Source organism: Myotis myotis, unplaced genomic scaffold (genome assembly GCF_014108235.1).
Source record: "Myotis myotis isolate mMyoMyo1 unplaced genomic scaffold, mMyoMyo1.p scaffold_m19_p_10, whole genome shotgun sequence".
Lineage (NCBI taxonomy): Eukaryota > Metazoa > Chordata > Mammalia > Chiroptera > Vespertilionidae > Myotis > Myotis myotis.
This window is the reverse complement of record NW_023416314.1, coordinates 63228677-63300765: the sequence shown is the minus strand read 5'-3', so window position 1 is coordinate 63300765 and position 72089 is coordinate 63228677. Positions and strand designations below refer to the sequence as shown.

The 72089-nt window shown below is 37.5% G+C and overlaps 3 protein-coding genes across 4 annotated transcripts in view; all 3 read left to right on the top strand.

Moving 5' to 3' along the window:
- Positions 1 to 8226, top strand: part of MS4A1 (membrane spanning 4-domains A1) — a 14692-nt gene extending 6466 nt beyond the window's left edge. The window contains exons 2-7 of one of the 2 annotated variants that reach the window (XM_036325741.1): positions 417 to 591; positions 1023 to 1142; positions 2600 to 2656; positions 4196 to 4432; positions 5403 to 5504; positions 6400 to 8226. In XM_036325741.1, the coding sequence (XP_036181634.1) occupies positions 433 to 591; positions 1023 to 1142; positions 2600 to 2656; positions 4196 to 4432; positions 5403 to 5504; positions 6400 to 6621 (897 nt within the window). In that variant the 5' untranslated portion in view covers positions 417 to 432 and the 3' untranslated portion in view covers positions 6622 to 8226. The remainder of the gene's footprint in view (positions 1 to 416; positions 592 to 1022; positions 1143 to 2599; positions 2657 to 4195; positions 4433 to 5402; positions 5505 to 6399) is intronic. The other variant, XM_036325742.1, reaches the window with a different exon arrangement.
- A 9951-nt stretch (positions 8227 to 18177) lies between these two features.
- On the top strand, positions 18178 to 32723 carry MS4A13 (membrane spanning 4-domains A13). Its single transcript, XM_036326896.1, has 5 exons — positions 18178 to 18231; positions 20830 to 20970; positions 24257 to 24313; positions 25754 to 25873; positions 32565 to 32723. Exons 1-5 carry the CDS (start codon positions 18178 to 18180, stop codon positions 32721 to 32723), a joined length of 531 nt encoding a protein of 176 aa, XP_036182789.1.
- Positions 32724 to 49255: 16532 nt separating this feature from the next.
- LOC118664519 (membrane-spanning 4-domains subfamily A member 12-like) lies at positions 49256 to 66940 on the top strand. Its single transcript, XM_036324687.1, has 5 exons — positions 49256 to 49303; positions 54751 to 54894; positions 59668 to 59724; positions 63979 to 64098; positions 66833 to 66940. Exons 1-5 carry the CDS (start codon positions 49256 to 49258, stop codon positions 66938 to 66940), a joined length of 477 nt encoding a protein of 158 aa, XP_036180580.1.
- The last annotated feature ends 5149 nt before the right edge of the window (positions 66941 to 72089 follow it).

The following is a 72089-nucleotide window of genomic DNA, read 5'->3' as shown; positions in this document are numbered from 1 at the left end:
TGATGCCTCTGGTCCATCACAATGGACAAAAGCAAATAAACATAGGAATAAGGGCAAGTCCAAACAAAATGCATTTTCCAATATTAAAGCATAAGAAAAGCATCCAGGGTTGAGAGACAAACAGAACATGCAGATATATGAGCATGGTGTTTACAAGATAAATTATGCCCCAAATATAGTTGTCAAGAATACTGGCAGCAAACCCTGGGCCCATATGTCCTTGCCTGAGATGCCCCCTCCCAATCCAGTAAGACTTGCCTCAGATCCAAAGTCACAAGGAAGAGGTCATGTTTACAATCAAAGATATCCATGGGAAAAAATACTGAAAAAAAGTATTCAGATCAAATGACACAAGATAAAAGACTACTGAAATCCTGTTCTCTCTCTTCTCATTTTATTATTTGTTTTATTTTTAGGATTTTTGAGGGTGAAATGACGACACCCAGAAATTCAATGAGTGGAGCTTTCCCAGCAGATCCTAGGAAAGGCCCTATTGCCATGCAACCTGTTAAAAAAATAATTCCCAGGAAGGTATCTCCTGTGGTTGGCCCCACACAAAGCTTCTTCATGAGGGAATCCAAGGCTTTGGGGGTGAGTCAGTTACCCTCCATTCCATATTCGAGGGATTCTCTGGCTTATAGAAGTAGATGCTGTAGACCAGGTACAGGATTCAATCCAATTTGAAGGTATCTGATCCAACCTGAAGTGTTCTTTATGTCTGAAATGGTGGGTCAAATCAAAGATGTACAGAGAAGTTATCACAGTAATCTTTTGATTTTGAGACTTACGTATGATAACCCAGTTCATCACCAACATCCTAGGCATATCTACCTTGGAAATGACCCATTTTCTTCACCCAGGCGGTGAAGAAAATGAATCCAAACAAGACATAGGTCTTGGTATCTTCACCACTTCTTTTAGGCATTTTACACAGGCCCAAGACAGGGCTTCCAGCTTTACCTTTGCTTTCTGACTTGAAGATGATTTAAATTCACTCACCAGTGCCCCTATTTTCTCCACAGGCTGTCCAGATTATGAATGGGCTCTTCCACATTGCTCTTGGTGGTCTTCTGATAATCCACCTGGAGGTCTATGTACCTATCTGTGTAACTGTGTGGTACCCTCTCTGGGGAGGCATAATGGTGAGTAAAAATTCACAACCATTTGGGGAGTGATGCAGACAAAAATTTAAAAAAGACTCTACAGGAATATACCAGATTAGTTCTGTGCTGAGGAAAGTTGAGTAGGAGATAGCTTGTCTGATTAAAGTAATTTGTGGAAAGAAACTTGACTAAATTGAGTATGAATGCCATGGTTGAGAGTTAGTCATCATGCTTCATGTGAAGTCAGAGAAAGATATCCTACATGAATCTGCAAAGGGAAGGAAGGGTGTTCAAAGCATGACTTATCCAAAGTCAAGTTGGGCAGGCAAAGGAGGACTAGACATTTGGACTATATAACATGGTGTTTCGGAAAGCAAAAGGGGATAGGACCATCCCACTTCCAACTGGTCCTTCTTCCTTACAATTCTGTTTAGTTACTATTGCACATGGTGAAATTAGTCCCATCCCAAATGAACCTCCCGTAGCTTATCAGGAGAGCAGCATTCCTTATGGCTGTTTCATGTACATGTTTTTCAAGCTTGTAAGCCTGTCTGGGTGTGGTATGGGGCAGTGGTGTTTATATCACCATTACATTTTAGTAGTTGCTATGATAAAGAAGAGCCCAAGATTTTCTGAACAAGGGGAGATAGATTAAGTATTTTCTCTATTTTTACAGCTTGGACAGTAGAAAAGCAAAATGAGAAATAATTATCATCACTTCCTGTAGCAGCCAACATTTTAATGGGGTGCCTATGACATTCAGGCCAAATATTTCCTACATTGATTCACTCTTCATTAACATTAGTCATGTAAATTATTGGGAACTACTAAGAGCAATTATACAGAAAATTTTTAAAAGAAAAGCAAAACTTTTAAATTCACAGTCTGACTACTAATTGACATGGAAATGCAAATTCTGCCTCTTTGTGCTTTTTTAATTATTATTATTTTTTAACCCTCACCGGAGGAGTGAAGATATTTTTTTCCATTGATTTTTAGAGACAGTGGAAGGGAGGGGGTGGAGGCAAGAGAGAGAGAGAGAAACATCAATGTGACAGACACCATGATTGGTTGCACCCACACACACACCGGGACCAGGGGGCAGAGAATAGACCTGAAACCCAGATACATGCCCTTGACCTGGGATCAAACCTGAGACCCTCTGGTGAGCAGGTCTACACTCAAACCACTGAGCCATGTTGGCCAAGGCATCTTTGGTTTTATTATATTCCTAGTCACAGCTCCTCAGTTGGTTGAATAAGAGGCATGGAATGAATGTAGTTGAACTTGAATAAAGGGGAAATATGACCAACTGAAAAATAAATGAATCCAATAAAAATGGCTAAGTAAATTAGTGAAAGTGGTTGAAAGTGTGGATAGCTTTTTTACAACCCAGTTCTCACTGTTAAAAAGTAATCACTCTCTCTGCTTCTCTCCCCCTCTGCCAATTCTCCCATCTCTACACCCTTCCCCACCTACCACTTCTCTTTTGATAGTACATCATTTCTGGATCACTCCTGGCAGCAGCCAAGACAAACTCCAGGAAAAGTTTGGCAAGTAATCATATGTTCTTCTCTCCCACCCATCAGAGGATTATTTGATTTCTCAGTTGAAAACAAGGACCCTTAAAGACCTTTGGAATCACAATAGCATTGAGTTCTCTCAACCCTTAAAAGCAAAAGATCCTCTACAATACGATTGTGATTTTATTTAAGAAAAATTTGAAAATGAGATCTACCTGAAATGCATCCACGGAAACAATTTAAAGGCAGATGAAGAGCATGCTTATGATTTTATGACTGACAAATGCTGTGTGAGACTAACAAATCTCCTTAAAAGTTATGTCGTTTCTCTCAGGCTGCCATTTAGGGCAGCTATCTAATCAGTGCTATGATTGACTCAAGTCCTAGTTGATGCTGAGCTGCAATTTTGAGCTCAGCTTATCTCCATGTACCTCTGAGTTTTCACCTGTAAAATGAAGATAACAGTACTTGCTACCACATGGCATTGTCATTAGGATGAAATGGAGTAGTATAAAGGAAAGTGCTCCGGAGGCACTTTCACCCCAGAAGAGCTCCCATATTGTATGGGTCACGAGCTCACCACAAGGTTTTCTCCCCCAATTTTTTTTACACCTATTAAGCTATTGCTGACTTGAGTCACTTCCAAAGTCAGTGAGGGATCGAGTGAATTGAAATGCTCTACTCTAGAGGTGGTCTGACAAACTCAGTTTGTGTGTGTGTGTGTGTGAGGGGCGGGGGGTTGGGGGGTGGAGGGTGGGGAGAAACTGTTTATGAAAGTCACGTTGTTTTGTTCTCCAAATACAGCCAGTCCTACTGACTTGCCATCTGTAGATCATATAGTCATGGATGAAATATGTGTGTCGTAAAGTAATCATCAATAATTTCATATCTTTATGGTACTGGTCACATATATTTTCCTGTTTTGACCTTTTATCATCCTTGCAAGTTAGAACACTCCCACTGACATCCTCCTGCCTGTGCTACCGGAGACATCAGCCCTAAAGATGGCTGACTGCAATCGATGTCAGTAGGGAGAAAGTGGTGTTATTAATCTTGCTGTTCTTGCTTTTCACTTGATGGTCCAGACTCAGAGGGTTCTATCTGCTCTTTCCCTACATATACCCACTTTATTAGGTGGAAGAACATTCTTTTTTCTCTCCCTTCTACCTTCTTACACAGACAGATATACTCTGAATACTATTTATTTTCATTTACCCAATAAATATTTATTAAATACCTACTAGGATGGTAACAATGGTAGTGAAAGGAAGTGCAAGGGGAAAATTTATAAGAATGAAGGATTATTCCTACAATTATTTCTGGAAAAAACTGATGGGATGGTGATGGCATAAAATGAGATGGGAAATACAGAGAAAGGAACAAAATTGAGAGATGAAGGTTTTTATTTTACAGTAACAGAAAACTAAAAACAACTGAGGGAAGTGTGGTATAGGATGATTTAGTAGTACCTCTGTGAGTCAGAGGAATGAGATCTGGAATACCTTCCTAGCTTAAATTCTCCAAATGGAAATCAAACCCAATTAATGACTCTTTATGTCTTCATTTCAGGTCAAAGGGAAAATGATAATGAATTCATTGAGCCTCTTTGCTGCCATTTCTGGGATAATTCTTTTGATCATGGACATATTTAATATTACAATTTCCAATTTTTTTAAAGTGGAGAGTCTGAACTTTATTAAGGCTTCTGTGATATATATTAACATACACAACTGTGAGACAGCTAACCCCGCTGAGAAAAACCCTTTATATGTACCATATTGTTACAGAATTCGAACAGTGTTCTTGGTAAGTGTGAAATATGATTCCTTTTCAAAGAGGAAGTGTGGCATTTTTATTATGAGCATCAACTCTAGATCCAGATTGTCTGCATCTGGTGCTTATTGCCTCATGCCTTTGGGCAAGAATTTTAACCACATTCTGTCTCAGTTTCAATCATGAAATGGAGAAGATACAGTACTTACTTACACCCCTGTTTTGAAGGATGAGTCAATATATGCAAAACATTTAGAACAGTGTCTGGTACACAGAAAGTGCTATGTATGTGTTTGTTTTAACATTAATATTGCTAATGGTATTTACATTTATTATTATTATTAAGATGAAAATTGAAGAACTACCTAAGTTGTTATGAATAACTTTTGCCTTAAGCAGTTTTTTGTTTTGTTTTTAAATATATTTTTATTGATTTCAGAAAGAAAGATAGAAATATCAATGATGACAGAGAATCATTGATTGGCTGCCTCCTGCATGCCTCCTACTGGGGATCAAGCCCGCCACCCGGGCATGTGCCCTTGACCAGAATTGAACCCGGGACCCTTCAGTTCCCAGGCCAACACTAGCCACTGAGCCAAACCAGCTAGGGCTGCCTCAAGGAGTTTTTAGTGTAGAGTTTAAAGGGGGAAAGGTGCATATCCCAAATGTGAAGAGGTTTCCTTGGTGTGATACCACCTAAATAAAGCTGGATACAATTAATTTATGACTTAGTAATTATTCTTTCCTACGTAGAATTGATTCTTCAACTAATTATTACTCACTTTCTATCAGCAACATGGATTAACAATTTTTTCGGTGTCAGAAGTTGTGCTAAGGCTTAGGGTTATAAAGATACTAGTAGTTCTTACAGATAGTCGTTACTCACCTAAAGAATTTGTTTTTTAATCACCTAATTTTAGTCAACAGTTATTTACTGAGCCCTTACCCTATTCTTATGTTTTTTATTATTACATTTCATCCTCATCTTTTCATTGTTTTACAGAGCCTTTTTGCAGTGATGCTGATCTTTGCCTTCTTCCAAAAACTTGTGACAGCTGGCACTGTTGAGAGTGAGTGGAAAAAACTGTGCTCCAGACCCAAAGCTGTAAGTAGTAGCCATTCTGTCCTCAACCTCCCTCTAAGAAAATAATGTCTTACAAAAAAAAAGGAAAGAATGAAAGAAAAAAAAAAGGATCCTTTATATAGAGAATGTAATCCAATGAGACTTTGAGCCTGGGAGCTTCATAAAAAATGGCCTTGGCATATTACTGGGAAGCAGAAAATACCAATAATGATGGAATTGAAATTTGAAATAAATCTAAAGGTTAGAGAGATGAAACAGTTCTATAATATATGCACCCTCTTACTAACCTTGACTTCTGCTTGACTCAAGCATCCAATTTGATTCCATGTGTCATGTGTGCAGATGGTTGAAGGTTGAAGGTTGATTGAAGACAATAGTTCTTCCACTTGATTTCTCAGTATTCCCTTCTTCCACCCACCACATTTTCATCCATCTGATCCCTCTTCCAAAACAAGATGTTCAAAGCTCCACAACCAGAAAATATCTATTATTAACTGCTTCACAACCATAGAATGTCAGATTTAGTACAGAATTTAGGAATCAGCACTAATTATTTCATTTTGCAGATGATAAAATTAGGATTAGAGAACGAAAATTATATTTCCAAAATTATCTCCAATAAAGGCAAATCAAAATGAAAATATAAATTCCTCTATTATATTGCAATGTTCTTTCCCAAATATTGTGTGATCATTCCAGAAAAGAGGGCAAAACTGTTGGCATTGAGGATGAATCCTAATAAGTGATTGGGTAAGAATATGAGCATCTAGGAAATCAATCCTGGCACTTGGAGGAACATGGGAAATAAAATAAATAGCATAAAAACAAGGAGTTATCTGATAAATATTCAAAGAGATTATTGAGAAATATGGCAATGATAAAAGTCAAGAAAAGTTTGTTGAATTTTGTATTCTAGGATGTAGTTCTTCTCCTGTCAGCTGAAGAAAAAAAAGAAAAGGCAATTGAAATAAAAGAAGATGTGGTAGAGCTAACTGAAATATCTGCCCAACCAAAAATTGAAGAAGACATTGAAATTATTCCAGTCCTAGAAGAAGAAGAAGAAGAAAGAGAAGTAAACTTTCCAGAACCTCCCCAAGACCAGGAATCCTCACCAATAGAAGATGATAGTGTCCCTTAAACTATTTTTTTTGGGGGGGGGTTTCTGTTTCCTTTTTCTAAGCATTAGTGTTCATAGCTTCCAAGAGACATATTCCCCCCATTTCTTGAGACTTGAGACACTCCACATATCTCTCTGGTCTTTGCATGGAGTGACCACAGCATGTGCGCATTCTCATTCTCTCTCTCTCTCTCTCTCTCTCTCTCTCTCTCTCTCTCTCTCTCTCTCTCTCTCTCCTTTGCCTTGGATAAGTAGTAGCCATAGTAGTGTTTTAGTGGTTTTTTTTGTTGGTTTTTTTCCCCCCATTTCTTCCCTTCTCAACAGGAAGATTCTGCACCTGATGAAAAAGATAAATGACTGCTGCATGCCATCCATAAACTATCTCTAATTCCTACCACATCTACATTTTGAGTGCAGTACTTTTGCACCACTGTTTTAAGGAAAATAAAAATAATAATAATGAGGTGCAATAAGAAGCCTATTCCATCTATCTTTCTATGGGGCTGACACTGACGCACACTGAGCCTCCACAGCCCTTCAGGGAAACTCTGAGAGACCATCACCCAATCCCTTCTTTGTACAAACAACACAGCTTATAAATGGCCATGTCTCTATCTGTCTTAACTTTCTCTAACCCCTGCCCTAGGCTCTTGGCTTCACTGTCTACCTACTTGTAGTCTTTAGGCAAGAGAAGAAAGAATGAAAGAAAAATACCAGGAGTAGCCATATCTCAAATAATAACCAACACTTGTATTTGTAGAATATTTTCTAGTCAACAAAATATTTTATCAAATAATTGCATTTGATCATCCCTGATAAAAAAGAATCCCTATCCCTATTTTACAAATGTTTCAAAGAGGCTAAGTAATTTGTAAATAAGTAAAGGTAATTTACAGCTAATAATTTTGAGAGCCTCTTTCATTGCTAAATCTTCTTACTCAAATCCTGTAATGTCTGAAATAACCAAATTACCTATCCAATGCCCACATAAACTACTAGAGTTAAGTCAAAAGGTTTTATCAAGCACCTACTCTCTGACCAGCATGAAACAGGTGTTGAGAGAGAGACACAAAAGAGTCAGAAATCAAATTTTACCATGTGGGGATAAAAAGACTTAGACATTCACAACCTTTTAAAAACTACTTACATCATTGATGTATAATTGGTTGTTAGATTACATAAGGTAGATACTAAGTTATCAATGCTACAGACTAAGTGCTACAGACATTGTGAGAAAGAAGATCATGCATGAAAATTATATAAATAGTTACAATGCCTAATCTCAGGCAACAGCTATCCTACTTACTGATTCTTGTTCATATTCAGAGAAACTAGTACCCTATGAAGAAAGAATCTTAACCTAAAAGGCCACTATCATCTATTCAACTACATTTGAGCATTTGCTACATGTTGAGTGCTGTCAGATTCTGGCAGGTGTATAGACAATGTAATTTCCACTCCCTGTGATATTTCCATTTTGTTAGGGGCCACCAATGGAAGATACTTCCTCTGATTAGAAAGAAAAAGGAGGTAGGATATTTCTCTATGTAAAGTCCTCAAAATTAGCTTTAAATAAATAAAACTACATTTGTGTTCTTATCTGAAATAAATGATTCCAACATGGTATTTCCCCAAGTCTTCTTTATTCCTATAATATCAGACCATGTGAGGCTCCTAAAACCTTAAGTTCATATTCACACAACCCTAATCTGGGTGTGAATTGTGAAGTATCAGGATATTGACTATTAATATCGGTATATTCTTACATATACACTCTCCCAAAGAAAATTTTCGTGGGACAGGTCATTAATAATGTGTTCCTCACTCTCAGCACTTTAGAATTTGACTGAATTATATGGCAGGCACTCCTGCATTGAACTAGAGGAAAGGGAAGAGGGCATGGCAATGCTAGACTCAATGGAAAAAAAAAGAGAGGAAACCATAAAAAAAGACAATCTCTTATTTCTTATTTTCTCCACTTCTGAAATACATATGAGGTTCCCCTTCCAAATCTGTGGTTTCCTTAAGAATTTATTTTATTCATTTTATGATCTCAAATAATTAGTTTTTACCCACCTCACATAACCACTTATAGTATGAGACACTGATAATGTCTACTGTTAAAAAAGGATGAATATCCTTGCTATGACCTTTTCCCCAATTATCCCTTGGACAATTTTTTTCATTATAAGGTGACTGACCACCCCAGATTGTTCAGGACTGAGAAGTTTCCTGGGATGCAGCACTTTCAGTGCTAAAACCCAGATAATCCAAGGCAAACCAGGGTGATTGATCACCCTTATTCATAGTAATACAGAATTTTACCCACTTATTAATGCAGACTTGTGCAGCCACTATGGAAGACAGTATGGAGTTTCCTCAAAAAACTAAAAATGGAACTCCCATTTGACCCTGTGATCCCACTTCTAGGAATATATCCCAAGAAACCAGAAACACCAATCAAAAAGGATATATGCACCCCTATGTTCATAGCAGCACAATTCACCATAGCTAAGATCTGGAAACAGCCTAAGTGCCCATCAGTAGATGAATGGATTAGAAAACTGTGGTACATTTACACGATGGAATACTATGCTGCTGTAAAAAAGAAGGAACTCTTACCATTTGCAATGGCATGGATGGAACTGGAGAGCATTATGCTAAGTGAAATAAGCCAGTCAATGAAGGAAAAATACCACATGATCTCACTCATTCATGCATAATAGAGACCATTATAAACTTATGAACAATAATAGATACAGAGGCAGAGCTGCCCCAAACAGATTGTCAAACTGCAGCGGGAAGGCCGGTGAGGGTTGGGGGGCAGGAGGGAGGCGGGTAAGAGATCAACTGAAGGACTTGTATGCATGCATATAAGCATAACCAATGAACATAAGACACTGGGGGTTAGGGGAGGCCCGGGTTTTGTCAAAGGCGGGAAAAAAAAGGAGACATATGTAATACTCTTTGTAATACTTTAAGCAATAAAACAATAAAAAAAGAATTTTACCCACTTATAGTCACTGTATAATATAATCTGCTTTTATACTTACCATTTTCATAAATATTTTCCTTATTGATATATAATTTTCACAAGTATAAATTTTTAGTTGCAATTTAGCCCTCCATTAAATCAAGATAGAATTCACCATTTTCTATAATTGGTTACTTAGGGTATTTCCATTTTTATTTTATTTTTTTGCAAATCACTTTTGGAGCTGCAGAAACCTTGAGAAAAAAAAGTATTTCCTCTTCTCATTATTCAAAATGTGGCTTAACACTTCAAGCCTTGTCAAAGTCTGTCAGAGGCCTAAATCTAAGAGCTAAAACTATAGAATCCTTAAAAGAAAACATGGTGTAAAGTTTGAAGTCTTGGATTAGGCAATGATGTTTTAGATATGACACCAAAATCATAAGCAAAGAAAGAAAAAAATAAATTTAATATTACCAAAATTAAAAACCTATGTGTGTCAAAGGGCACTATAAAGAAAGTAAAAATAAAACCCATTGAAGGGGAGAAAATATTTGAACATTATGTATCTGATAATGGTCTAGTATTCAGAATGTATAAAGAAAGTTTACAGGTCAACAATAAAAAGACAAATAAGCCACTTAAAAAAAACTTGGCAAAAGTTTTGAATATATATTTCTCCAAATGTACAAATGGTCAATAAGCACATGAAAAATGCTCAAGTCACTAAGGAAATGTATATCAAAACCACAATGAGATACCACTTCACACTCGGGATGGCTATAATAAAAAATAAAGTAATGACTGTTGGTGAGGATTTGAAGAAATTGGAATCTCACACACTGCTAGTGGTAATGTAAGATGCTGTAGCTACTTTGAAAAATTCTCAGTTTCTCAAAAAGCTAAACATAAGTTACTATAAGACCCAGTAGCTTACTAGTAGGTATATATACTCAAGAAAATTGAAAATATAGGATCACACAGAATCTTTTCTACAAATGTTCATAGGAGCATTATCCATAATGGCCCAAAAGTAAAACAACCCAAAAGTGTATTGACTGATGAGTAGATAAATCAGTGTGGTATATCCATATAATGAACAATTATTCAGCCGTCAAAAGGAATGATGAACTACTACATGTCACAACTTGAAGACATCATGTTAAGTATAAGAGCCAGATACAAAAATTCATATAGTACATGATTCCATTGATATAAAATGATCATAGTAAGCAAATACATAGAAATAGAAAGTAGATTACCAGTTACCAGAGGCTGGTGGGGTGGGAAGGAGAGTGGAGAGCGACTGCTAATTAATTCAGTTTTCTTTTGGGGGTGATGAAAATGTTCTGGAATTATATAACGGTGATGGTTGCATAACATTGTAAATATATTAAAAAGATTTTAAAAGGGTAAGTTTTAATGTATGTGAATTAAATTTCAATAAAAATAATTTAAAAAGAGAAAACCAGTGTTATAAGATAGCCAGGAAGGATTAAATAACAGTAAAATGCCCTAGTTCTTAGCACCAAATAATCTATCTATCTATCTATCTATCTATCTATCTATCTATCTATCTATCTATCTGAAAGCCAAGCAACCAGAACAATGAAATGACCGGTCACTATGACATGCACTGTGGCAGCCAACTGGCCTGATCACCCTCCCCCCACCCCCACCTCAATCAGGGCCAGCCAGACCTCACCCGTGCATGAATTTGTGCACTGGGACTCTAGTTGTTCAATAATATTATAGGATAGGAATGAGCTCAATGAAGGCTAGAGTATTATGGGAAAATCTCATGGAATAGGGGGCATTTGAATTGAACCTTAGAGAATAGGCATAAAAGAAAAAGGAAAGAATATTTCAGGTAAGGGCAGCAATACCTATATAGGATGAAAACAAAAACATTCTGCTTGTATTCAGGGGCACCAACAGAATAACCTGGATGAATCAGAGTGTAATCAGACTTAAGTCAGTAGAGAAAGTCTGGGACCACACTATGCAGGTTCTTCAATGCCTACAGCATCTGGTATGTATGTATGTATTTATTTATTCCTATCCTGAGGATATTTTTGCATTGATTTTCAGAGAGAGTGGAAGAGAGAAGGAAAGACAGAGAGAAATATCAAGGTGAGAGAAACACATCGATTAGTTGCCTCCTGCACACACCCTGACCAGACCATGGCCCAGGCCTGGGAGAAGCCTGTAACCCAGGTATGTGTCCTTAACTGGAATCACACCTGGGACCCTTCTGTCCACAGGCCAACACTCCATCCACTGAACCAAACCAGCTAGGGCACATCTGGTCTTTAATCCGTAAACATCAGGGAATCAATGGAGGTGTCTGAGTAGGGAAGTAAAGCCTTTATAATTAACAGCCACAAACCACTTCATTACAAGGTTTCAATTTCAAAACAAAAGAAAACATATTGAAAAAATGAGTAGAATATAAGTGAGACAGAAAGAGTAAACAAGAAACTAGACCTGAATTAAAGACTAGAAAGAAGAGGGTCATATTTTAGAGATATTTTGGGCTTAATGGATGTGAAGGGCTTTATAATATTCAAAGAAGGAAAAATAAAGAAATCAAAGATATCTCTCAGTTTTGAGTTTGGATAATGGGGAGTGGGGCAGGAGAGGAAGCTGGGAAAGGAGAAGCATGGGAACTGGATCATGAGCTCAGATATTTTTACACTGGATTTAAATTCATTATGATGTGTATTACAGATATCTGGAAATGACAGTTTGAAAATCAGATTAGAGAACAGGATTGAAAATGTAATTGCATGAAGTATTGACCTAAAATTGATAGTTATAAGAATGAATGAGAACTCCCAGGGGAAGGCGACATTTTGTAAGGAATGACCGCATTTACTTGTCTGAGAAAGTGATGTTAGTGAAGATGAAATTGAGGATGTCTAATAAAGTAGGAGAAGGTCTTAGAGGGTGGTCTGTCTTCGAAGCTAAGGAAGGATGAGTGTGTCAAAGGGCAAGGAAGCAGGCAATCAGTGTTGTTAAGAAATTCCAAAGAATGAGAGTCCAGTAGAGGTCATTGGATGGAGGCATTAGGAGTTGCTGGCAGCATTAAGGGAAACAATTTTAGAAAAATACTATAGCGAGAAGACAGACTGCAATTCAATGAAAAATAAATGTAACATGAAAGTGTTTGAGCTGTGAAAACAGATTCTGCTTTGGGGATATTTGGTCATAAAAGGAAACAGAGATGACTCAGTGGTTTGAGTGAGAAGCAGAACACGGAATTATCCAGCATGGTGGGTGGTCTAAAACTTGCTGGCACAAATAGTTGCAAGGCTACATTCATGTAAGAAATCCAAATATGCAGTGAGCACCTTCCTTAGCTTGGTACTGTTCTGAGTGATGAGTATACAGGGTCGGACAAAAGTAGACTTACAGTTGTGAGCATGCAAAAGTTTATTCTTGTCAATTATTGCATTATTTGTCATACAAACTGTAGGGCGCGGCTACAGCATTAAGCCTCGGACTGACCTGTTGGCAAAGCCAAAAACAAGTCCCAGCTTAGAGGTCACAGTACTCAGCATAATTAGGCTTGACCTTATGATGCTCCCTAGATCTTATCTGGGAAGCTAATGGGCTGGGGGAGAGGTAGCAAGTGCTGCCAAAACAAGTGAAACTCACAAGAACATTATAACTATGGTGACCACTACCTTTTTTATCTCTCGCTATAAAATAAAGGCTCCGCTTGCCTCTGGATCTCTCTCTGTGTGGCCTCAGCCAGGCATAGGAGATCCATCTACCCAGCTTATTGTCTCTGCCATTTCTTCATCCATTTGCTGCCCTCACTCAGGCTTGTGGAACCCTTGGCTGAGCTGGCTCGGCACAACAAACAACTGTAAACCTACTTTTGCCCCACTCTGTATAACAAGAGTGAACAACACAGACAAAAAATCCCTGCCTTTGTGAAGTTTACATCATTTAGATGCATCAATCTGCTGTCAGGAGTGAAGAGGATGTTGCAAAGTTTGGCCACTCTTGTTCACTGAAGAGCTAGAGTTTGTTGTATCACTTCCAACTTACTGGCATTCTAACAACTCACTGACAACTGTGTGTGACTTTTACAATGTTCTTGGTCATCTAACCAATATTTTCCCAGCTTTGACAGGAACAGCCACTACAGGCAATACTAGAGAAACAAATTTGTGGGCTGCAGCATCAATGACGAGAGCGATATTACTCTAGGAACCAGATGAGATGAAGCAACAGAGAAGGGGCTGGTCCCAAAGTGGTAAAAAGCTCTCACTGTGTCAATAACTCTGACACCATTTTCCACCAGCTTCAGTAAAAGAGCTGCCCAGAGATCTATTCACAACTCGCTGTGCTTTTATCTTTACAGGAAATGAAACTTGTAAAAGTTATGCTTTTGGATTGTGCAGGAAACAGCTGCAGTGAATCTAAGCTTATGACAGGAACAATCCAAGTCACAAGATGGTAGAAAACTTTATTAAAAGTTATACAAAATGCACATACATTTTTTCTTTTAAGTAAACGTGAATTAGGTGCTTGTCAAAATAACAAGCTGAGCTGCATCCAGGATGTATCATTTACAGACCTTTTGTTTGCCAATGTGGAATGGCAACAGATTCTTTTAAACACTTTCTTTTTCCTAAGCCCTCTTGAAAATTTTACCATTAGGAAATTTCTGAGATAGACAAATTTGGAAACTGGTATCACTGACTAGGGGAATGCAAGGAGTAGATTTAAGCTGAAATGAGTTTTACGCAGGCATTTTATCATGAAAAGAAGCTAGGATATATGACATTTTTTATTCCGCTGTTTTTCAGTTATAATTGGAATCATCTGGGGAGTTTTTAATCACCCCTGACCCTTGAATGCCAGTCCAAAGACTCTACCAATTGTCCTGGCTTCAGCTTGGGCACAAGAATTTTTTTAAAAAAACTTCTCACAGTGATTCTAATATGCATCAGTTTAAGGACCACTATTCTAAATTCCTTCTATGAAATCCAAATACTTAAGAAAAAGTAATTTAGATAAACTAATATCACTTTAAATAGCTTCTGAAATATATTTTTGAATTGTAAAGACAATATTTCAGAATTTGGAAAAACAACTAGAAAAACCAACAACACAAAACAGGCCCTTTCTGACCACCCAGTTGCACCTTGCTCTTTAGACACTTCCTCCCTCCCCGCCTCCCCTCTTTATTCTAATTCTCTGCCAGGCACCACTTGTCATAGTCGTCTGGTGTTTCCATCATTTATTTATTTGTTTCTCTTTCTTACACTATCCCAGAAAGAGAATAAAAGTGTAATTGCCCCAAACATACATGAAATTTTAGAAAGGCAAAGATTAACCATGGAGGACATCTGGTGGTAAAATCTGTCACCATCATATCACAATGGCTTGCTTCTCTGGCCCACACTTGCCACCAGAGGCTGCTAGTCAAGCTCAGATACCACACAGAGTTTCCAAGCCTTTGTCAGACTTCATATCTTTCTAAACATTGTTTTAACCACTGTCTACATCAAAAATAAAACTGATGCCAGGTATAATCTGAAAGGTAAACTCACCTCAGCAGGTGGATGAAAAAGTCATTCTGGTGTCTTGCTAAATATTCCATTCATCAATTTCCTTACTTGGCTACTTTTTTTTTTTTTTTTAAGTGAGTCATTGACTCAGCTACTTGCCTTTTCATTATCTCCACCGTCGAATCTAAAGTGCATTTGTGGTCAATATTTGAGAGCAGAAAATGCTACCGGTGATGTTGATCGCTTTGCCGCTGATGTGTGTACAAGAAATGCACCAGAAGGGCCAATGTCTGAAATGGATGTTTGGAGAAGCCGCTTCTAGAGATCCCCAAGTGGTGGTTAGCGGGGGTCAGACTGCATGGCCCAGCCGGCCCTAGTGAGTCTGCGCACAAGCTCTCCCGCCCCGCCCACCAGGAGTGGGCACGCAGGCGCCAAGGACCACGCCGCTGCCCACCGTTGGAGGCCCAAGCAGCGGGAGTGAGGAGCCTGAGGGCCAGCTGGTCCTGGGCTCCTTGCTACCTAAGTGATGACCTCTGGGCAGGGTCTGGCAACCTGGCTCTGAGGGCGCCGCCAGCTGAGATCTGCCTCTTAAGCCAGGACCGCGCGGAGAACACCTTGGCCTGGGCTTGAGAGGGAGACACTCGATCCTTGGGACCTTAAACAAGTAAAATGAGGGGTAATGATGTCGTTTTGCTTATGGGATTTCTTAAGTGTTAAAAACCATAACGGGCACGGAGACAGAGTTCGGTGCCACACCCCCTAACCCCCACTCACCCTCAAGAGGTTGGGCTCACCCAGTCTGAGTCTCTGGGTTGCAGCCCAGGACTGGCCCTGAACATTCAGAAATGAATTCCTTGACTTCTGGGAGCTCACAGTAACTTCGGAGCCAGTGCTGAAAGCCGAAAGTTAGTTTACACTGTGATAGGAGGCATGCATGTTCAGAAGGTTGGGGGACCAGGAGAGGAGGCTTCCCTTCCCCAAGAAGGACACTGTTCGAGATGTTTAGGGCTGAAACCGAGCGGGTGGCCGGGTTGAGGCTGAGAAGGTGGGCAGGGAGCAATTCGTGAAGGGCTTCATATGCCCCGCGAAAGAATTGGAAGACAGTGAGGTTGCATCGCTACTAAAGACGCTAAAGATGGACAAGTGATTTCTAGAAATGAGCTCTCTTGTGACTGTTCCAGAATATGTGAGGCAAGTTTTGGGGGTCAGCAATAAGGACTAGGGGCTTGGTCTGTAGAAACTACTAAACAATAAATGATTAATTTCATTTATTTATACAAAATGGGATACTTTACTGGGTTGTACAGTAACTGCACGTAGAATGGTTTTTTTTGTTTGTTTTTGGTTGTTGTTCTAACCATCGTTTATTCCAGGAATATATTGTAGTATTTCTTAGTTTCTTACTTTCATCAATTAAGCTGAGGGTTTGTTTGTTTTTTAATTCTTTATTGTTGAAAGTTTTACATGTCTCCTTCTCCCCACCCCTTGACCTCTCCCTGCCTGCTCCGCCCTCAGCACCTGCCCCCACCCCCTATTGTCTGTGTCCATTGGTCATGTTCCTATGCATGGATACAAGTCCTTTGGTTGATCTCTTACCATCCCTCACCTTCCCCTGCCTTCCCTCTGAGGTTTGACCATCTGTTAGATGCTTTTATGTCTCTGGATCTACTTTGTTCATCAGTTTATGTTGTTCATTATATTCCACAAATGAATGCGACCATGTTAAGCTGAGGGTTTTAAACACACACACACATCCTTCTTTTTCTTAGTACTTTAACGAACACCTCATTTTGGGTGGTTTTGGTGGGGGCCTGATAGAGATTACAGATACAAAAAAGGGCTTATTATTTTTATTATTTTCCTTTTACCTAAAAAGTGAAATAAATAGCAATCTAGATATGGTTTTCCCTCATTATTCTTTCCATATAAATTTTATAATTCCATCCCTTTTATTTAAGCATGACAGAGTGATTAATCTTGGTTGCCCATAGGCCTGTACCCTTTGATATTTCTCAGAGGTTGTGTTTGAATATATAAAGCTCATTATTTATATTTCAGTTATTAACATACTGTTTTCTCTGTTCTCTATCACTAGTTGTTGTGTCCTTGCCTAGTTTTTCTTTTTGTCTCTATTCTTTATAGAATTAAAAGACATTCAGAAAACCAGTTTTAGAAACTGAAGACTCATTAAGATAACCAAGCCATGAGTTTTTAAGGTTGCAGGGGATGAAAGGTCATTTAGTCAAACGTCCTCCTTTTTGAAAGGACAAAGGCTCAAGTTTTAAGATCATCCGTCAGCTAAGTGGCATCACTCATGCTGTTGACATAATATAACATGTTAGAAAATGCAGAACAGTATAATTTCTGATCCACAGAGGATAAAATCCCTTTAGGGGATGCAATTATTAGCCAGCTTTTTGTTTTAATGGAAAGAAGATCTGAATACCAGGAAGAAATGCAGGAATATAGAGGGTGTGGAAAACACTAGAAGCCTTTAGAATTGTGGAAGCAACTTTGTTAAGTTGTCTGATGAAAGAAAAAGTTCTTTCACACAGAAAGAGGAACTAGGTAGCAGGTATGTGTCAGGGAAAAGAATCACAAGCCTGTGATAAACTTATATGTAAGAACTTGGTTTTGAAAATGCAGAGATGGCATTAGGAATTGCATTGACTTGATTATGAACTGCAAATGAGTTGTTAAAAGCTTTACTGAAAATGTTCTAACACTGTTCCCTAGTTGTTCTTTCTACTTTATCATCAGAGACACTGTTAACTACTCACAGAAAATATCTGAAATATACCAATATCTTTTAGTCACAGAGAGGCTTTCCAGTTATGGAAACTTATTCAGAACAGGTGGATGTAAGTGGATGCTGCTAAAAATGAAGGCATGGAAAGAAAAGCTGTTGCTTCTGAGTTTAGGGAGTGGTAGTTGCGAAACAATAAGGAAAGAATTAAACTGAAGTATTTCCTTTTGAGTAAAGTATGTATGTGCGTTTTGTATTATTTTGTAGAAGTGTGCAAATAAAGATATCACCAAAGATTAGAGACACGGTCATCTAGAAGAAATGCTGTTAATATGGCTCCATGTGCATGTTCAAAAATCTCTACAGCAGATACACTTGTGTTAGGGGTAAGTACAACTTCACTTTGACTAACTTTGAGATCATGTACTAAACTGAGATGTTTAATAGGGAATACTTTTGGATCTGGAAAGGGTCAGATTTGATTAAGTGAAAAGGGTGAAAATTGTTTGTTTGATGCTGTGTTCTACAAATTTTAAATGATCCCATGCCCCTTCATAAACAAGTATTTGTTAATTTTAAATATACTGATTAAATGAACACACACAGAGTAATAGATACAATACAAAACAGGAATAATAAAAGAGAGTGTGTGTTTTTTTTAACTGTGAGAGAGATCTATTGCTGATCCCTTTTAATTACTGAATTAATATCAGTGCAGTAGGATGATTATTAATCTGTCTCTTTAGCTATAAACAGAGAGTTTATCTATCTCCCTTAATAAAAACACCAAAGAATTATGAAGATCATGCTCTTTCACATCTGAAGGGGAAAAAGCTTTTCCACGGGACATGAACTTTTCCTTTGAATTTGACTACTGTGTAGACTCACTGTCTAAGTCCCCTACCTGACTGGTTCTTAACCTCTTTGGAGTCATAGACCCCTTAGACACAGGAAGAACGCTCTGAATCTTCTCAGACTCATGTACATACCATGGTCCTTCACACTCATTTTTGTTTTCTGTGGGAGGCCTATGTCTTCCTGGAACCCATTCATTGGCTTTTAGGTTAAGAAGCATTTTAAAAAATGTATTGATTTTAAATAGAGAATGGAGAAGAGAGAGAGAAACATCTGTTTGTTGTTCCACATATATATGCATTCATTGGTTTATTCTTTTATGTGCCCTGACCAGGCATTGAACCTGAAACCTTGGCATATCGGGATAACGCTCTAATCAACTGAGCTACTTGGCCAGGGTCAAGACCATTTTTCTTTTTAAATCTTATTTTTTAAAAATATATTTTATTGATTTTTTTACAGAGAGGAAGGGAGAGGGATAGAGAGTTAGAAACATCGATCAGCTGCCTCCTGCACATCTCCTACTGGGGATGTGCCGGCAACCCAGACCGGAATTGAACTTGGGACCTTTCAGTCCGCAGGCCGACACTCTATCCACTGAGCCAAACCGGTTTCGGCCCAAGACCATTTTAAAAACAAGAAAGCCCATCTTATCCTTTTCCACACTCTAGCAGCCTTGTTTTCTTGTAGAGTTAATCATAAACTTTGGCTAAATGGGGGTGTGGTTGCAAAATAATAGATTATATAATTTATAATAATATCATTTCATAGTTTTATATAGAACAATTGCCAGTCATATAAAGTAGAAAGAACAACTAGGGAACAGTGTTAGAACATTTTCAGTAAAGCTTTTGACAACTCATTTGCAGTTCATAATCAAGTCAATGCAATCCCTAATGCCATCTCTGCATTTTCAAAGCCTAGTTACTCCTTTTAACAGTTGGAAAGTCACATGAAATTTATGTTCTTGATACTGATGTGCTTATACAAGAGGTGATATCTGGGTGCCTGCTCTGCACTAGGCACCATATTAGAGGCTGATAACAGCAGTGAGACAGCTGAAGTCCAGGCCCTTGAGAATTTTGTGATCTAGTAGAGGATTGTCTCCCAATAAAATCCAAAGGACTTCTAAAAAAATACCATTCTTCCATATTTGATGCAGAGGAAATCTTAAATTCTAAATCTACAAAATGCAATGAGATTGTTACTCCCAAAAATTGCCTTTCTATACAAAAAAACCCCTACTTCTCTAAAATGTATTTTTTATACCAGCCAATTGGATTTATGTGTTTCATAGAATACCTGCTTTACAAAGAGCTGGAACTATTAAAATTAAACATTAAATAGCTTTCTGTTAAAGTTTACATAAAATGAAAATAATATAACCTCTGAAATATTTAAAGAATAATTAAAAATGTGGTTCAAAATATGAAATATTAGTTTACATATAAATTTAGAAATAAATTTACTGGGACTTACTTACTAAGATTATAATTATATTCTTACAAATTAAAGTTGAGGAGCAGTTCTCCCCTAACCTAACCCATCCCTATTCAATAGGAAGACATTGTACAAGCAAATCTACTTTGGATATTCTTTGTATCTCTGTGTACTTCACCCTGGCATACTAGTGAAAAAGATCCATATCAAGTATGCCTTGAAGGAAAAGACATATCAAACTTTTATAAGATTCAAAGTGATTCATACTTAATAAATTATTAATGAACAAGAAAATATTGAATATGTGGCTATCTTCATCCAACTAAGTTAGGAACCACATTTTCTCTCAAGTACCCTCAGTATTCTCCTCTCATGCCATTACTTGGTAGATAGGGTAAATAGCCAGTAATAGAGTCATATTGTCAACTTTCTTATGGGAGAATTGGCCAGAGTTATTATACAACAATCTGTTCCTAAGTATGGCTGATTCCTATTTGGTTAACCTCAGTATTTCCTAGTTAGGGCCTTCTTTTTGTGTGAACCAATCCATTAAATACATGGTTAAGTGTAGAATTGCTATTTTACTTTTATCTTTTGTAAAAGTGTTGTATGTTTCTTATAATTAACAGTTATTGGAATTGTGCTATAAGTTACATGATTTCAGAACTAATAGCATTTTCTTTTCACAGACTATCCAGATTTTGCTTGGCATCTTTCATGTTCTCATGTGGTATTTCCTATTAATTTTATATATGGGACAGATTCGAGGAGTCTTTGGGACATATGAACCTATAACATACAGAGTAGGATGTACTTTATGGGGAATTTTTGTGAGTAGAATGCATTTATATAATTTAATCATTCAGAAAATAATGTGCATGCCACTAATAGTAGATAGGGAGCAGTTTCTAAATGAAGTTTTCAGAAGAATTATATAACAAAATCTAGGTTTGGTAATTCATTCAAAATAAAATTCTTTTTTCAACAAATATTTTTTTGAACACTATTAATTTACCAGTGCTGTTATGAGAGATATGGATACAGGAGTAAATACACAATGACAACCATAGGTTTGATTGTCCTTAGATATGTGAAAGAGAAAGAATGTTAACCATAATATCCATTATGATGGTTAATTTTTATAGTTAGGGCCATTACCTTAGCTTCCCCACACAATGAACCTATACTCACACATTTTCTAAATTTGTCATTAACTGTACTCTTCTGTGATTTCTACATAGCCTTCTGGAGTATGGCATCCTGGAAACCAAGTAATCAAAGAAATAGGAAAAGATAAAGTAAGATAAGGGCTGGCTGACCTTTGGAATTAACAATATGGAGGCCAGTAGTAAACCTGATAAGTAGTTTCAATAGAATAGTGAGGTAAAAACCTGCCTAGAGTTTGTTTAAAAAATAAGGGGAGATGAGGAGTTATTTACAGAAAATACAGGTAAGTCCTCTAAGGACTTTGGTATAATGTGGTATAGGGAAATGCGGTAGTAGCTGGGAAAAATGTGGGTGAAGAGAGGGTTTGCTAGTTTCAGCAAGTTGGCAGTGTCATGTCTTTTATTGAAGGAATTGAACCAGAAGAGAAAATTTATATGAGATAAATGGTGGGAAGGGGGCTCATTAGAATCATGTACTTGTGTAGGCAAGAGATAATGAATTTTAATACACAAATGGCTAAGAGCACGGACAGTTAATCTTTAGCAGTGGTTCTCAACTAAAGGTGATTTTGCCCCTCAGAAGACATTTGGAAATGTCTGGAGACAATTTTGGTTTCTAAAGCTGGGGTTATGCATCTAGTAGGCAGAGACCACAGATGCTGATGAACATCCTACAATGCATACGACAGCACCTACAGCAAAGGATTACCCATGTTTAATGTAAATAGTGTCAATGTAGGTAACAGGAGAAAGGTAGAGGAACAGAGATAGGAGAAGCATTTTGATAAGTAGGTAGATGGGTTGGAAGGTTATAGAACTTTTCTTCCAATGGCTTCAAATATCTCAATGATTTAGAAACAAGATCATGAGCTGAGAGTGCGAATGAGAGAGTGGATTGGTTGTTTGAGGAGAGAGGGCATGAAATAGTCATCTAGGAAAAGTGAGAGAGTGCATGTGTATTATGGAAAAGTAGTTTGACTTTCATGCAGTAGTAAGGGCTCACTTAAGCTTATAGTGAAATGGGTCAAGATGGTTGCCTGTCTTTCTTAGGCCAAGATTGGCTCCACAGGTGCAGGCATGCACTAAGAAGGACTGAATTTAATCAGGATTGTGATGTAAGCATGCAACTGTGATTGAACAAGAAAGGTGCAAAGAGCTGAGAGTGCATATAAATGAGTGTTTGTAGAGTTTTACCATGGAATTCAAGATAGTGAAGGGGAAAATGTAACAGGGAGTTGAGGGGCTCAGATTATAGATCTAGATGGAGTCAAAGGATTGTTAGAATTGTAATTCTACAGGGCATGAGCTAGAAAGATAGAAATTGATGGTGAGAGTAGGATACATGAAATTGAGATTTGAAAGATGTTACACTTATTGGCAGAAACAAGGGCAAAAGAATGGATATAGGAGTGAGTGACTGAGTTAGGATGGAGTTAAAGGATTGAAAGACATAAATTTAAGCCCAGGTATTATAAAGGATTATATATGTGTATATTGAAAATACAAAGCATTAAGATATGTTAGAAAGAAACTTAAATACAAGAATTAAAATTACCTAGAAAGGGAAGAGTAACCAAGGGATCAACACATGACTTTAACCAGGAGGGATAGTTGGTCATAGAATCTGATGATATTTGATTCAAAGCTGAAGGAGAGAGAATGGTTGGAAGTAGCAATAAGGAGCAAGGAGACCATTTACCTCATGGTTACAACCAATGGTATAAGGACTATTGGAGATAAGATGGCCACTACTTGAGAAGGCTATAATCGAAGCAGCAGCCTCTAGGTCTAGGACAGTGGTTCTCAACCTTCTGGCCCTTTAAATATGATTCCTCATGTTGTGACCCAACCATAAAATTATTTTCGTTGCTACTTCATAACTGTAATGTTGCTACTATTATGAATCGTAATGTAAATATCTGATATGCAGGATGGTCTTAGGCGGCCACTGTGAAAGGGTTGTTCTACCGCCAAAGGGGTCGTGACCCACAGGTTGAGAACCGTTGGTCTAGGATATACTCTGCCTTTATACACTGGCTCACAAGTGTCAAAGCACTGCATTGGAAAACAATAGGAGAAAAACAGTGAATTTCCAAACAAAATCCAGATAAATGATACATGTCCCTCAGTGTTCAATCATTCATATAAAAAGAGCATATTTAGCTCCTAGAATAAATTATCTAAAATTTATATTCCATTTAAACAAATGCAAAATTTCTTATTTAGGTCAAAAACTTCTAATGGCAATTTGTAAAGCAAATGGTTTGGGAGTTTAAATTAGAGAGCATTCCAGTTTAAAATTCACAGCGTATTTTCACTTTATATTCTGAATTAGCTCTTACCTTCAGATAAGATGAAAGGACTATTTCAAGGGAATTGTTCAGCCCACCTTGAAAAAATATGGCATCACTTTATACTTCTGGGAAATAGACCAAGTAGCCTGGAATGAAATAAAGGAACCTCTTTTTGAAAAAGACAAAAATATGAATAGCAGCTGTTACTTAATACTGCCATAGTTTTAGTTAAGATATATATTTTGAAGAAAAGCACTTTGGAATAGATTCATGGGCCACTTTTTCATATCTGGATGTGTATACAGTGATTTTAATTAGTGGCATCATTTCATGAGGAAGAATAGCCTTGGAAGTAATAATTGAATGAGTTTAGAAAGCATACAGAGATAAAAACAAGTTTGATCCCTGATTCAGGACCACTTAAGTCATTTTTGACACAACCCACCGTCCCCTGTATATTTCTGTTATTAGTGACCCTACTATTACTATTGCCTTTCAATTCATATATGTCCTCTCTCCTTCAACTAAAACTTTTTATATTTTGTTACTCTTAGAATTATAAACATAATTGACTTAGAAGAGAACTTGTTAAAAATACATTTTAAGTTGCTGAGCATTATCAATGAATATTTATAAATATATGTTTTTATATCCAGTTTATCATTTCAGGAGCTGTCTTAATAAAATTAGCAAAGCATCCATCTCCTAGCCTGGTAAGTTGAAATGTTTAGGGTATCCTAGATGTCACTTGTCACAAAGGTTTTAAGAAAAGATAGTATCTAAACAATGAAGGAATCTACCCTACCTGTAAAATAAACGAAGGAATTAAGTGACAGTCCAAAAGCACATACTTTAATGTACACAAACACGCTATATTAGTTAGAAACATGATTACAGGTTTCCAAATTTAAATATAGAGGGTTTTTTTTATTTGTGTTCTACCTTTATAAACTGTACTATTAGAAAAATGTAATAGGACCGAATGTCTTTATATACAGACATAATACTGCTAAAAAAGTCAATTTTCTTAATCCAGTTTAGGAACAGGATTTTATCTTGTAACAAAATAGAAGATATCTTATATAATAAAAGAGAAACATGCAAATTAACCATCACTTTTGTCACTCCGTCACTCTGCTACACCCACCAGCCAATCAGAGCAACTATGCAAATTAACCCAACAAAGATGGTGGTTAATTTGCATACGTAGGCGCGGAGTGAAGATTGAAGACAACTGAAGATGGCCGTGGTCACAGAGCTGGAGCGAGCAGGAGGCTTGGGTTGCTCTCGCGATGGAAGAAGCCAAGCTTCCTGCGGGCCCTGGACTCTGTTCAAGGAGGGGCTGGGGGCCTGGGCTCCACTCAAGGAGTGGCTGGGGGGCGACCCAGGCTTCCAGTCAGCCCTGGCCTCCCCTGGAGGAGCTAAAAAAAAAAAGAGGAGGGGCTGGGAGCAGCCAAAGCAGAGAAGCCAAGCCTCGCTGCTGTGGCTGGACCAAAGGCCTGGGTCCCGGGTGCTGGAGAAAAACCGGTGCCGGCAGCCAGGGGAAGGAAGGCCTATGCGCGAATCTTCATGCAACAGGCCACTAATGTCTAGAATAAAGATCCGTCTATGGTGTAGGTGGAAAGAGAAAATCTTATAGTTAAACAATACCTTAGAAATTAATTCATCTTATCTCTGATTGTGTAGATAAAAAACTGTACATAAGTGTACAGATATCCAAAGGTATTTATGGAGTTTTCCTAGAGAATTAAAACCCAGCATTAAAAATCATTGATTCCTATTTGGCTTATTTCTAAGAGCAGTTCTTTTCCATCTTTACTTTTTTTTCCTTTTTGCAATGGAACTGCTTTTGTTCAAATCACATCTTATAAGGCTTTCTTCCAACTAATTCAGAAGATTGTAAAATGCAATATTGTTTAGACTTAAATGAAAGATTTATGCTTATTGGTATGATCATATTTTAGTGTTTTCTCCAGATTAACTGGGTTTCATGTCAGCCAGAAAAATATTTTACTCTAATGGCAAGCATACCAACACTTCTAAAGCTTCAGAAACTAGATCAAAGTTTTAACTAGATGATTTTTTTCCAGCATACTGTCTAACCAATGTGTTTGTTCTAATTATAATAAATTTTCACTATATCTTCTTTTCAGGTTACAGTCGCTTTGATCTTGAACATCACCTGCATAATTACTGTAATTATCGCAGTAATTTTAACAGTAGTGGAGTTGTCTAGTTTTCATTCTGTGTCATATAGGAATTATGGACAAGCAGTAAGTCACCAGTTCCATAGGAGCATCTTAACTTCAAAATGATTCTTTTCAGAGGTTTGGAAGCCCTAGGAGGAAAAATAAGGTTTTTATTGGTCCTCACAAAATTCTCTGATTCAATTGTAAGCTCTTTTTAAAATATATTTTTACTGATTTAAGAGAGGAAGGAAGAGAGAGATATATAAACATCAATGATGAGAGAGAATCATTGACTGGCTGCCTCCTGCATGTCCTCCACTGGGGATTGAGCCCGCAACGCGAGCATGTGTCCTTGACTGGAATCAAACCTGGGACCCTTCAGTCCACAGGCTGACGCTCTATCCACCAAGCCAAACTAGCTAGGGCAAATTGTAAGCTCTTGACTGAAAGTTCTAACTCAAAAATAATTGTAGCATGATTTTTTTTTTTTTTTTGGTAAATACTACTGGAATATTTGAGATCTTGGCATGCCTAATTAAAATAAAGCAAGTAAATAATTTGAAGGACTCAATGGTAAGTGTATCTGCATTAGGCATTGGATCATTGATGATTCTCTTAAAGAAAAGTATAATTCTAGACTTTAAAACCATTCCCATAATCAACTGCTATTGATGCATATATTTAGAATTGTAGACACCTAGTAATTTCTGGTTTAAAATGCAGCATTTTGTGCACAGCCTATTTTTGTATTTCATATGAATTTTGCTTTAGTTCTTAAATACTAAATAAACGTGAATGTCTTAACCAATATCACAATAGATTTTATTCTAATTGTGTTGGCTTTAAATTCAGAATCACAGATTATTAGTGTTGCAATATTTATAAAAATCTTCCATTTAAAGTTATAACAGATTGGAGTGGAGCTCCCCTTTATTACTGAGAAAAAGAGCACAACAAATAACAATTTGAAAGATGTTTTTTTAAATTTATTTATTTATTTTTAATCCTCACCCGAGGAAATTTTTTTCCGTTGATTTTGAGAGAGTGGAAGAGAGAGGAATAGACATAAATATTAATGTGAGAGAAGCACATCAATTGGTTGCCTCCTGCATGAACCCCAACCAGGGCCCAGGCCAGGAAGGAGCCTGCAACTGAAGTACATAACATTGACTGGAATCGAACCAGACTACCTTTATTCGAACACCATCCTCAGTACTCACTGTGTGTGACCCCTTGGACTAGTTTCTTAACTTTTTTGTTCCTTAGTTTGTTTATGTGTAAACGGAGAAAGAAAATCCTAACACAACCTATTAGTTAACTACTTTGTCTCCCAAACTCCAGTCCTGTTGTTCTTGTAGAAAGTTTGATTTTTCTATTAGGATATGCTTCTAGCATCATCATCTCAAACTCAACAGATATAAAATGGAAAATATTTACCTCCTCAAAAATACTGTACTGCAAAACTACTGTATTTCAATCACATAGGCTCAAAACTTTTCTGTAACCCTTCACCTTTTTCTAGCCACTGTCTTCCCAATTACCAAGTATCATTTATTACTTACATTTTTATTAATCAGGACTCTATTGGTTGTAAATGACAGGAAATACAACCCAAAATGACGTAAGCAAAAAAGGGATGATTCAGAAGCTTCAAGCATGTGTGGAGCACTCAGTCACTGTGTTGTTTTCCTGCTGGAACTTCTGTGGCCAACATCTTGCACTTTCAGGGAGGGAGTTTAAGAATAACACTAACATATACTAGTAAATTAAGAAATATGAACACAATGACTCTTTACAATGTTGCTGGATAAGGGGTCACAAGTACTTTCCAGCTCAAATGTTACAATTATGTTTCTGCCAGCAAAATTAAAACAGAAATCTTTATCTTGCCATTTCAACCTCTCTAAGTCTTCTTTAGCTTGCTGGCAATGTCAGACATGAGTGCACACTATATCTGAGTTAAATTTATTTTATCATTTCTCAACATGTTATATTCATTCTTTTATTTAAATTAAATCTTTATTGTTCAGATTATTACAGTTGTTCCTCTCCCCCTCGTCCCCCCCATAGCTCCCCTCCACGTGGTTCCCACCGAACCCTCTGTCCTTACCCCCCGCCCCCCACTGTCCTCATCCATAGGTGTATGATTTTTGTCCAGTCTCTTCCTGAACCCCATACACCCCTTTCCTCCTGAGAATTGTCAGTCCATTCCCTTTCTATGCCCCTGATTCTATTATATTCACTAGTTTATTCTGTTCATCAGATTTTTTATTCACTTGATTTTTAGATTCACTTATTGATAGATATGTACTTGTTCATAATTTTTATCTTTACCCCTTTCTTCTTCTTCCTCTTCTTAAAGGATACCTTTCAGCATTTCATATAATACTGGTTTGGTGGTGATGAACTCCTTTAGCTTTTTCTTATATGCGAAGCTCTTTATCTGACCTTCAATTCTGAATGATAGCTTTGCTGGATAAAGTAATCTTGGTTGTATGTTCTTGCTATTCATCACTTTGAATATTTCTTGCCACTCCCTTCTGACCTTCAATGGTTTCTGTTGAGAAATCAGCTGACAGTCGTATGGGTACTCCCTTGTAGGTAGCTGACTTTCTTTCTCTTGCTGCTTTTAAGATTCTCTCTTTGTCTTTTGCTCTTGGCATTTTAATTATGATGTGTCTTGATGTGGTCCTCTTTGGATGCCTTTTGTTTGGGGTTCTCTGTGCTTCCTGGACTTGTAAGTCTATTTCTTTCACCAGGTAGGGGAAGTTTTCTGTCATTATTTCTTCAAATAGGTTTTCAATATCTTGCTCTCTCTCATCTTCTGGCACCCCTATAATTTGGATGTTGGTACACTTGAAGCTGTCCCAGAGGCTCCTTACACTATCTTTGTATTTTTGGATTCTTTTTTCATTTTGCATTTCCGGTTGGGTGTTTTTTGCTTCTTCGTATTTCAAATCGTTGACTTGATTCTTGAAATCCTCTAGTCTGCTGTTGGGAGTCTGTATAATATTCTTTATTTCAGTCAGTGTATGCTTAATTTCTAGTTGGTCCTTTATCACAACATCGAGGGTCTCATTAGATTTCTTGTAGATCTCATTAAGTTTATCTGCAGTTTCTAGAAAATTCTTAAAAACCTTAAAAGTGTGGTTCTGAACTCCATATCCAGCAGTTTGCTTTCCTCCATTTCTGTCATTTGTGTCCTTTTTCTTTGTCTCCAAATTTTTTATGCTTCCCTGTGTTGATAAAGTGGTTTTCTGTGCTGAGTGTCCTCTAGGGTCCAGTGGTTCAGCCTCCCCAATTACCTGAGGAGGACACTCTTGGTGCACCCCTCTGTGGGCTTTGTGCACAGTCTTGTTGTAGTTAAGCCTTGATTGTTGTAGGTATCACTGGGCGGAATTGACCTCCAGGCCAATTGGCTGTGAGAATCAGCTGTGTCTGCAGTGGGAGAACTTCTGTGCTGGAGACACCCTTCTGGGGCAAGACTTGCTTCAGTGGGGCTTTGTTGCTCACTGAGTCTGCCCCCTGAGTGTGTCCTTTATGGTTCCATGGAGCTGCAAACTGGATGGTCCTACTCTGACCACTGGGTACACTGGCTCTTGGATCTATAAAAAGGTGCTAATTTAGCCTCTGCCTGAGGTTACCCAGCAGGAGCTACGAAGAGATCTGCAGATTCCTCTTCTTTGTTTGGGATTTGGAGGTGCCAGATGAGTCCCAGCTCTGAAGCAATGCAAGCTGCTGTGGGGCCTTGGGCCTTCTTTTGGAAGTTCTGGGTCTCTCTGACCCAGCTGCAGTTTGTTAGGTAATTTTAGATTGCAAAGGGCCATATCATTCATATGCAAAAGCCTCTGCGCATAGCGTGGGTGGGGCAGGGTCTCAGGGAATCAACAGGGTGAAGCAAATAACTATGGCTGATCCTCAGTCCTGCTCTAAGAGGCCCCGGGTCTCATTGTCCTGCGGTAATCGCTGCAAGCACCTCTGAGAGAAAGCCGCCCTCGAGTTCAGACCGATGCCAGACAGTCCAGTTTCTCCCCGTGTGAGTCTGGGTCCCCAGAGACTCACCCGCTACTGGAGTTCAGAGCAGTCGGGAGCTTGAGACTCCCTCCCGATTGAAAAAGATAATCGTGTCCTCAGTTGCCAGCCCTTTCTGCGCGTGCCTCTATACCTCTGCACTTTACTTACACACCTCCTCTGAGTCTCAGTGTGCTTTTCTCTTTCCTTCTAGTTGTAGAATTTCCACTCAGCCAGCCTTTCTGTGGTTCTGGATGATGTCCGTTTTGTCTTTTAGTTGTATTTTTGAAGTGGTTGTGCAAGGCAGCAATTTCAGGTGTTTACCTATGCCGCCATCTTGGTTTCCTCTATATTCATTCTTACATTCAGTTTTTTGCTCTCATTATCATGTGATATGTATTTTAGCTTTATTGTTAGTTCTATGTTGTCTTCACTTCTTAATTATTTAGTCACAGTTTTAATTTATGTTACTAAATTCTTTCTGGAACAAGAAAGGTTACAAAGAAACAAGTAAATTAAAGCTACCTAGATTGTTGCTTCCCAACTTCACTTTTCTCAGTCCTCTTATTTCAAAGGTCCTGCCTCTTTATGAAACCCTCCCAGATGTACATGGCTTAGGGTGTACCTCCTGTCCCCTATAATTACTGAGTGAGTCTTTATTCATTTTTACATAGTTAACTTTATCATAGGTTCGCTTTTATTATCTTTCTGTCTTTTCTACTTGAATATAAACCTTGAGAAAATAGGAATATTTTTTCACTTCATTTTTGCCATCTAATTCTACTACTTTATAGTTTAGTTCATATAAAAGTTATTAAATAAACCCAACAAAAAAGAAGAGAATAAATTGAAGGAAGGAATTATGATATTATTCTTTCTAGGTCTAAATATCATTTTTATCTTCTTATAGCCAGTACAAAAAGTACAATTATTTTCAGGATTAGTACCAATATCATTCATCCTGATATGTGGTTGAAATGATCTGTCAGATAGCAATAGAAGGGGTCTGCTTTATTTATCCCAGCAACCACAGTTCCCTTATACTTTCCAGTGAAATAGTGTTCTTTGAACTCTTAATTTACTCATCCTTGCATATATAACAATTTCTTTGTGATTTTTATTACCACACATGTACATTTAAGTAAGTTTGCAGTTAATAATAGCTGTTTTAATGCCTGATGACTGCTTGATAAAATCTCTTAGTAGCCACCTTATCATTGGATTTAGGAAGAGTTTGTATAGTGGGCTTCCAGGGACTCTATAGTGCAGAGAATAATGAAAATGAAGAGTTGGAAGAAGTGCGACAAGAATAGTGAGCAATAAAGATCAAAATTGAAAGCTGTAGGCAAGGAATTGGGCAAATGAAAGTTAAAGTTAGGAAGAGTGGAGTAGAAGGTAATGGAGTAGAAGTGCCTAGGGAAGTCAAATGGTGAGAGAGGCTTATTTATTCTTCCTATTTTCCTCTCATATTAGGAGCTCCTTCCTTGAACACAGTTGCTCTTATTAAAAACTAGAGGCCTGGTGCACAAAATTTGTGCACTTAGGTGGGGGTTCCCCTCAGCCCAGCCTGTGCCCTCTCTCAGTCTGGGACCCCTTGGGGGATGTCCACCTGCTGGCTTAGGCCCACTCCTTGGGGGATTGGGCCTAAGCTGGCAATCAGACATCCCTCTGGCAACCTGGGAGCCCTTGGGGGATGTCCACTTGCCAGCTGGTAGCAGGACTAAGCTGTAGTTGGACATCCTTAGCTCTGCCTAGGAGGCGGGAGAGGCTCCCACCACCGCCGCTATACAGGCAGCTGGCAGCCTGACTTGTGGCTGAGCAGACCTCCCCCTGTGGGAGCACACTGACCACCAGGGGGCAGCTTCTGCATTGAGCATCTGCCCCCTGGTGGTCAGTGTGTGTCATAGTGACGAGTCATTCCTAGTCATTCTGCTGTTAGGGTTAATTTGTATATTACCCTTTTATTATATAGAATAGAGGCCTGGTGCATGGGTGTGGGCCGGCTGGTTTGCCCTGAAGAGTGTCTCAGATAAGGGTGGGGATCCCGCTGGGGTGCCTGGTCAACCTGGGTGAGGGACTGAGGGCCATTTTCAGGCTGGTCACACCCCTTGCAGGGTGGGTGGTCTTGCTGGGGTGCCTGGCCAGTCTGGGTGAGTGGCTGATGGCTATTTGCAGACTGGCCACAGCCCCTTCAGGGTAGGGGTCCCCACTAGGGTGCCTGGCCAGTCTGGGTGAGTGGCAGATGGCTGTTTGCAGGCTGGCAAAGCCCCCCAGTGGGGACCCTCACCCCATGAGGGTGTGGCCAGCCTGGGTGAGGGGCTGAGGACTGTTTTCAAGCTGGCCACACCCCATTCAGGGTGGGGGGTCCTGCTGGGGTGCCTGGCCAGTCTGGGTGAGGGGCTTATGGCTGTTTGCAGGCTGGCCACAGCCCCCAACCACCCAAGCTCCCAGTGGAGGATGGCTGGAAGCAGGTATCTGGGATTTATTTAGCTTCTATAATTGAAACTTTGTTGCCTTGAGTGGAGGCCACAGCCAGCCAGGGCAGGCGGGAAGTTTGGCTTCCCCCATCACTGGGGCAACCAAGCCTCCTGCTTGCTCTAGCTCCATGGCTGCTGGCTGCCATCTTGATTGGGTTAATTTGCATATAGTTGCTCTGATTGGCTGGTGGGCGTGGCTTGGGCATAGCGGAGGTGTGGTCAATTTGCATGTTTCTCTTTTATTAGATTAGATAATAATGCAAGGTTTCTCCCTATTCTGGTTTCAGAAACTTGGGAGGGAAGTTTCACGTATTTTACTGTTCTCCTACCTCTTGGAATTAGTTGTTGCATTTACATACTCGATCTTTGGCTGTATTGATTTGGTAAGTGTTTATCTACTCTCTGGCATATCAAGAGATGTTGATTTTAATAAGCACATCCTATGAGGAGAAGAAGTGCATTGATACAATATGTTTGAAATGAATAAAAATGGGATATATAATATTTCCTTTAAATTTTTCTTTATTTTATGTTTTATAAAATTATAAAAGGAATAACAAAACTGTAAATTAAAAAGTAAAAAAAAAAAATGTACTGTCCTCTTGCTCTGGCCAGTATGGCTCAGTTGGTTGGATCGTACTCCTATACACCAAAAGGTATGGTTTTGATTCTCAGTCAGTGCATATACCTAGGTTGTGGGCTCAGTCTCCAGTTAGGCACATATGGAAGGCAACCAATCAGTCTCTCTCTCCCCCCTCCCTCCCTCTCTCTCAAATCAATAAACATATCCTTGAGTAAGGATTAGAAAATGTTACTGTCTTCTTAATGTAATTGTCATACTCATACATGCAGATCTACACACAAAAAATAAACAAACACACACACAGTTTTCTTTGTTACTATGTGATCATACTGATATTGTTTGGTCACATCCATTTTACTCAACTGTCATAAAAATATTTTCATTATAAAACGTATTTAAGTAATGCCTTTTAATGGTGTCATACTTTCCCTTAGAATTTATTTTAACATTCCTTTATTGCTGCATATTTAACTATTTTCTAATTTTTTGAATTATAAGGTAATGATGTAGTGAACAGCTTGGTACATATAAATTTGCATATAAGACTAGTATTTCTGTAGGTGATTTCTAGAGGTGTACGGGTGACCGTTGAACAACACAGGGGTTAGAGGCACTGACCCCCATTACCACCATGCAGTTGGAAACCTGTGTGTAACTTCTGACTACCCAAAAACTTAACTAAAATAGTCTACTGTTGACCAGAAGCCTTACCAATGACATAAACAGTCAATTGATACATATTTTTTACATTATATATATTTTATATTCTGTATTCTTACAATAAATTAAGCTAGAGAAAAGAAAATGTTATTAAAGAAATCATAAGGAAGAGAAAATACTTTTATAGTGCTGTATTTATTGATCCTGTAAGTTTATGCCGTCTCTTTATAAGATAAATTGTCTGTCTATAAGCACCTGCATCAACATTGTCTTATAGACTATACATATTATTGACACTATACATCAAAAATGAAAAGATAATGTGAAAAAGAAATTCATATTTACATATAGGTTTAATGATTCATACATTGATAATGAAATACAGCAATATGATTACTTTATGTTAGCCTAGTATAATTGATATGATTGCCTCATAGTAGCTTAGTCTATACACTAATGCATAAATCATTCACATCTTTATGGAATACAGTATTACAGTCATATTCATAATACAATATAGGAAACATTGCCACATTTTTTAAAAAACCATTTTCCTGAGAAGATAGGCTGATATGCAGTTTATCCAATTAGAGAGAAAGAGGCAAACTGTATGGTAATATAATTCTTAATCACAATGTTGTAATTATTCCAGACTTTCATGATGCTCTATCAAGGATCTCTCACACAGCATTGACAATCCTTTCCCTCAAGTTCCATGGTACGTTGTGTAGTGATGATTCTTAAAGGTCCTTATTGACCACCTGATCTAGAGGCTGAATCAGACATGTCATGTTTTGGGGCGAGTAGATCACTTCAACACTTTTGATGTTGAACTTGGGTTCTGGGTGGCCAGAAGCACTGTCCAATATCAAAAGGACTTTAAAAGGGCAGTCATTTGGTGGTTAGGTATTTCCTGACCGCAGGGAAAAGCATCGATGGAACCAATCCAGGACAAGGGTTCTCATTGTACAAGCCTTCATGTTGTACAACCAAAAGACTGGCAGCTGGTGCTTACCTTTGCCTATTAAGGCTCAGGATGAACAGCTTTATAGATAAGGGCGGTCCTGATCATAAATCCAACTACATTTGCATAGAACAGTAGAGTTAGCCTATCTCTTCCTGCCTTAAATCTCCAAGCTTACTTTTCTTCCTTACTAATGATATCTTCTGTAGCCTTTCCCCCCAAGAATAGGAAACTTTTGTCAGCATTAAATATCTTTCAGACAGGTATCTTTTCTCCTCAATTCTTATTTTTTCTTTCTTTTTTTAAAGTTTTCTCTCTTTTTATTTAACTTTTTTTTTATTGTTGACATTATTACAGATGTTCCCATTTCCCCTTTTTGCCTACCTTTACCCAGTCCCCACAATGATTTTCTTTTTAAAAGATTCTTTGTTGACACTAATATAGATGTCCTTCATATTTTCCCCCTTACCACCTCCACCCAGCCTCTGCCCTCCCTCCCTCTGACCATCACCACACTATTATCTGTGTCTATGAGCTATGCATATATGTTATTTGGCTAATCTCTTCACATTCTTTCATCTAGTCTCCCCCCTCTCTTTTCCCCTCCCCTCTGACAGCTGTCAGTCTGTTCCATGAATCCATGCCTCTGGTTCTTTGGTCGTCAGTTTATTTTGTTCATTAGATTCCACATATAAGTTAGATCATATAGTATTTGTCTTTCTCTGTCTGGCTTATTTCACTTAGCATAATAATCTCCAGGTCCCTCCATACTGTTCCAATGATTTTCCTAATGGCTCCTGGGAATTCATCTTCCTCTAGGTCAACAGAAACTGCTTCTACTGTTATCTTGACAATTTTTAGCCAAACCTCTTTCTAAAAGTATCAAACCCTCCTTCGTTGGCATTAAATTCTCCAGCTTTAGATCCTTCACCTTCCTTTTGCTTTAAGTTGTCATGTGATGACTTCACTTTTTCTTGAATCACATTAGTCTACTGGTATGCATTTCTTAGAGCAATCCTGCACCTACATAAAAGAGATAAAATGTATTTCACAAAAAATGCAAGGTTTTCATGCCTGCTGGTATAGCTGCAGTGGCAGCAGCTTCATGAATTTCCTTTAGTTTTTTTTTATAATGATTCTTATACTGGATTTGTTTATCTTGAAATGGTGGACAGCCACAGCTACAGACCTTATTCTACAGTTGCTATCAAGTAATTCAGCTTTGTCTTAGAATATCATGGCTTTTCTCTGCTTCTTGGGAACACTTCTAGCATCATTAGTAACACTCTGGATGGAGCCCATGGTGCTATGCAGTTTCCAGCGTCATACCAAACATGATGACAAATACATGAGAACTACAAGAGATCACTTTTTACTACAATACTCAATTTACTGGAGGGACAAATTCACATGGAGATGGTTAGTGTCCCATGATGGTTAAGCAGATTCAACACTTGGGCTCATCAAAATGACACCAGGAGATGGCTACAAAATTATTACAGTAGTACAGTATGTACTACAGGTAATGCTACGTAGTTAGGATTTAATATGGCTTCTTTATGTCTGTTTACATTTCTCTCAACTGTGAGGGTGTTGTGTACAGTGTGTTTGTTTGCATAAATTATACAATTGATTATAATAGACTTGTGTATATTTTATGTCAGCAAATGATAAAATAGACTAGTATCTACATATATTTTATGCATTCAAGACATACCTAACTTTTTCTTAATTTTTTTCAATATTTCTACTCTACACAGTTCATCTGTGAGTTTTTCAAGTTGCCACAAATCTCCAAAAATTTTTCCAATATATTTATTGGAGAGTATCTGCAGTTCAAACCTGTGTTGTTCAAGTATCAACTGTAATTGCAAGTTTAGTAACATTCCAAGTTGCTGTAATGATTTATGGTACCATAAAAGTTAATGAGAATGATTATTTTCTCACAGCCTAAAAAGGCTAGATATCTACCAGTCGTTCATTTTTTCCCCACAAATATTTATGGAGGACCTACTATATACTAGACATTATAATAGTCACTAAGGATGCAGTGATTACCAAGATAGCATCCCTATCCTCAGGGAGCTTGAATTCCAGTGGGGGAGAAAAACAATAAATAACACACACACACAGTAATTTTAGGAAATGGAAAAGTGTTATGAAGTAAAATAAAACAGAGTAGTGAGATAAAGCAAATATTATTTTATAAAGTAAATTAAGGAAAAGGCACGCTAAGCAGGGACTAAATGCAGTGTAGAAGTAACTATGAGACTACATGGAGGAAGAGTTTTTCAAAAATAGAGAACAATGGGGCTTCCAGAATTCCTGAGTGAGGATATGGCAAATGTCCTTAAAAATAAATAAAACTGGAGAGAATTATCAATAAAAGATCTTCTAATTTGGGACATTTACCAGAGACTACAACACACTGAGAAGTTTTTAAGAAAATTTACTAAACCTCAGTAAGAATAGTGGTGTCTGTGACATTTTAGCTTGGTGCTGCTCCAATTTTCCCAACCTCCCACTCCCACTCCAGGTTCCATTTTGCAGGAGTTTACCTGGATGATTCAGACCATGAGGACGAGCAGCCTCACTCCTAGAGAGGGCTGATTTTATTTTTAGCAAAGCACAGAAAATTCTATGGCTAGAGGTGTTATTATAATAACTAGTGACCCTTTGCGTGAAATTGTGCAAGACCTGGGACCCCTCCTCTCCTCCCTCCAAACCCCCTGTGCCATGGGACTTCCCTGAGCCCTGGAGTCCCACTCCATGGAAACCCTGGCAGTAGCCACGTAAAGTGGATGCCGGGACCCCCGTGCCCCTGTGGGGCCGCAGGAACGCTGGCGGAAGCCACATGGAGCGGCCGCCAACCCCGCCCCCGCTGTGCACACTGACATCTTGTGACGGCATCACGGTGTAAGGGTCAATTTGCATTTTACCACTTTATTATATAGGAGAGTGATCTCAATGGCAAACAATCTGGAAAAGCCAATATAACACCTAGCCAAACTGAGATCACAATACTTGTGTCAAGAAATTGGCAACCAGCCAGAAACTTAAAGGGAGATTCTGAGAACAAGAGAGTCAAAGTGGTCCTTGATGATATCCTGCTTATCCATGTGGTATGGAAGGTTATAAATGTGCACTTGGTTATATATGCATTAAAGACACTGGAGAAGGTCCTAGCAAGCCAATCACACCTGGCTGAATAAGAGATATTTCAAACACAATAAAAACAGATTTACAAATGGCCTAACCTTTGAATATATGTAAGTATTCCTTAAGCTTCACTGTTTCATTGACAAAGGAGGAAGTCAGCTGTCACCACTGCAAGGGACACAGACTCTACAGATTAGTATAGACAAATCACAAAAGATAGAGGTAACAACCATTCCTGAGGGAAGATGAGGCAATCAGAATCCAAAGTTGCTGCAATATATTATCTAAAATATCCATTTCTTTCAACAACACCAACAGCAAAATATGACATGCTATAAACAGGAAAGAGTGAAAAAAAAGCAGTCGTTTGGTGTGATGGGAAGATAAATGTTTAACTTCACAAAGAAAGACTTCAAAGAACTAAAAAATATATATTTAAAGAATTAACAGATGATAATGACTCATCAAATAAGAATATCAATGTCTATTACCTTGATTGTGGCAATGGTATCGCAGTGTTTGCATATATCTGAATTTATCAAATTGTACACATTAAATATGTGCAGTTATTTGTATATAAGTTATGCCTCAATAAAGCTGCTTAATTTAAAAAAATAAGAATATAAATAAAAGGCATAGAAATTATTTTAAAAGACCAAATGGAAATCTTGGAGTTTAAAAATAGAGTGGCTGAAATGAAAAATTATTAGAGGGGTTGAAGAATAGATTTAAGCTGACAAGAAGACAAATATCAGAAAACATGATAGAACAATATAAATCTTCCAGTGTGAAAAACGGGAGAAAAAAGAACAAGACAAATAAACAAAACTTCAGAGATCTTTGGGACACCATCTAGTGCAGCTACATATGCATAATGAGAATCCCAGAAATTGGACAAACAGAAAAAAACTTGAAGTAATAATGGCCAAAAATTTCCGAAATTTAATGAAAAATATTGTTCTGTACATATAAGAAACTCAATACTCTCCAATTAGATCAGCAGTTCTCAACCTGTGTGTTGCGACCCCTTTGGGGGTCAAACAACCCTTTCACAGGGATCGCCTAAGACCATCCTGCATATCTGATATTTACATTATGATTCATAACAGTAGCAAAATTACAGTTATGAAGTAGCAACGAAAATAATTTTATGGTTGGGGGTCACCACAACATGAGGAACTGTATTAAAGGGTCACGGCATTAGGAAGGTTGAGAACCACTGAATTAGATTAAACACAAAGAGATTCACTCCTAGACAAATCAGAGCCAAACCAATGAAAGATATCTGAGGGAGAGATTTTTGAAAGCAAGAGAAAAATGACTCTTCATGTAACCACAATAAGATTCACAGCTAATTTTTCATCAGGAAAAATGGAGGCCTAAAGATAGTGGGATAGCATATAAAAGTGTTGGAGGAAAAAACTATCCTTAAAAAATGAAGGTGAAATAAAGATATGCAAGGATGAAAAAAGACAAAGACTGTGTGACTAGCAGAAGATCTTTACAAGAAACACTAAAAAAAGTTCTTTAAACTGAAAGGAAGTGATATCAGATGAAACACAAATATGCATAAAGAAATAAAGTGCATCATAAAGGTAATTATGTAAATGACTATAAAAGTAGTGTAATTATATATTTTGTGCTTTCTCTCCTTAACTGATTTAAATGACAACTGCATAAATTGCACTGGGCCTACCCAGATAATCTCCTAATTTTAAAATCATGTTATTATCACCTTAATTCATCTACCACATCTACCCAACTCTACCTTGTAGCATGAAAACAGCCATATGCAATACATAAATGAATGGATATATTTGTTCCAATAAGACTACCAAACAGGTGGTGGCCCAAATTTGGTCCAGATGCCATAGTTTGCCAGCCCCTATTCTATAGATTTTTTTTCCTATGAAATTTTCAAAGAGATAAGACTATAAAAGCAGAAACTACAACAATATTTTGTGTGTATAAGATATGTAGGCATAATACATATTACAATAATAGCACAAAGGAAGGGGGAAGGAATAGAGCTACATGACAACAAAATTTCTGTATTTTACTGGAATTAAACTAGCATTCATTTGAAGCAAATTATGAGAAATTAAGGTGCATATTGTAATTCCTAGACCAATGACTAAGAAAACAAAAAATTATAGTAAAAATTAACAAAGAAATTAAGATGATACACAAAAAGTATTTAATTTTTAAAAAGAGATAAAGGAAGAACAAAATAGGAGACATATAGGAAACAAATAGAAGTTATTAGACATAAATTTAATCATTTCAATAATATTAAAATGAAATTACAATGAAATATTAAATACCTAAGAAAGCCCTACCTGGTTTGGCTCAGTGGATAGAGTGTCAGCCTGCAGACTGAAAAGTCCCGGGTTTGATTCTAGCTAACGGCACATTCCCAGGTTGCAGGCTCAAACCCCAGTAGGGGGCATGCAGGAGGCAGCCAATCAATGATTCTCTGTCATCATTGATGTTTCTATCTTCCTATCTCCCTTCCTCTCTGGAATCAATAAAAATATATTTTAAAAAATAAAATAAATACCTAAGAGAATGACTAAATTTCAAAATATAAGTGATGGTAATGACTGGATAAAAGAAATCTCTTACACTCTCCCAGTTGGATTATAAATTATTGCAACAACTTTGAAAAACTTTTGGGTATTATTTACCAAAAATTAAGATGTGCACACCCTATCAGTAATTTTAGTCCTTCATATACACCCAACAGAAATCTGTGCCCATATTATCAAGATATTCTTCCAGGAAATATATATATATACATATATATATCAGCATTGTTCATAATAGCCCTAGGGTGAAAAAATGCAACTGGATGCATGGTGAATATATTGAGGTATTTTACTCTAATGAAATTCTACATATTAGTTAAAATGAACTATACCTACATTTAATAGCATGGATGAATCTCATATAATGTTGAGTATAGGAAGGCAGACTCAAAAGAATGCATACTTTATGATTCCATTCATATGAAATATGAAGCCAGGCAGAACTAAACTATAATTTTAGGAATGGATGCAAGCTAATTTTTAAAACTAGAAATAAAGGAAATAAAATTAAAGTCAAAATGACAGCTATTTTTGGAGAGAAAGATTAGGTACCAATTGGGAAGTTTTAGACAAGGTGACCTTTGAGATTCTGGCAACTGTTCATTTTTGGGAAGACCATTTTTTATTATAAAAGTCTGGAAGTAAACTAAAAGTTATGAGTAGTTCAATAGGAATTAAGAGAGTGGATTGTGCCCAAACCGGTTTGGCTCAGTGGATAGAGTGTCGGCCTGCAGACTGAGGGGTCCCGGGTTCGATTCCGGTCAAGGGCATGTGCCTGGGTTGGGGGCATATCCCCAGTGGGAGATGTGCAGGAGGCAGCTGATAGATGTTTCTCTCTCATCGATGTTTCTAACTATCTCTCTCCCTTTTTCTCTGTAAAAAAATCAATAAAATATATTAAAAAAAAAAAAGAGTGGATTGTGGTAGAGATCAGACAGAAAGAGGACAACTTTAACATCCTATATAATAAAGAGGTAATATGCAAATTGACCATCATGCCCTCGCACAAGATGGCTGCCCCCATGTGGTCACAAGATGGCCACCACAAGATGGCCAGCAGGGGAGGGCAGTTGTGGATGACCAGGTCTGTAGAGGAGGGCAGTTAGTGATGACCAGGCCTGCAGGGGAAGGCAGTTAGGGGCAACCGGGCCTGCAGGGGAGGGCAGTTGAGGGTTACTGGGCTTGTAAAAGAGGGCAGTTAAGGGTGACCAGGTCAGCAGGGGAGTGCAGTTGGGAGCAACCAGGCCTGCAAGGGAGGGCAGTTGAGGGTTACTGGGCCTGCAGGGGAGGGCAGTTGAGGGTTACTGGGCCTGCAGGGGAGGGCAGTTGAGGGTTACTGGGCCTGGAGGGGAGGGCAGTTGGGGGTGATTGGGCCAGCAGGGGAACAGTTAGGTGTTGATCAGGCTGGCAGGTGAGTGGTTAGGGGGTGATGAGGCTGGCAGGCAGGTGAGCAGTTGGGAGCCAGCAATCCCATATTGTGAGAGGAATCCCAGATTGGAGAGGGTGTAGCCTGGGCTGAGGGATACCCCCCACCAGTGCATGAATTTCATGCACTGGGACTCTAGTTTTATTTTATAAACATCAAGATTGCTTGTATTTTTTAAAACTAAGTATTTATTGCATGTATTATTTTAAGAAACATGATTTATTAAGAGGCTAATTTTTTTTTTTCAGGGTGAGGAGAGCCATAGTCGTGCAACTATTACAGTGGAAGCTGAAAGCACTTTTTAGAAGCCTTGGAAATGTGAGAATTTTCCTGATCCCCAGACCTAATGTGGGTCCTAATGATATCTCTGTACAATAAAGTTGCTACAAAGCCCACTGATTTTGTGCAAAATAAAATATAATACAAAAGTGGATTTTTTTCTTCACAGTATTCAAAACATTTCTCTGCACATATTTTTGTAGGCTCAAGTGGAAAGCTTTTTCTTATTTATTTTTGTTTAATTACTTCTTTTATTGCCAAAATTTTTAGGTCAACTGATATATATATTTTTTTAACTTAGATTAATTCTTTATTGTTTAAAGTATTACATAGTCTCCTTTTTTAAAAAAATATATTTTAATGATTTTCCACAGAGAGGAAGAGAGAGGGACAGAGAGCTAGAAACATCGATGAGAGAGAAACATTGACCAGCTGCCTCCTGCACACACCCAACTGGGGATGTGCCTACAGCAAAGGTACATGCCCTTGACCGGAATCAAACCCGGGACCCTTCAGTCCACAGGCTGACGCTCTATCCACTGAGCCAAACCGGTTTGGCAATAGTCTCCTTTTTTTCCCCATTGACCTCTCCCTGGCCGCCCCCACCCCAAGCACATGCCCTCAAGCAGCCCCCTCCCCCAGGTTTGTGTCCATTGGTTATGCTCATAAACATGCATACAAGTCCTTTGGTTTATCTGTTACCCCCTCACCCCCTGCCTTCCCTCATAGGTTGGACAGTCTGTTCAATGCTTCTATGACTCTGGTTCTATTTTTGTTCATCAGTTTATGTGGTTCATTATATTCCACAAATGAGTGAGATCATGTGATATTTATCTTTCTCTGACTGGCTTATTTCGCTTAGCATAATGCTCTCCATTTCCATCCATGCTGTTGCAAACCTGTCAGAATGGCTAGCATCACCAAATCAACAAATGACAAGTGCCGGAGAGGATGCGGAATGCAGACTGGTACAGCCACTCTGGAAAACAGAATGGCGTTTTCTCAAAAAATTAAAAGTGGAACTTCCATTTGACCCAGTAATCCCACTTCTAGGAATATACCCCAAGAAAACAGCTTTTTCTTATTTATCTGATTTAATGACAAGGAGGAATTTATTTTCTAGAACCTATGTAATTACCTATGTAATTTATGTTCTCTGAAGAGTTGTCAGCGCCCCCTAATGGAACTTTTGTAAAACACCATAAAAAATCTGCTTGTCTCCAGAGTGAAGGCTATAAAGACTTCAGAGCATGATGTTGTATAATTCTCAGGAAATTTTAAAATAATTTATGCCCCTACAAGTAAAGAGTACATTTCAGTCTAAGTTCTTCTACCTGAACTAACTTTTATCTGAACAAAGAATGAATCAAAAGGCATCCTATTCATAGTTCCTTCATTGTTCTTCTTTGACTTCTCTCCTCATTAAAGTTTTTTTCTGTCCTGAAGGTCTCTGCTGTCTTTCTTCCCTTTCATTCCCCTTGTTTATATCTTATCATTGCTTGAATAATCTATTCAATTGCTTTTCAAAGCAAACAGGCTACTTTTTCACAATGAAATTTCCCAAGTGTAAGTTGTGAATTCAGAGTCACCTTCTCTTCTGATATGGAATAGAACCTCAGTAAGCCTTGCTCATCAATGTTAATTATGCCAATGAGAACATAATAGCTCTCTTTTAAATATGCTGCTGTTTTTTATTTGTTTGTTTTCTGCCTTGCCTCTCAAGAAGCTTCATCATTGTTATCTTTGTATAATAAATTCAGTTTTCGTGCTTCTTAGAATTCCAGTTCTCAGCTCATGTCTATCAATTCTACACATTGATTGTCTACTGTGCGCCAATGAATATATTAAACTATATTGAACTATAGAATATCAAACCTTAATAAGGTACCTCACCACAAAGAATTTATTTTATGAGAGGAAACAAGTAACAAATTAAGACTAAGCAGTGTGATCTATGTATTAACAGACGTATGAAGAAAGCATAGAAGAGAAAATGATCCTTCCTTTGGGAAAAGGAAGGGAATAAAGTTAATGAAGGTTATGGCTTCTGAACTGGGGATTAATCATTATTTACCAAGCAGAATGAAATGTGGGAGGACATTTCAAATATATTAGCTCATGCAAAAACAGAAATGTGAGAAAGATTTTGGTATATTTCATTGGATAAAATAAGTATCTATAATAATAAAAGCATAATATGCTAATTAGACTGGACATCCTTCAGGATGAAGCTGGGGCTAAGAGGAAGCCCTGGCCCTGGGTGCCTGCCGGCGGCCGGAGGGAAGCCGGTGCTGGCAGGCGGAGGAAGGAAGGCCTACTCTTGTACGAATTTCGTGCATCGGGCCTCTAGTATATTATGAAAACAATAGGAGTAGGTCAAGTGTGAAAGTTGGTGAGGTAATTAGAAGCTAGATGATAAAGAAGTCAAATCATCAAAGATTTATGATTAAAGTATTGAACTTTAATCATATCTTGCAGACAGTGGTAAGTCATTGTAGAGTTTTTAAGTAGGTAAATAATACATTTGAGAAAACATTTTAAATAGGGGTAAATGTATTAGGAAGGATAAACTTAATAACAACTAGACTATGAAAGAGAGTAATGGATAACTATTGCAATGATTCAGACAAGCAGTAAAAAAGAGAGGTAAGTTTTAGCTTTGTTGACTGACTAAACATAAGGTATGAAGGAAAAAATCTAAAACAACCCAGTTTCTGGTTTGGGTTTTGCCTGCAGTGATACAAAATGTAGAAGACACAGTGGGATTGAATAAAATAATAAATTCTGTTTTGAATAGGTTGAGTTTGAGATAACTATGAGAAATTAAAGTTGAGATGTCTATTAGACAGTTCAAAATACATATCTGGGGGTTGGAGAAATGTGAGCTATATACAGAGAGATTGAGTTTATGATAATTAAAATATTAGGTAGTTTCCATTTTCAGAAACTAAGAATTAGGTTATTACAGCCCAAATTTCCTACAAAGAAAACAACAAAAGCAACAAAAAATTTTAAAATACCATCTATTAGAAGATATTGAAGATCTAGAACTTAGGGGAGCTAGGATTTAAGAAGCCAAGAAAAAGAGTTGAAAACAAGAGATGATCCAACCTTTGATATAGATTTTCCCCTAGATACATTTTCTGAACACAAACCACAGATGAGAGGTTAAAAATATGAGATGAGTTTCTAGTATTCTTATAGGGTTGTAAGACAATAACTAGAGCTCAGGCTCACCAAGCAGCAAGACCCTCTTAAATACCTAGGACTTTCAGTTGTGATTCTTAGAAGGGATATTAGTAAAGGTAAGAAAAATTGGGCCATCACTCTCATAGACTGATGTTCAGATCCAAATCAGCTCAGTTACAGGTTGTATTAAAGTGAGCTTCCCCAAACCTAACATTCTACCAAAGCAAAATAAATCATTTCAAGGGGAAGATAACATTATCCCAAGTATCAAGTTATCAATACCATCTTTATACACAATATCTAGGATTCAATAAAATTTAAACAAGAAAGAACTGAAATTCAAAAACCAAAACCAAAACCAAAACACAGGTCCATGATAGATACCATAACAAAATGATAAAATCTTAACAAGATTTTAGCAGAGAAATAAAAATTATAAAAATCAAATGGACATGAGAAATAACAGTGACTGAAATTAAGATCTAAATATATAAATGTAACAGCAATTAAGCATAAGTGGTGAGAAAAATCCATGATCTAGAAGAAAAAGAAGGGAAAATAAGACTGAAGCATTGACTAAATGATAGAAAATGCAACTCAGAAGCTGGACAGAGAGTAAGAGACATATTGTACTGATGAAAAGTTCCAATACCATATATTTGAAATTTCAAAAGAGAATAGAGATAAAAGCAAATAAGTAATATTAGAAGATATTGTACATGGGAATTTTCCCAACTTGATAACAAAAAAATATGACTTTATAGATTCAAGAAGGGTTACAATCCTAAACTAAATACAAGGAAATTCACATCTAAATACATCATAATAAAACTGTATAAAATCAGCCACAAGAAAAGTCTTAAAGGTAGACAAGGAGAAAAGACATTTTAGTTTCAAAGAACAACAATAAAAAGAATCGCTAACTTGTTTAGAAAAACAATAAAAGCCAAAGCTTATCAATAATGAAATGAAATGAAATTTTAGTAAGTGTTCTTCAGACAAAAAAGAAATGATCCCAAATGGAAACTTGAAGAAGCAGGAAAAAAAAAATAAAGGTAAAATGAACAAAGACAAGTTTCTGAGTAGAATGGATTTCACAAATTTAATGACAATAATTCCTAGGCATACTAAAATATCTAAAAAGAAACGAAATAGCACAGGGCAGGTGAAGTTATAGTGTTTTAGGGTCCTTGCTTTGTCTGGAAAGCAGTAAAGAACTAATTCATAACAGCCCTAATTTATAACAGTTGTTTTATAAAACAACTTTGAATGACAGTTTGAGAATATGCTATACTAGAAACTCTATTCTTAGGTTCATAGCCTAAAAAATTAGTGCATATGTTCAACAAAATAAAAGAATATTTGTAGAATAGTCACAAAATCAGTATTCCAAACCCCAACAGGAGAAAAATCTAAAGTTTCAAATCCAAATGTTCATCAATAGTAGAATGGATTCACGAATTTAATGTTGAGCAAAAATATCAAATGCCAAGTATTACATATTTCAGGATTCAACTTCCTTAAATGTCAAAAACAAGTAAAATTCCTGTTGGAAGTCAAGATAGTGGTAACTTTTCAGAGGAAAGGGGAGGAATTAAACACCATACTTCTAAGTAATCCATAGGTCAAAGAGGAAGTCCAAGGGGATTTTTTTAATGTATTGAACTACACGATAATAAAAATGCAACATATCAAATTTTGTGAAACAGCTAAGTGAGATTTATGCCATTTAATGCTTATATTAGAAAACAGAAAAAGCCTTACATCAGTAATTTAAGCTCTGACTTTAAGCATCTAGAAAAAGAGCAAAACAAATATGAAGCAAAAATTAAAAAGAAATCAATGAAACTAAAAAGAAAATGAAACAAAAAGCTGGTTTTTGGAAAAAAAAAATGAAGTGGACTGACAAAATTTTACCAAGACTGTCGGAAGAAACACATTACTAACCTAAGTTTTAAAACAAGAGATATTACTATAGACTCCGCAGACATAGAAAGGACAATAAGGAAACATTACAAACAACTCTACATGCAAAATTTTGACAACTTACATGAAATGGACCAACTCCTTGAAAAGTACAAGCTACCACAACTCGCTCATATAAAATAGATAATTTGAATAGCTTTATTAATTCAAAAGAATGGTACAATGCACTTAGGTACAATATTGTACCATTGTGACATTCTCTTGAGTTAATCAAACTATTGTAATAATCTGCATGTCTTTTCCATACCAACGAATGTAAAACCTACTTTTGCCCACCCATGTATACCCAACTCTGTGTCAGCTGTCTCCCCCACAAATCATTCCTGTCCTGGTCCTGGGAGCCTACAGACGCAGCAGAGCTCTGAGGCCCCCACCACAGAGGTGCAGGCGCGAGTGTCCTCGAGAGCACAGGGGCCCTCGAGCGCAAGGGCCCACCCCCACCCCCACTCCCGCCCTCCAAGCCCTTCTCTTGGGCCACAACCGTGGGCGTTGGAACCGTGGGAGGGATGAGGGGCATCATCATTGAGGAAACAGCCCGGGCCAACTCAGCAAGTACTGCTGCCAGGACTCCTGGAGCAAAAAGGTCCTGAAGTAAGGGCGCCACCTGTTAGATCATGCCCTGTAGCCCTGTGATCACGCCTATGTAGAGACCTGTAGTTGGTAAGGAACATCCTGAGGGCGGGGCGTTCCCAACACTGGTTTTTGATTCCATTTTGAACCAGTTTCTCCCATCGGCCTCCCTCCTACAGGCTTTTTGTTGCTGAGGACACAGCCTTTGAAAGAATAAAGGATATGGGCAAGGTCACATAGTAACTGGTAAGGGCAAATGTGAACTCAAGTTTTACTTTCCACTATATCTTTCTACATTTTCTCACTTTCAAGCGTCAGTAGGCCATCTCAGGGGCAGCTCAGACCCTAAGAGTTTGTGGTTTACGTAAATGGAAGAAAAATTTGTAAGTGAAGAATCTGAAGACAAGGTTACAGACTTCAGGTATGGTTCTGGATAAGAGGTTGAAGAAAAAAAGACGACCCATCAGACATTGCAATTTTGGAGAGTAGATTGCCAAAGTCATGTGAGAAAAGTTAGAAGATAAGGTGATTTAAAAAAACTCACACACAACAAAACATTTTGGTTGCAAGAAAAGAAAACTGTATCTTTCTAGTTTTAGTAAAATGAAGATATAGTACTGTAATACATGAACAGTTATGTTTACATAATGTAAGGGCAAGAAGTTAGCCACATTTCCAAAAGAAGTTAGAACTAGAAAATTAAAAACCATCAGAAACTTGGAAAGATCTATTCCTTCTTGTCTCTGTTTTTCTTCAGGTGTTCTCTTGATTCTTCTCATTCTCAAAAATCACTTTCTCTACAACTCTATTAGGGTAGACCATAATAATACCATTGCTCCTAAAGATCTCCATATCAAGAGACCAGCCCAAATAGCCACAGGAAGAGTAGATTATAGGCCCAGCTTAAGTTAGATGCCCACCTTTGTTCCAGTCAGCTGGGCTCAAGGAAAAATTCTTATGAATATTAAATATGGAGTCTAGGAAGACTGATACGAGTTATACAAAAATCCCAAAGATTATCCAAAATTTTAATGATAGCTATTTGTGAGTTTCATTTGTCTTATCTATTGACATCTTCCCTAAGGAGAATATTTTTCAGCTTCCTCTGCAGCTGATGTGGGCATGTGATTTGGGTCCTGCCAGTCAGGCACCCCTGCATCAGACTTTAATTTGGAAGGAAATAACATGGTATAAAACAATAAGCCATATCAAGCAAAAGTCCAATTTTCCTGACCCTGTGAAGGTGGGATATGGGTAATTTCTAGTGGGATTGGTGGGTGGGAGTGCACACCACATACTAATTAATACAGTCCAATTTAAGTTTGGCAAATGAACAAAACTACTTGAAAAAGAATTATTGGATTCTTTTCAAGATAGTAATATTGATGGTTTGATGAAAAACATCTCTCAAGAGACTAAAAAGCAGTGAAAAATTAGCAGCTCTAGCATTAAGTTTCCCTCTCAATTTTAAGTATCTTACCCAGGAAAATAATTACTATGGATATGTTCCCATATTTCATCCAGAAAAGAAACACATTTATCCTCTCATTTTTCTATTGTATTCTAGCGAAAATATGCCAAGAAATCAACTGAGGATGAAAAAGGAAACAAGAATATTGGGGGTAAGAATTAAATGTTACTTGAGTGAATAAATAACTGTAGTGTTACAATTTCTAAATATAAAAAAGAGGAGACTTTAACCATTCTATTATGAACTCCCCAAATAGAGGAGAATTAATGAAAGTGTCCTGAAATAGTTATGGAATATCTGCATTTTCCATATGCATCCTGAACATATAAATTGTATATAAGGCTAAAGTTAAATAAAGCAGAAATTATGAATCTATCAACTAAATTTAAATAATTACATACCATTATAACTTAGTCATACTCTTACAAAATATACTCTAAGTTTGTAAAAAGTAGAAAATCCTTTTTTTGGCATCTATAAATTATTTAATCTGATGATGACATGGCTCCAAAGAGATGGTCAGATTGTGAAAACTATATTCAGGAGAGGTTTCAGACCATAGAGCTTTGTGGGCAATGGTCATAATAGCATTATCTTTTTTTACATCTTCCCCAGACCCAGTGTCCTCCCCCTAGTGTCAATGGAGGCTGCCTGGCAAATTTAACTCCTGCCTAGCAGTAACAAAGCTGTACCCCCATGCTCTTGCCAGCACTATGTCAGTGAAGATCTGCTGAAACAAGTTTAAGCAATATTTTTCAAAATTATACGAAGATACACATAACATAAATTTTATCATCAAAGGCATTTTTAACTATACGGTTCAGAGGCATGATATCCACATTGTTATATTACCATCATCACCATCCATCAACAGAACTCTATTTTTTAAATGTTTCTATTGATTTTTTTTTTAAGAGAGAGAGAGAAGGGAGAGGGAGAGAGATAGAACACCAATGAGAGAGAAACATCAACTGGAGCCTCTCACATGCCTCCCACTGGGGATCAAGCCCGCAACCTGGGCATGTGCCCCTACCGGGTATTGAGTCAGCAACCTCTTGGTTCATGAGTCCATGCTTAACCACCAAGCCATACCAGTCAGGCCCACAGAACCTTTTTCATCTTGTAAAGCTGAAACTCTATACCTCTTAAACAATAACACCATTTCCCCCGCAGTCCCTAGCAATAATCATTCTACTTTGTCTCTATGAATTTGACTACTCTAGTACCTCAGAAGTGGAACCATACAACCCTTGTCCTGGAACTAGCTTATTTAACTTAGCATAATGTCTTCAAATTCCATCCATGTTGTATGTATATGTGTATCCAAATTTCCTTCCTTTTCAAGGCTGAATAATACCCCATTGTATGTATAACCAAAGTGTGTTTATCCAGTCATCCATCAATGGATATGTAGATTGCTTCCAACTTTTAGCTATTGTGAATAATGCTGCTATGAACCTAAGTATACGAATATGTATCTAAATACTTGCTGTCAATTCTTTTATATATATACCTGAGTCATATAATAGTTCTATATTTAACCTTTGGGAAACTGCTAAGTGGTTTCCATAGCAGCAGCAGTAGCAGCAGCAGTTTACAACAGTGCACTAATTTTTCCACATCCTCTCCAACACTATCCATTTTCTGCTTTTTCTAATAGTAGCCATATTAATGGTGTGAAGGAATATCTCATTATAGTTTTTCTTAGCATATTCCTAATGATTAGTGACTTTCAGCATCTTTTCATGTGCTTCTTGGTCAATGGTATGTCTTCTTTAGAGAAATGTCAAGTCCTCTGCCCAGTTCTTAGTTGGGTTGTATGTTTTTTGTTGTTGAGTGGTAGAAAGTCTTCATATTTTCTGGACATTTACTCCTCAGATATACAATCTTAAAAAACTTTCTATCATTCTGTGGGTTGCCTTTTCACTCTATTGATGGTGTCCTTTGATGCACAGGAGTTTTAAAATTTGATGTAGTTCAATTTAAATTTTTTCCTGTTGCCTGTGCTTTAGTCTCATATTTTAAAAAGTCATTGCCAAATGCAATGTCATGAAACTTTTCTCAGATTTTCTTCTACTAAGTGTTTGTTGTGTTGTCCCAGCCTATTGATGATAGTGATGTTAGCAATGCCTGAAGCATTTGCCTGACTCAGCAAGCCCTATGGACATTTCCCACCCCACTCCCACCAGGGCCCACATTGTGGGTGGGCCAGACCTTGTGATTCTTATTATGAACACAGGGTACATTTCAGTAAGAAAACATTGGGGTACTTTTAAGAACAAGATTTATTACTCACAGATCCTGGAGGATACACTGCATACCCAAGAGTCACACAGTGAGGTTGTGGGTGCAGAGATAGGAGATAGAGCATGGGCCTCTTGGCCAAAGAGAAAAGTAGTGTCTAGAATTTCAGGGGTTCACTCTTCATTGGTGAATTTAAAGCATAATAGCAGGAATTTGCATGGGAAGGGAGAAAATGGGTTACTCACAGATTTTTAGGTTACCCAGAGCTTTCTAAAAGGAAGGAGGGCTACTTAATAATCAAGTTGTTTTGCTGAGACACACAATGCCATAAAGGTATAGAATCAAGGGACACAGTGATTGCCCCAACTCTCACAAGATTATTCTAAAATGTATATGGAAAAGCAAAGGAACTAGAATAGATAACAATTTTGAAAAAGTAGGAAGAATCACACTGCCTGACTTTATATAGCTACAGTAATCAAGATTGTGGTATTGGCACAATAACAGATACATAGATCAGTAGAACAGGGCACACAATCCAGAAACAAATCCACCCAAGTACAACTGACAGATTTTTTTGATAAAGGTATTCAATAGAGGAAGGAGAGACTTCTCAACAAATATTGCCGGAACAATTGGATAGCCATAGCAAAACAAAACTAAAAGAACTTTAACCTAACTCTGCCTCCTTATATGAAAACTAGTGGCATGGTGCACAAAATTCATGCACTGGGGGGAGGGTCCCTCAGCCCAGCCTGTGCCCTCTTGCAGTCTGGGAGCCCTCAGGGGATGTCCAACTGCCACAAAGGTGGGAGAGGCTCCTGCCACCGCCACTGCACTCACCAGCCTTGAGCCTGGCTTCTGGCTGAGCAGCACTCCCCCTGTGGGAGCACACTGACCACCAGGGGGCAGCTCCTGCATTGAGCATCTGCCCCTGGTGGTCAGTGAGCATCATAGCAACCGGTCGTTTCGCTGTTCGGTCGATTTGCATATTAGCCTTTTATTATATAGGATTAATTAAAAATGGATCATAGATTTAAATATAAATTGTAAAACTATAAGCATATGAGAAAATGTTTGGTTCCTAGGGTCATCAAAGAGTTCTTAGACATGACACCAAAAGCAAGATCCATGTAAGGAGGGGAAGGTCAATAAATGAGACTTCAGCAAAATTTAAAATTTTTTTCTGGGAAAGACCTTGTTAAGAAGATGAAATGACAAGCTACAGAGTGGGAAGAAATACTTGCAAACCACATATCTGACAAAGATTTATATCTATAATATGTTTTTTTTAAATTCTCAAAGCTCAACAATAAAAAAAACAAATGATCCAATTTAACATGGGCAAAAGATATGAAATAGTTTACTGAAGAGTATGCACAGATAGAAAATACACATATGTAAAGATATTTAACATTATTAGCCATTAGAGAGATACAAACTAAGATTACAACGAGGTAATTGCTACGCACCTATTAGAACCACCAATTAAAAATAGTAACATTACTAAAAGCTGGTGATGATGAAAAGAAACTGGATCTCTCTTGCATTACTAGTATAAATATAAAAATAGTACAGTCACTCTGGAAAATAGTTTGTTTCTTTAAATACTAAACTTACACTGGCCATTAAACCCAGCAGGTATACTCCTGGGATATATCCAGGAGAACTGAAAGATAATACCTGCACAACTTACACACGAGCCTTCATAGCATCTTTATTTGTGATGCCCCCTGCTCCCAAACTATCTGAAACCACCTGAAAACTATCAAAAATTCCTCAATACATGAGTAGTTGAACTATAAGCATCCATACCATGGAATACTCAGAAATAAAAAGGAATGAACTGCATTGATACATGCCACAAGTTGGATGGATCTCAAGGGTATTAAATAAAAAAAGGGCTAAATCAGAAAGCCAATCTCCAAAGGTACATACTGAAGTATTTATTTTATATAAAAGCCTCAAAATGGCAAAAGTTAGTAAAGGAAAACATTAGTGACTGCTTAGGAATAAGGAAGTTGAAGGGAGCATGACTATAAAGGTGTAGCATGAGGAGTATTTTTGTGGCGATGGAATAGTTCTGTGTCTTGACTATGGTGGTGGGTTCACAAATGTACACATGTGAGAAAATGACATATAACTCTAAGCACACATTATATCAAAGTTGGTTTTCTCATTCTGATATTGTACTATGGTTGTGTAAGTTGTAACCAGTTGGAGAATCCAGATTCAGGGTACACAGGACCTCTCTGTACTATTTTTGCAAATTCCTATGCATCTATACTTATTTAAAAATAAAAAGTTAAAAAAAAAAATCCAGCATCCTGCACTAAACTCAGACTTCAGAGAAAGTCAGTGTATCCCAAGACCAGCAAGGTGCTGAAATTTACACTTTTGCAAAAATGAGAAAAGTCCTATCTGCCCCAATGTTCCCTGCCTCCTCCCTCTGCACAGCCTGTCAGAAGTGACACTAAGTACAAAGTTTTGTGTTGCCTAGAAGTCAAAGTGCTTTCCAAGTCAGAGAAGTACAGCAGTTATCCACTTATTGGCTCTCCTCATAATCACATACCAAAAACAGGAGCCTATTGCAAATTTCAAGTTGAAGTTACCCTATTTAAGAGGAGCTATGAACAAAAGGATAATCAGTACCTGAAAACCAACTGAAAGACCTCACAGTGAGATATTATGGGGCTCTAAATAGCAAGATCAGATTTTTACTTCTCCACTGGCTCAGAAACTATTCTAAGCTGACCTGGCTTCAGTGGGCAGAAATCATCCATAAGTCCCATCCAGCTAATAGTCCCTAGGAAAAGCTATAGAAAACAAGGTATTACAAAAGTTCACCATCTTTTTAAACTCCTGTTTATAAAGATCCCTGGGGTTCTGATATAAACCACAGTTACAGGTGGGCACAGGGGTGGGCAGAATGAAAGGAATCAAAGTCCAAATCCCAGTTTTGAGAGGATGAGAGAAGGACAAGAATGGTCAGAAGTACCACGTCCACTAGCCTATATAACATAAGAGCTGTATCTGCAGGTTAGGGTTGTTAACTGCACAGTATTGAGGAATAGCAATTTTTTTTAGGGCTCCAGGGATAATGTCACATAACCTCTTGAGTCAAGTAGACAAACAGGCTCCTAGTACAGTTTAGTTGGAAATCTAGATAGTCATTGTTTTTGCAATGACTCTGAAATAATAACAAATCTTCCTCATCTGAGTTGAAGGTTAAGAATCCTCAAATTCTGTTAGATCATCACCTTACTTCTCTACCTTGGCTTTTCTTGGTGTGTGTTCTTTTCAATGACTGGATTGGAATAGTAGTAAGTAATTAATAGTGTTCTTTTCTCCGAGGCCATACAAATGGTGACTGGTCTGATTTGTAACTGGCTGGGAGTAATCTGGACATATTTGCTTGTCACACAAGAGATTGCATTTGGAAAAGTCTATCTGCCTCTGCTAGCATTGACAGGATACCCATACTGGGCATCTCTGACTGTGAGTAAAAAAATGTACTCTCTGATTGCTATTCATTAATTTATTCAGTACATTTAATAACTGTTTCTGAGCTGAGCAGTGTGCCCGGGATAGAACACTAAAATGCACGATCCCTGTTCTCAAGGAACTCATCCTTATATCCAGTTGATATCTACTCCTAGATTCTTATCAGTAATAGTCTTTCATAATAAGAATCCACTTTTTGCATGCCCCCTGGATCTAATAAAAAATGAAAGAAGTCAAAGGGGCATTTTGGAAAAACAGGAAATGTTTGGTGACTATTCAGCTACTTGTATGGTATTTTATTTTGCCAGTGGAGTAAGCGAGATGAGACAGCATAAAAGCCAAGGAAGTCATGGGATATATAGAATTAGTGTAGGCTGCTGTATTGAAAATTTAAAAATGGGCATCAAGGGAACTTTTAGAAAGCTTCTGGAGGAATCCAGGTGAAGCTCAAAAAAGGCTGGTAAAGGTGGTAAAAAGTAACATGATTTGAGGTATATGTTGAGTTAGAGTTAATTCATTATCCCGATGGATTGGGTGTAGAATGTAAGAGAAAGAGAGAAAAATATAATGCTAAGATTTGGGTTTACACTAATAGGAGGGATGACTTGTCATCAATGGATACAGAGAAAACTGTGAGTAGATTATCAGGGAACATAATGAGTGTGTTTTGAGCATGTTGAGCTTGAAATATCTAAGATTCAACTGGAGATGTCCAGTAGCCAGTTGGATGTAGAATCTAGAGTTTATAAGAGAAAGTTAGGCTTACGATGTAAGTTTGGGAGTCACTGACAGGTAGATATTTGAAAGCCGTGAGACTGGATGAGATCACCAAAGAAGCAAGTGAAAAAGAAGGTGGTCAAGGACTAGAGCTACACTGTCCAATAGCCTCTAGTCACATGTAACTATTGAGCATTCAAAATATAGCTAACCCACACTGAGAAATGCTATAAAGGTAAAATGCATACCAGATTTCAAAAACTTAATATGAATAAAATGAATGTAAAATATAATTTTATATTGATTCTATATTGAAATGATAATGTTTTGGTTATACAGGATTATGTAAAATATAGCATTAAAATCAGCTTCACATATTTCTTGTTAATTTTCTTAATGTGGTGCTGAAAAGCTTAAAATTGCACATGTTCCTTACATTATATTTCTATTGAACAGCCTTAAACAATAGTATTTGACTAAGGACAGACCCATGGTTAGATTGTTTTAATACCATCATTTTATGAGTCTAGAGATTAAATTTGAGACAACTGGGAGGCCTCTGCAGTTCAGACAAGAAAAATGAGAACCTTAATTCAAATAATAATTCTAAGTGAAGAACAGATGAGTCCATTGTATTAATCTATAATAATAAAAGTATAATATGCTAATTAGACCAGACAGCTGAACGACCTTCTGAACACCATTCCAGATGTTCTTTTGGACAAAGCTGCAGCAGCGGGGGCCGAGGCAGAGGCAGTTAGAGGCGATCAGGCAGGCAGGCGAGCAATTAGGGGCAATGAGGAAAGCAGGCAGAGGGGTTAGGGGTGATCAGGCAGGCAGGCAAAGCAGTTAGGGGCAATCAGGTAGGTGAGTGGTTAGGGGTGATCAGGCAGGCGAGTGGTTAGGGGCAGTCAGGCAGGCAGGCAGGTGAGTGGTTAGGAGCCAGTGGTCCCGGATTGCTAGAAGGATGTCTGACTGCCAGTTTAGGCCCGATCCCGCTGTGGGATTGGGCCTAAAGTGGCAGGCGGACAACCCCCAAGGAGTCCCAGATTACAAGAGGGTGAGAAGGACCCCCTCTCATGCACAAATTTTGTGCACTGAGCTTCTAGTACAGTGATGGCAAACCTATGGCACACGTGTCAGAGGTGACACGCAAACTCATTTTTTTGGTTTATTTTTCTTTGTTAAATGGCATTTAAATATATAAAATAAATATCAAAAATATACATCTTTGTTTTACTATGGTTGCAAAGATCAAAAAATTTCTATATGTGACATGGCACCAGAGTTAAGTTAGGGTTTTTCAAAATGCTGACACGCTGAGCTCAAAAGGTTCGCCATCACTGTTCTAGTATCTTAAATAATAGTCTGGTTAAAAACCAGGTTGCCATTGTAAAAATTATCACATATATTTATATTTTTGATATGATCAAGTCATATTTGAAATTATTTGAGATTTTTTTAACTCAAATAATTTTTGGAGACTAGTATTTCCTCTGTTAATATATGTTTTAATTTTATTCAAGCAACATTTATTTATTATTTAATCTGTGTTATCATTTTTCTAGATGTGAGAATTAAAAGCAATTAAGTAATATGTTACTTAATATCAACAAATTTACAGTTCAGACTAGGAAACATTCTTCTTCTTCTTTTTTTTTAAATCTTCACCTGAGGATATTTTTCTATTACTTTTAGATAGAGTGGAAGCGAGGTGGGAAGAGAAACATCAATGTGAGAGAGATACATCAATTGGTTATCTCCCACACGCACTGGGTTGGGTATCAAGCCTGCAATTCTTTCCTCCTCTTTCTTTGTCTAAGCATGTCCTCAGGTGAGGATTAAAAAAAAAGAATGTTTTAATTACTATGCTTTCATTTCTCAACCCTTCAAAATACCTTCTGTGTTTTCAATTATTTTTATGGGACCTTCATAGAAACGTTAGCTCTGGTTCTTATGTTGTCAATATAATGTGTGTACCTATTTCCAACATGAACAGTAAGTAAAACATTATAATCTGTAATCCTTGCATGGGGTAATTAAAAGGTCAAATCAAAATTTTACTTAAAGACAAAATTCTAAGTTTTGCTACTTAGCATTTGACAATTCCAGAAGAAAATTGTTGACAGTGAATCGAATTTGGTATGTTAGCTTCTATATTAATTCTTTAAATGATCTAGTGAGTTAGAGGTTCTTGTTATTCTATTTTTATTTTTAATGGTTAAATAAAACATACATCCAGGCCTAACTGGTTTGGCTCAGTGGATAGAGCATTGGCCTGCGGACTGAAGGGTCCCGGGTTCAATTCCGGTGAAGGGCATGTACCTTGGTTGCAGGCACATCCCCAGTAAGGGGTGTACAGGAGGCAGCTGATCAATGTTTCTCCCTTATCGGTGTTTCTAACTCTCTATCCCTCTCCCTTTCTCTCTGTAAAAAAATCAATAAAATATATTTTAATAAAATAAAATAAAACATACATTCAGGTACACTGGTCCTTGAAAAAATAAAGATTTCTCCTCTGTGAATCCTTGCATTTTCTCTTTCTGGTCAACTCTTTCCTTCAGTTTTAAAGACTCAGGTCACTCTTTTCCTATGAGCTTAGCTTTCATGTTACTTTCTTAAGAGGTCTCCTTTGATCCTATTGAAAATGGCCCCCATGTGTTCTTTTACATATCACTAACCCTTGCCTGACAAATATAAATGTTCGAATAAAAAAAAACTGGAATATAATAAATCTGTTGTACCCCATAAAATCAGGGTTTGTCTGACTGCTATGACTTTCTGAGAGTAATAGTTTAGGCTTCCCTTCTCCTTTCCTAATATTGCTTGAGATTTTCTCTTGGACAATATAACTAGGAACCATCCAAGGAAAGAAATTCTGGTAAACATAGTTCTGAGCCTTAGGTAGGAGTTGACTGTAAATAATTCAGGGAATTGCTTTATATGTAACTGTTACAACAGCAACACAGTAATACAACTACATAGAAAATATTAACTCACACTTTACCAATGAAAAAAGCAAAACTAAAACATAGCTTAAGTAATTTCCCTTAGAGTCCCATAAAACACAAAGTGCAAAGAATTCAAATTCTGATCCTTCTGATCCCAAAATGCTATTTAGTGTTGGCCCCATTTTTCTGAGTATAGAACATTCCTTCTTTCTACTACTAAAAAATAGTTATTTTTTTTTAATGCTGTGGGTATTCCATGCATGCATAAAAATTGCATCAGTGAAAAAAGAAATTTATAATACACCATAACTGCCATCTTTCTACAAGTTTTAGGAAATGTTAGAGGTCTCAGAACAAGCTACTCATGGAAGACATTATGTGATTCTTTTTTTTTTTTTTAAATATATTTTATTGATTTTTTACAGAGAGGAAGGGAGAGAGATAGAGAGTTAGAAACATTGATGAGAGAGAAACATCGATCAGCTGCCTCCTGCACATCTCCTACTAGGGATGTGCCTGCAACCAAGGTACATGCCCTTGACCGGAATCGAACCTGGGACCTTTCAGTCCGCAGGCCGACGCTCTATCCACTGAGCCAAACCGGTTTCGGCCATTATGTGATTCTTATATTTAAATATGCAAGAGGAAGCTGAAAAGTTTTCTGAATGTTTTATTTTAATAAAATATTTTAACATTATATTAAAAGTCTTCACATGTGAAATCAGCAAAATATAACATTGTCTAGGAGTAAATTTATTAACTGGATATATTTTCTTATCATTCACATATGGGCTAAATAAATTATAATCAACAAAAATTAATTATTATTTGACACTCCTTTTGTCCCACAAAGTGACCTCAAGGTTTCCCTAGGTTTCATTTCCAATACATCTGTTATATTAGTGATCAGAGATTTCATGCCTTTTCCTATCTCTGTAGTAGAGAACCATTGAATTATTTCTTAGATGATTTTCTCAATGATCCTGCTAAAGCATTAAGATGATATTCTTCATATTACAATATTCCAGAATTCTCTTATTCTTTATCCATTCTTATAAATGTAATGCATGGTATTAATCAATATGAATTTTATTTCCAGTTTCTTCTCTCAGGATTCTTGACAATAATGTTAGAGAAGAATCAGTCAAAGATCTTGGTAAGTCAGAATGTTTGTAGCAACTCTAGAGATAAGTTTTATTTGCCAAAAGAAACAGAGTTAATAAGGAGGTAGTATTATCTCTTGGCCGCTAGAAATTTAATCAAATTTTTGGAGGGTAAATTTTTAAAATATAAGAAATTTAAGTTTTGGCTGCATTTTTTCACCCCAAAAAGAATACACTCCAATTAGTGAAATCTTTGTTATATTTTATGAGCCATAAAAATCATTCAGGATGTATGAAGTTAATCATGGAGTTAAATTTCTAGATGTTATATTATTTAATGCAAATTAAAATGTTGGTTATGACATGTAAATTTGGATATCTTGAAATGACCCAGCATCCATTATTACCTTCTTTCTTCCTTCTTCATATGTCTAGAAACTTTTGATTGTATTGTGGGCAATGGGTGTGAGATATTGTAGATATTATGTTGTTTCCCATTGAGTTTTATGTTGAGAGGTAGTAAAGTGGAAGAATAAGTAATTAGAGTAATTTTGAACATTAATGCTAGAAGATTGATTTTTAGAATGGCAGAGTAAGCAACTCCATGGGCTCATCCTTCCACAAATCAAGGGAAATATCATCAAAATAACTAAAATTCATGATTTCGGAACACTGGAAATTAACCAAACTTCACAGAAAGATCCCCTAATCTGGTCCACAGCTACCTCAACATCCAAAGTGCCAAACCCATACCTACGCCACCCCGAGGCTTGCTCCTTGTGTGCCTAAGGGTAGTGACAGATTGAGCTTCAGTAGGCAGGGAATGCCAACAGAAAACAGGCCATGGTTTACAGAAGGGAGAAATCACAAACTTGAGATATAGCATCACCTTTGGGAGTTTGATCTCTGGTCAGGGCACATGCAAGGATCAACCAATGAATACACAAATAAGTGGAACAACAAATCAATGTCTATCTATCTATCTATCTATCTATCTATCTATCTATCTATCTATCTATCTATCTATCTATCTATCTATCTATCTATCTATCTATCTATCTATCATCTATCTATCATCTATCTAAATCTCTTCCTCTCTATCTCTCAAATCAATAAAAATAAATAAATAAATAAATAAATAAATATTTTAAAGGAGAAAGAAAGAAAGGTTTCCAGCAGCCTACCTGGTGAGTTGCAAGATCAAGAGAAGACATACAAGCCCTAGCAGGTGGCTCGATGGATAGAGCGGTGGCCTGTAGACCAAAGGGTTCAATTCCAGTCTAGGGCATGTACCTTGGTTGCAGGCTCCTCTCTGGCTCGGGCCCTGATCAGGGCTCGTGCAGGAAGCAACCAATTGATATGTTTCTCTCACATCGATGTTTCTCTCTGTCTTTTCCTCTCTTTGCTCCTCTCCCTAAAAATCAATGGAAAAATATACTCAGGTGAGGATTAACACACACAAAAAAAGAAAGACATACAAGCTAAAGAATTCGGCCACAAGAGGGAGCAAGAAGCATGGAACAAGTGTACCTATACAAAGTAGGAGAAAGCCCCAGCAACAAACAGGACAAATGAAAAAGGATCTCCTATCTGAAAACAACTAGTAAAGATTGGAGGAGATGAGTGCTTTTCCAAATGTGAAAATAACAACGCAAAACTTCAAGGAACATGAAGAATTAAGGAAATGTAACATCATTAAAATCTCACAATAGACTTCCAGTAACTTAACCAAAAAATATGGGATTCTGTGATTTACCTGATAAAGAATTCAAGATAGTTGTTTTGTTGAGGAAATTCAATGAGCCAAAAGAAAACACAGAAAGGCAACTCAATAAAATCAGGAATGAGAAATTTCCTCAAAATGAGAAATTAAACAAAGACATATAAATCATAAAAAAGAACCCAAAAGAAAAGCTGAAGACTTGACGAGATGAAATGAAAAATGCAAGAGAACATCAACAACCATATCTACCAAACAGAAGATAAAATCAGTGAGTTAGAGGCTAGGAATTTTTAAATACCTAAGTCAAAGGAAAACAAAGAAAAAAAGGAAACTAAACCTATGTGATCAATAGGACACCATCAAAAGAACAATATCAGAAGTACTAGAGTTTGAGAGGGAGAAGGAGACAGATAGCTGACAATACTATTGTGTGTGTATCATATGTGTATACTAAAATTAGACTAAATGTTCAGAAACCATTATCTGAACATTTTAGTTCTTTTAGAAAAAAGCCTAGAACTCTTAATAAAGATTAATAGTTAATACTTTACAGTGAATATAATAAAGTAACAAGTATTATTTCTTAAAATAATATTTATATATTCTCTACTTTTAAACATTACTAAAAAAATAACTTTGTAGTAGATGGCAGGGAGAAGTTGATGCCATGCTTCACACTTTTTTACCACCATATCTGGCTTTTACATAGTGCTCTTCATGTTTTTTTTTAATTTTAATGGCCTTATTGAGGCATAATTGATATACAATAAACAACAGGCTTAAAAAATTTCAAGTATACTATCTGATACATATTAACACAATCAAATAACGATCATTAATCATGAAATAACCATCACTCTCAAAGTTTCCTTGTTTCCTTGATAATCCAGGCAACACTTATCTGTTTCTTGTCACTATAAATTAGTTTGTATTTTTTTAGAATTTTATATTAATGTAATTATACATTTCCTAGCATTTTATATAAATAGAATCACACAGAAGTATACACTCTTTTTTATCTGACTTCTTTTATTTAGCATGACTATTTCAAGATTAATCCATGCATACCAATAATTCCTGCTTAATTCTGAGTCATATGCCATTGTATGCATATGCCACAATTTGTTTATCTAGTCACCTGTTGATGGAATTTGCAATGTTTCCAGTTTTGAGCTCTTACAAATAAAGCTACCATGAACATTCTCCTACTAGTTTTAGTATAGACATATGCTTTTATTTTTCTTCGATAAATACCTGAGTCATATGTATGCTTAACTTCTTGAGAACCTATCAAATTGTTTGCAAAGCAGTGTACCCACAGGTTTGAGTGTTCCACTTCCTCCATACTTTTACTCGTACACTGCACTCCAACACAACCCAGCCTAGACCAGGAACCAGAATAAGTGCTCTGCTTGTCGTATTCAGAAAAGAGTTTGCCAATAAAACTCCATGCTGCACAGAAGAACTGTTGCAAGTGGCCTTATGGATTCATTTCCTCAATAAAGGTGGCTCTTCTTTGAAATAAAAATTTATTATGGTATAATCATTTGTACATGTAATTGGAAATTCATCATTTTAAAGATTGCATTACATTTATATACTATAACTTACTAAACAATACTGTTGGATGTTTAGGTTATAAGAGTGAATTAATGAACATTTTATGTTAATGGGATTGTCTTTCTTTAAGGGATATTTGTCCCAAAAGAATAAGCTGAGATTACTGTACAACAATGAATAACAATTTAGATAAACATATGATGTATCCAGTGAGGTAGGTTTCAGAATCCAGTAGTTGAATTTTTCATATTTATTATCTAATTCATATAAGATAGAATTTCATCAGTGCAAATGACAACAAGGAAGTATAAGGAAAGGATTTTTCCAATAGCAATATCATAGGACTTACCACCTCTCTGACCTCATATGGACGAAGTGTGATTATGCAGTGACATTATATATACACATTTGTCTGGAGTATATAGCCTGACAAGAGTGGCCTGAAAACAGAGTAGGCACCTCTAGCAACAGTAAATCCCCACCGCCTTTAAGATAAAATCCTAAATATCTATCTAGATAGCACCTATCTCTCCCCCCACAAAAAAATTCCCTACAATCTCCTCCTTGCACTCTAAAATGAACCATAGTAAACTTCTGGGATATTAGCACTCTGGTACTCTGACCATGAATGGCACTATGAATTTGCCTATAATGTTAACATTTTTAAAATTGTATTTACTTTTAATAAACATTTATTTGTTCTCCTCAGTAGTCTGAAAGCCCCTTGAGTGCAGAGTCCATTTCTTTTCTGCCTCCTTATCTAATAATGCAGAACATAGTTTGCATGGTACAGAGTAGACTTTTAATGATTATTTGTCAGTGAAGGACAAAAGACATGCGTGCTACATCAAAAGTTTTATTTTCTCCAAAATTGTTCAGTTCTGTTGGAATCCTGCAGTTCTGACAGTTGACCTTACAATTTTGAAATGATCAAAATTTATATAAATCTTCTACTGGAATATATTTGCCAGTGATGCATGTGGGTAACTTTCAGTGACCAGGTGGTTCTTTTGTTCTATTCCAGGTGTCCTATGCTATAGCAGCGAATATCGTGAGTGCCAGCATTGCAGTGATTGGTCTACTTTTACTATCATTTGAGTTTATCACATCCAATTTAAATTCAGATGCTGTTATTTGGCCTTGGGTAAACACCAGATTTCTATGAGAATTTCATCACAATTTTTAAAATATTTTTTTCAGTGATATTTAGAGAGGAAGGGAGAGGGATAGAAAGACAGAAACACCAATGAGAGAGGAACATGCATGCACCCCTACTGGGGATCAAGCTCACAAGCTGGGCATGTGCCCTGACCAAGAATCAAACCAATTGAACCTCTTGTTTCTTAGGTTGATCCTCAACTGTTAAGCCACACTGAGAGGGCTCAAATTTAGAATTACATTTTAAATGAGTGATCAAAATATTTAAGTATTATGCAAGATATGCCAATGAACTTCATCATTAGTTTACTCTTTGGCACATGCACCTACTACAAATGTAGTTCAAACCACAGGTTACATTCCTAAAGCTAGGATCACCCAAAACCTCAAGTACCCAAATGGAGTATATTATAAATATTAAAAGATGTATTTTGAGTGAGTTAGCATTAGATTCAAATCTAGCCCACCGGTTAACCAAGATATTTTTATAATAGTTCCATTGTTTCCAGGTACCTATATGTCTGAAGCCAGTTTTCCCAGGCCTTAAAAGATCAAGTTTATTATAGCAAGATTAGATCTTCAAAGAAGGAAATAGTATCCTTATGTACTTGTGGTACCCAGGGATTTATGTTCAGTGTCAGAGATATAGTCTGCAGGCAAAATAAAGCTGAACTCTGTACATGGATGTAACTTGGAATGCATGTGTACTCAGTTCTGTATGCACATGACGGTGGATGTTTTGCACCCCCTGCTCTGTGTGCTTGTCTATCAGCAGGTCTACGTGAGTCTGTTTAAGTGTACTTATGTCTATGCTTCAGTATGTGTGTATACCTGTGTTTCTGTGAATGTGGGACTGTGGACATATGTGCACCTATCTATATAGATTTGTCGGTACAGAGAGAAGGAACCAGCAGGGCAAGGAGATGACCGTCAGTGCTAAGCAAGCTGGGTAGGAATTAAAGCCATAGGTTCCAAAGCCTTTTCTATGGATTCTACTTCTTAGATCCCATCTGCCCATGGCTTGCCAGAGGTCAGAATAGCTGGTCTCAAATCAAGACCTAAAAACCAACTTTTCTGAATTGAGGATGTCACCTGTATTTAAGTTCCTAGCCTAAATCAGAAAGCTTTTCTTACTTCAATATGTTGGTTTGCATTTTGCTGAATTTTCTTCTTTCTGCATAGCTTTGAATAGGATTTTACAGCAAGTGGGATTGCAAATTTACTCAGGGAATAATTTATATCTCTGATTCAATTAAATGAATAAGCTTAAAAATGTTAACTACTTGCTCAGGATTCACAGGGCTACACAGAACATTTATCCTAATTGAGTATGGTCCAAATTCCAAGTTATTTCACTACAAAAAATTAAAATCAAACAGAAATCAATTAAATGGCACTTCAAAGAACCATCTTTTTGCTGTAGGGGTGCTAATATTTTATGTCACATATCCTGAAGGACACCTTTAAGTGAAATCTTAAATACATATATATTAGATATTACTTAAAATTATATTTGTACAACAGGAATGTCACCTTTTACTGAATTGGGGTATAATTATAGTCTTAACTCTTTCATTTATCCAATTCATCTTTTGAACCACCAATGTTCATATTAGCAAGAAATTCAAGATCTTCATCTTGAGGCCCTTTTCCTGTTAAACCTATCATTTATTCAGGAACATTGAGAATCAAAGGTTCAGCATTGACTTCAAATCTGAAGTTGAGCCCTAACCGGTTTGGCTCAGTGGATAAAGCTTCGGCCTGTGAACTGAAGGGTCCCAGGTTTGATTCTGGTCAAGAGCATGTACCTTGGTTGCAGGCTCCTCCCCAGCCTGGGCCCTGGTCAGGGAACATGCAGGAGGCAACCAATCAATGTGTTTCTCTCACATCGATATTTCTCTCCATCTTCCCCTCTCTCTTCCACTCTCTCTAAAAAATCAATGGAAAGGTATCCTTGGATGATGATTTTTTAAAAATAAAAAATAAAATCTCTAGTTGATATAACCCTGGAGCATCTCAACGGTCCACCAACATGCCCATAACTTCCATTGCCCTGGCTTCAGTTTCTATTAGGTGATATCAATATTGAAAACTGATCCAGAGAGTCTATGGTGGCCTTGTCACAAAAGTGCTTTGGTCCTTCAGGGTTGGGTTTCCAAATATTGCAGATTTTGTATTCTTATTCCCACTCCAAGGATCCTGCAAGGATATGTGTCTATTGGGGCAATCCTGAGAGGAAACCACCTACCCTCAGGACACATAAACCTAGGGCACAGACTCAAACTTCCTCTTCCTTCGCTGTGAATTCCCCTTTGGGTTCTTTTCTAACAACAGACTTAAGTTTGAACATCTCTCTGTTAAGTAGTAAGTTCTATAACACTGAACCTCAAGAGTATCTCCATTCCATCTTCTTCAGAGGTTCATTGGACTCAAAGAAAATTTGCTGACCTTATCCACAATAAGAAAACACAGACAATGACGTTCATTAACCATTTGGCAGAAATTTATCAGTTTATAACCTTCCTCAATAATTGTTAGTTAACATTATTATCAACAGAAATATATATAAGTAACCATAGTTGTTGAGGGTGGGAAATACATTGGGCAATTTTTTTCTTTTATATATTTTTTTTTTACCTTCCTGCAATTTTACATACCTTTATTTTTAAAGTGTTAACATATAAAGATATAAGGAATGTACATTTTATTTTTGGAAACAGAGAAGTGGTAAAATGCTTTCACAGTATTTGTTCATATTCATCACCTTGGAGTTGATTGTCTCATGTATCGTGACCAATTGGGCATGCAGAGCAAGATATGGGAGATAATAAAGATGTGGTGAGTAACTCATATCTCCCTTGGGGAATCAGAAGATATTATGTTCTATTATGAACCCTGTTTGAAGAATTAAGTTTTTATAAGAATTAAGTATAAAGTCATCTGTAAGCTCTGATTAGAAGTAGCTAAAAACACTCTGCACTAGCTATTGTGCACTACAATAATTTCTATACAATTGAAGGTAAGTGATTTGCCCTAGACAAAGGTGTTATATTACAGGATATTTTTATGTTTACACCTCATGAGAGAATAAAATAGAAGATATATGACTTTCTGGCACAGGGCTGTTCAATTCAACAGATAATTCCCCTGAGGGGGAAACAACTATAGAGGTTGTTAAAAGGCACAGGAATATGGAAATGCTGAAGCCTCATACCTTTAATTCTCAAATTTTGAGAGAACAAGTTGAACATGAAAAATTTGGTACATTTGGTATTTTCAGAAACCAAGATTTTTGAATAGGTAACTAAGAAGTTGGAAAGATGGTAAAAATCATTTCAATAAAGTTATTTTCCCTTCCTCCTACTTCAAAAAACTTTATCTCCAATTGACCTCAACATCACTGAAGCAGAAAACTTTGATGAAAAATACATCTGCATTTTCCTCCCCAGTACCCACAAAACAGCCTCAGCTTTAAGAATTAGTATAATCATAAGAACTGCTTAGAGGGAGTATAAAATTAACATGAAGCAGAGAGTGACTTGTCCGTATAGCCCACACCAGATACAGAGGGAGATTTAGGAAAGAATAAGAATGCCTAGGAGTCTTAGAGTAGGAAAAGGAAAAGGAAAGTTGAGAGAAAAGAGGGAAGGAGCTGCTGACAAATCCTGTTCTCAAATATTGCTGGTTCTAGAACTTCATACGTACTTGGATGAAGCCATCGCTATCTTGATATTTTCCTCCACTTCAAGCATCTATTAGGAATAGGCACTGAAACTCATTCATACTAAACTACAAATAACTGAGATGAAGTCAACCATTGCTCTGATAGGAGAATGGAAATAAGAGCAAAATGCTTAAATAATGTGAAGAAATGGAAGAGACCAAAGGAAACTTTGGGTCTAAGCTATGAGGTGAGGCAAAAATGATATGGATAAGTCCTAGCATGTAAAACCCAAGACTGTCAGATTTTATCCCTAGCAAAATGTGATTTTTTCAAATGTAAGGTGATAGAAATTATACACCAGAATATAGAAAAGCTTCCTCAAATGTGTTTCTTAGGATCTCAAAAACTAGCAATGGAGCCCTGCCTGGTTGCTCAATGGTTAGATCATCAGCCTATGGACCAAAGGGTCCTAGGTTCAATTCCCAGCCAAGGGCACGTACCTGGGTTGCAGGTTCTCTCCCCAGCCTCCTGGTAGGAGTGCATGTGGAAGGCAACCAGTGGATGTGTCTCTCAACGTGGATGTTTCTTTCTTTCTCTCTCTTCCCCATTCTTCCTTCCCCCCCTTCCACTCTCTCTAAAAAAGCAATGGATTCTACACTCTGATTGTGGAATCTCAGAGGGAAGGTGGAGGTGGGTGAGAAGAGATCAATCAAAGAACTTGTATGCATACATACATAACCCATGGACACAGACAATAGGATGGGTAAAGGCCCGGGGCAGGGGGCAAGGGGCAGGGGTGGGCTATAAGGGGTCAATGGAGGGAAAAGGAGGACATATGTAATACTTTCAACAATAAAAATTTAATTTAAAAAAACACACAAGGAAAAATAGGACCTCTGGTGAGGATTAACAACAACAAACTAGCAATGGAGAGAAAAAAAATCAGAAAATGTATAGAAAGGCAATAAGTGATCCAGATATCAAGCTTTCAATACCTTAATTTCTCAGGAATTATGTCTAGCATGCACATTTTTAAAAGGAAATGCCTTTTTCAGTACAAATGGAGATGCATTTTCTGAGTATCAAGAGACCATCCAAAGGAAAAATTTTTCTGAAATTCCTTCTCCAATATTAATTTTATCAAATTAATTAAAAATAGAGAGTATTTAAGCAAAGCAATCTACAGATTAAGATGGTGAACTAAACAAGGCATATTTATGGAATGGTAAGTAAATTAATGAGCTGTGGGGGATGAGTGATGGAAATGGGGGTTAAGAAACTAGATTGAGACTAAATTATTGCATAAATGAATGTCATGCTCTAATTTCAGGCTTTCATGCTGTAAATGTTGCCTATATAAACTTTAATTGTGGGAGATGGAGAAAACAAGAACATAATTTAAATACATTTAGATTATATCTAAAGGATTGTCAGATTTTTCCCATTTCAAAGTGCTTCTCAGCTCCCTGGCCAGGGTATTCAGGTCCCAGTGATTCCACTTCTGGGAATTTATCTGAAGAAACCCAAAGCACTAATTTGAAAGAACATATGCACCTTACATTCATTGTAGCATTATTTATAATAGTCAAGATTTGGAAGCAACCCAAGTGTGTGCCCATCAGTAGGTGAGCAGATAAAACAGCTATGGTACACTTACACAATGGAATACTACTCGGCCAAAAAAAAGAAGAAAATTTTACTCTATGACAACATGGATGGACCTGAAGAACATTACACTAAGTGAAAACCGTATGTTCTCATATGATCAATCTGTGATTTGGGATCTATCTATTCATATAGCATTGTCTTTGACTTTCAACTCAAGGAGGAAGGAAGGAAGGAAGGAAGGAAGGAAGGAAGGAAGGAAGGAAGGAAGGAAGGAAAGGAAAGGAAAGGAAAGGAAAGGAAAGGAAAGGAAAGGAAAGGAAAGGAAAGGAAAGGAAAGGAAAGGAAAGGAAAGGAAAGGAAAGGAAAGGAAAGGAAAGGAAAGGAAAGGAAAGGAAAGGAAAGGAAAGGAAAGGAGGGATGAAGGAAGAATAGGAGGGAGGCAGGGAGGGAGGAAGAAAGGGAGAGGAGGGGCAAAGAAAGGAAACTATAAAATATCAAAAGCACATGGCTTAAATTTTAAAATCTCAATGATGAAGATATTCCTATTAGCAATCTTTCCAAAATTCTACCCAAAATCCTATAGTTCTTTATTTTAGAGTGTATTAATGATCAATATACTAACACCAAACTTACCTCAGGTACATGGAAGAATGTGATCCTTTTCCTACATATGAAAGAACCACCATGACCTCACTCAAAAGGGAAAGTTTAGTGGCAAATGAAGAACTTCACTTTGTTCAAGAGGCTTCTGTGAAAAATGCATATTAAGTCCATCTCAGTATTTCCTTTCCCTCATTTCATTAATAAAAATTTAAATGGATAAATATAGTTATTATTTTCTGTGTGGGGAGGTGAGCATTAATTTTTCTCAAGTTAAATCTTGTCAGCCTAAATTAAGGGATTCTTCCATTCAAGAGAAATTCTAAGTTTGGGTACACATATATTTGGAGTGGGATTAAGATTTAAATATGGATAGGGTGATATACTAAATGCTGACTCAAGGCAATCATGAAAATTAGCACAAATTATAAACAGTCCCATTGCCTGTGGAGGCCTCTCTGCAGATTAGCTCTAAACACAATTTCTAATGTTTCTTTCTTTTTACATACTAGGGGCCCAGTGCACGAATTCATGCACCTTGAAAGGAACTATGGGCCACAGTGGGCACAGGGGCAGGTCTCTGCCCATCCTCCACACCCCCGCCCAGCTCCTCCTGCCATGCCCCTGATTCCCAGTCTGCCAAGAGCCCTGCTCCCACCCGCTGATGGCACTGGCCCCCTCACACTCACTGACAGTGCGGAGCAATTGGAGCGGGTGCAAGCAGTGGCTGCTGCCCCAATTGCCCCTCAGGAGCAGGGGGAGGTGGGGAAACCCTGAGGGGTAATTGGGGCCAGGCAGCCACCTCTCTGGTGCCAGCAGTGGGTGTTAATGGGGCTAACGCTGGCAGCAGGTGCGAGCGCTGCAGCAGGTGTGAGTGCCAGGTTGGTCTGCGGCTCACGGGAGCTAAGAATTTTCAGTAACCACCAGAGGCTCGCCCTAATGACTGCAACTTGCATCCTGCCTTGGTCTGGCGCCCCTGCTCACCTGCTCCATTATCCTGCAGAGGCCAATGCCCGCCATGTTCCACACTCTGCCGCCTGCTGCTGACACCTGCCATGTTCCACACACGACCCCTGGTGGTCAATGCATGTTATAGCGACCAGTTGTTTGGTTGTTCCGCCATTCGGTCTATTTGCAAATTAGGATTTTATATATATAAATTGTTAAAATTTGCATAGCTTGCCTAGTGAAGAAGGTATATTTAATATCAATATGCTATTGAGACTATATGAATGAATGTCTCCTGTATTCTAGTTTTTCTAGAAAGTTCAATTCCCAAACTCTTTGCCCACAACTTTACTCTATGATTTTTCACATTGTGAATTTTAAAAACATTTTAGGTACATTTTCTGGTTACAAATTCTTTGTTATGTTTGTAAGGACTCTTCTCTGTTTTCAACTTTTTTTCTTCACTCTCCACACTCAACTCTCACTTTCCTCACTCCATGAACAATTGTTCCATCCTATATAATGAAACCCTAATATGCAAATCAACCGAACTGGCCAGTCACTATGATGCGCACTGACCACCAGGGGGTAGACGCTCAGTGAAGGTGCTGCCCCCTGGTGGTCAGTGAGTTCCCACAGGGAGAGTGCCGCTCAGTCAGAAGCTGGAGTCACAGCTGGCAAGCACAGCAATGGTGGTGGGAGCCTCTCCCACCTCCATGGCAGCACTAAGGAGCAGCAAGCCGAGCAGTGAGCAGGTGGGCAGTAAGGAGCAAGGGGTCCCAAACTTCAAGAGCTCTGGACTGCGAGAGGGATGTCTGACTGCTGGCTTAGGCCTGATCCCCTCTCAGTGTGTGAATTTCATGCACCAGGCCTCTGGTTGTATATGATGTGCATATTTTTAAGTGTCCCCAAAATATGCACAGCATTCTATTGTAGGGATGTATTTGTAATTCATGTAAACTACACATACACATATATGTACACATATTTTTCCCCTCTCAGCAGTAAGTTTTCAAGCAAAAATGCAATTATACTGACTTTTATATCTACTTATCTAGTAATTTTATTTCCTCATGTGGAGCTGACCTCATGTATCATGTTCTTCCTTTTAGCCTGAAGAACACACAGGGAGGACCTCTGGAGGCTGGTGTTGGGCC

Coding starts and splice junctions, on each gene's coding strand:
- MS4A13 (XM_036326896.1), top strand. CDS start 18,178: ATGGCTCCATGTGCATGTTCAAAAATCTCTACAGCAGATACACTTGTG. Junction 18,232..20,829: donor CAGATACACTTGTGTTAGGG/GTAAGTACAACT, acceptor TTCTTTTCACAG/ACTATCCAGATTTTGCTTGG. Junction 24,314..25,753: donor AGCATCCATCTCCTAGCCTG/GTAAGTTGAAAT, acceptor TCTTCTTTTCAG/GTTACAGTCGCTTTGATCTT.
- LOC118664519 (XM_036324687.1), top strand. CDS start 49,256: ATGCCAAGAAATCAACTGAGGATGAAAAAGGAAACAAGAATATTGGGG. Junction 54,895..59,667: donor CATACTGGGCATCTCTGACT/GTGAGTAAAAAA, acceptor TTTTATTTCCAG/TTTCTTCTCTCAGGATTCTT. Junction 64,099..66,832: donor ATGCTGTTATTTGGCCTTGG/GTAAACACCAGA, acceptor TTTTGGAAACAG/AGAAGTGGTAAAATGCTTTC.